Genomic DNA, 72089 nt, shown 5'->3' on the forward strand with positions numbered 1-72089 from the left:
TGGATTGAACATCGATTTCTCAAACTGCCAGTAATGCCTCCACCCCTCCCCTTCATCATTTCCCATGCCCTTGTCCCTCCTCTCATGTTATCTCCTTGCCCACCCATCACCCCCCTCTGGTGCTCTTGCACCCCTTTTTTCTCTTTCTTCCATGGCCTTTCACCAGTCAACTTCCCAGCTCTTTACTTCATCCCTCCCCCTCCAAGTTTCGCTCATCACCTGGCGTTTCTGTCTCCCTTCACCCCACCTTTCAAATCCACTCCTCAGCTTTTTTCTCCCTAGTCCTGCCAAAGTGTTTCAGTCCAAAACATCGACTGTACTTTTTTCCCTGGATGCTACCTACCCTGCTGAGTTCCTCCAGTATTTTGTGTGTGTTACTTGGATTTCCAGTATCTGCAGATTTTCTCCTGTCCAGGAAGAAGTTTTTGTCTTCAATGGACTACAGTATAATGTCTGATCAAAGTTTGGTTTGCACCACTTCCAGGAACAGCCTCCTCACCACATCGACCCTCATCTCCAATGATTTGGCAGTTTGCAGCAGATTGGATTTAAGCCTCTTTGATATGACTGGCGTGGCCCTCTCCTTGATGAAAACGACTGTCCTGTTTGCCTCTCTGTCAGATGGTCCCTTTTTACACCTGCTCCAGTGTGTCAGCAAGGTACAGCAGGACCTATACCGTCCATATGTTAACACTGTTTTGCACCCTGCCGGTACATGTGTGAGTGAACCCCATTGACCACAAAGCTTGCAGTTAGGGTCCTCCCTCAGCCCTCATGTCTGCAGTTGTGATGATGTAGGAGAGTATCATACATGGACTAACAGGAGGAAAGAAATGCGGAAGAGCTCCAGTCTCCAAAATTCTGCCCAAGTGATCTTGCTCTTGGGAAGATCCCATTTCATCCAGGTACCCTGTGACCCCAAATCCACCGCATTTGATATCCGCCTTTCATCCTCATGGTTCTGTATCTCTGCCTGGACCATGTCACGCCTCTCCCTTGCACTTGAACTCCCCTAGTGTTGGAATGGTGCTGAGCTGAGGCCTTGCCATCTCAGGCCTGGGTTGCCAATAATGCCTCTCAATTGCAGGGAGCTCTCTGCTTGGTCTATGGCTGTGTCAGTGACCCACTTTCATCCCAATCTTGTTGTGGCTCCTACTTGGTTTATTAGCTTGTCATTGGAGCCCCTCAGTTCTAACATAACTCTACAACTTTCCACCTTGAACTCTTCCACTACCGATAACAATGGCAGCTGTAGCTGGCCTGATCTTATGTAGAGCCCCACTGAAGAAAAACTTGGAGGTAACCCAAGCCACCTCCACAGGTGCTTGTCAACTTTCCTCTCGATGCCTTCTACAGTGGCCATGGGGAACTCGTACACCGTGAAAAGCCAGAGCAGTCTTTGTAGGAGGCCATGTTGATACAGCCATGTCTTAAATTTACCAGGGAGTCCTGTTTTGTCAATCTTCTGCAGCTTTACAGTGTTGGTGATGTTGGTGCTGTCAGTCATTGCTGCATTAAACCTTTTTCCAAGACACTTTACAGGGTTGTCCTCTGTGGATGGGATGGCTTCTCCCTGTACTTGAAGACAGAACTTGCTAGTAACCTTGCCCTTATCAGATCACCATACATTGGGACTTCCAGACCTTGAAGGCCAAACTAGCCCGTGTAGCTTCGTTGTCCAGGGTTTCCAATACCCATTTTGCTTGGACATGGGTTACAATGGTTACTGTGATGTCATCCATGAGCCCCTGTATTGCAGGTTGTCAGATGCCGGGCTGGGCCTCGGCTTAAGTCTGCCTCTGTTGATATGAGGAGGTTCATACCCATGATAAACAAGGTATGGTGTATACTATATACAACCTTGAGAAGCGTCTTCTTGCAGGCAGCTACAAAACAACTAATCACAATAGAAACCACTAAAAACCCCACACAACAAAGGCCATCACACACCTAATGTGCAAAAAAAAAGAACAAATTGTGCAAACAATAAAAAGCTACACACAGAACACGAGTTGCGGAGTCCTGAAAATGAGTCCACGGCCACAGTGTCAGTTCAGCGCTGAGGTGAGGATAACCTCTCAGAGTTGTGAGCTCAACACCAGTTCGTCCTTCACTCCTCAGCTTTGTCGCCTTAAGTTTTTAAATCTGACTTGGCACTTAAATTGGCTAAATATTGGTTTGTGTTGCACCCTCGGGCCAGGGCTCCACCACTTCGATCTGGCCTACTGTTTCAATCTGGCCCCATATCTGCTCCAGCAATAACCACTCCAGCATTCTCAAGTGTCCAGTTCGCCGAATTCTTCAGGATACTGCAAAAGCATCAAGTTGTAAAGACAGTTTAAAAGCACAACTCCCAAAGAGAAATCACAGACTGTGGACAGCAGTAATCATACTCTGGAGAAAGTATAATTAATAGAATAGTTAGTAGCTTTGTTTGCTGCCCACAAAATGCCTTGCCAGCACCATTTTAGCATATAAGAAATAGCCATTGATACTCGTACCAGTTAATGAAGGTTAGCAAATACTGAACATTAAAGAAAGAAAAAAGTGGAATTTTCTGTAGAAGGATATTAGACCATAAGAGCATAACTCATAGGAGCAGAATCAAGCCAGTTGACCCATTGGGTTTGCTCCACTATTCAGTAGTGGCTGATTTATTATCCCTCTCAATCTGTTCGCCTGCCTTCTCCCCATAACCTTTGATGCCCTAACTAAACAACCTATCCGTGTTAAATATACCCATATTTTCACCACCCTCTGGCAAAAAAAAGTTCTTTGTTCTAAATGTATGTCTCTCCATTCTGAGGCTGTGCCAACTGGTAGTAGACTCACCCACTATAAGAAACATTCTTTCCACATCCACTATATCTAGGCCTTTCAATTTTTGATAGGTTTCAATTAGATCGTTCTTCATTCTGCTAAACTCCAGCAAGTATAGGCCCAGAGCCATCAAACTCTGGGCCTATACATTTACCAGTTCATTCCTGGAATTCTTCTTCCAAACTCCCTCTGGACCTTCTCCAATACCAGCACATCTTTTCATAGATAAGGCCCAAAACTGCTCACAATACTCCAAGTGCAGTCTGAACAATGCCTTATAAAACCTCAGCCTTACATGCTTGATCTTATATTATAGTCCTCTCGAAATAAATGCTAACATTGCATTTGCCTTCCTTACCACTGACAGAACCTGTAAGTTTCCTTCAGGGAAATCCTGCACAAGCACACCTAAGTCCCTGTGCACATCTGAATTTCAAATATTCTCCCCATTTAGAAAATAGTCTATGTATTTGTTCCTTCTACCAAAGTGCATGATCATACAGTTCCCTACATTGTATTCCATGTGTCACTTCTTTGTCCATTCTCCTTATCTGTCTAAGTCCTCTTGCAGACTCTCTAAATCCTCAGCACTACCTGCCCCTCCAACTCTTATTGTATTGTCTACATACATAGCTTCAAAGCTATCAGATATATGATTCAAATCATTAACATATAATGTGAAAAGTGATCCCAATCCTGACTCCTGTGGAACACCATTAGTCACTGGCATCCAACCAGAATAGGCCCCCTTTATTCCCTCCCTTTGCCTCTTTCCAGTCAGCCAATCTTTTATCCATGCTAGTATCTTTCCTGTAATACCTCGATCTCTTATCTCGTTAGGCAGCCTCAAAGAATTCCAACAGATTTGCCAGGCAATATTTCCTGATAAGGAAACCATGATACTTTGGCTTACTTTATCATGTGTCTCCAAGTATCCTTTAACGTCATCCTTAATAATGAACTCCAACATCTTCCCAACCACTGGGGTCACATCTAAAATTTGCTTCCCTGCTTAAAGAGGGGAGTGATATTTACAATTTTCTAGTCTTCTGCAGCCATTTGAGAATCTAATGATTCTTGAAAGATCTTTACTAATGGCCCCGCAATCTCTTCAGCTACCTTCTTTAGAATCCTCAAGTGTAGTCCATCTAGTCCAGGCGACTTATCTACATTCAGACCAATCAGCTTCCTCAGCGCCTTCTCCATAGTAATAGCAACTACACTCACTTTTGCGATAGATGTCATTCTGATGTTGCTTCATTGACTCATTTGTCCTGGTCTTGTCCTTGTTTACCTGAGGGCTGTAAACAGCAGCACAGTAAGGACCTACGGCACCCGTACGGTGCAGCTACTGTTAGGCTCCAGCCGGTTCGCGTGGGACTTCATACTGGCCGCCGTTGCCCAACCGCTTCTGGGTGTGGATTTTTTGCGGGCTCACAGCCTGCTGGTCGACCTGCCGAGGCAGAGACTGGTCCACGCCGAGACCTTTCGGACGTTATTGGCACTATTGTATATGTACGTAATATTATTCAATGGCCCATGTTGGTTAGTGTTTTTTTTTGTCTTTTTTTCTTTTTTTTGGGGGGTCTTTTTTTTTCTTTTTGCTTCTTTGTTCATTAATGTTCTGAGTTTGGGAGGATATATATTTTTATTATTATATATCTGAATGTCTATTTAAACTATTAATTATGTACTCTCAAACACCTTGTATTCATGTTTCATTTATGTTTGTTTAAAATTAATAAAAAGATTTAAAAAGAAAAAGACATTCTCGTATTTCTTTCATTCTGCTAGTGCCTTCTACTGTGAAGTCTGATGCAAAATATTTATTAAGTTCATCCTGTAGCGGTGTGCTACACGCAGTGCTGAAATAACGACACGGAATCGGTAAACTGCAGTTAAAGAAGATTTTATTCGAACTTCGCGGCTTTGCTTTAAAGCCTCCCTGATCCCACCCTCTCCAGGCACGGATGCTGTAGGGGGCACAGTCCCGCGCAGGCTTTTCCCTTTGTTGGTGAAGCAGACCTGGCGCCCTTTTGGGACTGGCCTTTGTGCCGGCACGCTGGCTATTTGTGAGCCCGTTCGAGTGCGCTTGGAAGTGGGTCGCCACATAACCCTCCCCAGAACCAGCGATACACCCCCCAATGTCCACAGTCTGGCCGGACCCTATTTGGGAAGTCGGCCTCTGTGCCATGGTGCCGGAAACTTGACCGGTTGCGCCAAGTCCAGGTCGCGTCCCACCGCGTCCATTAGCCGCTGGAACGTCTGTCCGGCATTCTTCAGGCCGAACGGAGTGATGAGTGCCATTTTGGGGACGTCGTCCGGATGCATCGGGATTTGATGATATCCCCGGACGAGGTCTACCTTGAAGAAGATCTGTGCGCCGTGCAGGTTTACTGCAAAGTCCTGAATGTGCGGCACAGGGTAGCGGTCTGGTGTGGTAGCCTCGTTCAGCCTGCGGTAGTCGCCGCATGGTCTCCAGCCCCCTGTCGCTTTGTGCACCATGTGCAGGGGGGAGGCCCATGGGCTGTCGGACCGCCGGATGATCCCCAATTCCTCCATCCTCTTGAACTCCTCCTTCGCCAGTTGGAGCTTGTCCGGGGTAAGCCGCCGAGCACGGGCATGAAAGTCCTTATGAGCAGGGCTTTGAATTCCATGTACTTGCCGTCCGCTGGGGGAGACTGTACAAACTCCTCAACCGGGGCCGCTGTGTCCTGGTCGAGGGAGCTCACCACGTAGTAGTAACGTGTGTCCTCTGAGGCTATCTGCCGAACGCGGAATTGGGCTTCTGCTTGCTGGAACCAGAGGTGAGGTCGCAGCGTCCAGAAGCTTGGCAGTTTCAACAAAACCGGATGAACAGATGCGGTGTCGTTCATCTCCGGTCCAAAAATCGTTTGGACCATCGGAGTCACCAATTGTAGCAGTGTGCTACATGCAGCACTGAACTAACGACACGGAGTTGGTAAACTGCAGTTAAAGAAGATTTTATTCAAATTTCGCGGTTTTGCTTTAAAGCCTCCCTGATCCCGCCCTCCCCAGGCGCGGATGCTGTAGGGGGCACGTACTCACAGTCCCACGTAGGCTTTTCCCTTTGTTGGTGAAGCAGACCTGGCGCCCTTTTGGGACTGGCCTTTGTGCCGATGCGCTGGCTATTTGTGAGCTGGTTCGAGTGCGCTGGGAAGTGGGTCGCCACAATCCGCCATTTCTTTGTCCTCCATTATTACTACTCCAACGTCATTTTCCAGCTGTCCAACATCAACTCTCACCTCTCTTTTACTGTTTATATATCTGAAAAACCTTTGGTATCCTCTTTTATATTATTGTCCAACCTAGCTTCATATTTCATCTTTTCTCTCCTTATGGCTTTTTAGTTGCCTTCTGTCGGTTTTTAAAAACGTCCTCTGCTGCCCTCACAATGCAGATATACAATATCAGGCAGTGAGTTAAACACCTTCTAAAAAATCAGCTGAGACAAAATGTCCCTTCAGAGTTTTTAAGATTTTACTTATGAAAAGATATTGCCGTTTCAAGGGCAATTGAAGAGTAGCCTGAGATAAGCGTCTTTCTACCACGTGCTTCAAGTTGAAATCCAAATTAACCCATACAGGAAATTATACAAAAAGCAGCTTACAGTCCATACAGGAAGCGATGTCCATGCAAAGTGAACTGCATACAAAATGAACTGCACCTCTACAAGCTAAACACTCCCCGTTTGGCATTGAGAGGATGTCAAGCTTCATTACTGAAGCTCAATGACAAATGATCATTAAGTCTTTGACAAAAAAAGGATAGTCTCAGAGATTAGTCCTGAAAACAGTCTTGTTACACAGTCTTTAACTGTTCTCACTTCGAAAATGTCATCCTTAACGACATGCTCATGGTAATGTCTAATGAATAGAGAGGTGACATTGTGCTTATCGAGAATGACAAGTAGATGAGTTACTCTGAAGACAATTTTGCTTTTCCAAGAATTAATCCAACTTCACTACATCCAGCAGGGTGTGTGGCCTTCCTACCCCCATAGTTCTGTCTCAGATTCCTTTTCTCCCTTGACAGCTGTCCTCTTAAGGCCATAGATTGTCATAGCTAGTGAGGGCTATTTACCAAATATGTGAACTCTCATGCAGTACTCCAGAATATTGATATTCAGTTGATGGTCATGAAACTACAACAGTCTGAGATAGTCTCAATGATCCTTTCTCCACAAAGCTGTGGAACATTTGCTCAATGTCCATCACTGTGGTGGACTCAGTTCTGAAGTGCATGAGGATGCTGAGCAGACTGTAATTGAGGCCTGGACCCTACAAGGGCATATTTTTCAGTGATACACCTTTGAACTGTGCACTTGAATCAAGTACAATTCATATTTGTGGAAGTCTCTGGGGGGTGGTAAACACCCAAGTTAGGCAGCTTTCTTTCTTGAGGTATGTTGGAGGCACTATCCCAACACAATTCTCTCCATGAATTCTGCATAATGACCTTTTATTTATGACTTCTTTCTCAATGTGAAACTGAGGGACACGAGTCAGCTAAGGGCCTGCTCTCTGTTGTATGGTAGGAGTTGTCATGGTGACCGCAATGGAAGGAGAACTAACCAGCTGTTATTTGTTGAACTCTTTGTTCATGATTCGAAGGAAGACCTCATCCTCGATGGAAGCTGCAGCTTATAGTCACCGTCTGAGTGTCAGAAGACAAACTTGCCTAAATCTGGTTGAGCAGAGTTAGGTATATCAAGAGGCTTGGTTTTCTTATCTACGGTCTTCTCTTGCATACAGCCTCCACTCTCCTGGGGTCTGGGAATAAGGTGCATTGTGCCGACCAGTTTGCTGTTCAGGTAGCTTATGTGCACAGGGAGTGCAACAAGAGAATCTCAGTGGGAGAGTCAAGTGGGGAGGGGGTGGTTTTTGTCAGCTATGGCCTAGAGATGTGACTGAATGCATGCAGCTTCAGGAGTTGGGATTTCATCCCTGTGTTTTGAGAATATGGATGCATTCACTGAGGGTTGGCAAGGGTAAGCTGACCTCCCCTCTTATTGACTCTATGATACACCCCACTGGCTCTTCTTCCAGCAAATTCTGGTGTTCCAGAACATGTCATTAGAGTATATGGGGAAATGAAACTTTGAATAGTGAATGAGTCAAAGAATGCTGCTTTTGTCATTGACACATTGCTCTGATCTTCTAATATCGCGTAGGCCTTTACTTTTTGCTCAAGAATTCCTTTCAGTCAGAGTTAACCAGACATATTTCACAGCGGAATTTGCCTTGGAAACCTTTTCCACATACCTCTGTGCACAAGGAGGTAGCTACATCTGATGGATGCTCAGCTGTCTCCTCACCGTGCTCTGCAGCAAGTGTGCTGGAACCAGTATTTACCCAGGGCGCTGGCTCTGAATGACGTGCTGACACGTGCCAGTCACTGTCGCACTCAGTGCAGTGTGTGATAGCTTTACTACCTTTTGCTTGGTGCTCTGTTTGAAGCACAACATTTGAAACATCCTGAATGCTCTTTTAGTAAGCGTTGCCAACCTGCAAGTGGTTCTTCTCTGAATCCTCTGGATTACCTTAAGGGTTTTACTGAACTGGGCATTGTCTCTTGGGGTTCATGATAGAGTATTCTGCCGCAGTTTTGTTGACCATGGTAGGGGTGTACGTCTTCCATGCTTTTGCTGCTTTCTGTGCTCTTTCAATGGGAGTAAGAGCTTAAATGGTTCAGCATGGACTGGATGGGTCAAAAGTCCTGTTTCTGTGCTGTACTTTTCTATGACTATGACTTCTTTCTGAACGAGGTGTTACCAGAACTTAAGAGCATAAAACAAGGTTCACTGCATATTTCTGTGTGGCAGCAGACAAATTGCACAAAGAATAAAAATGGTGGATAATGGACATGATGTTTTGCTTTATACACAAGCCCTTCAGTCATCCACTGTTCTTACATGTTGTTCAATAGTTTCTACCTGATAGGGTTTATTCCTCTTGCAGTGTCCAAGAAACTCAGTCCTGGTAGGTAACCCTTGTTTTTTGTAATTTGCAGTTCCAACAACAGATCTGTAATCCAGACCCTTCCACGGTTCTTTGTGTGAGAGCTTTGAAAAATGACCAAGTCTGTTGAAGAGAGATTCTTTGATTGTTTCTGGAAAGCCATAGAATTTGTCCATCCTCTGCCATAGCATTGGTAACCCTGTAGCTAGATTATTCATGGGTACTCCCAATCATTTATTGCATGTTGCAGTGACCCCCCATCAAGCCACTTGCAGAGAGGATCTAGCTCTTTGCTAGGTTTGAGACATAGTCTTTCCATGGCAACGCAAAAGCTTAACTTCCAGGACAGATAACTGGTTGTCGAAAACTTTTAGTCCTGCTATGACAAGGTCTCAACGAGCCAGACACCAAGTCAGATTTAATGCACCTGCAACTCTGAACGAAGGCTTGACAAATGGATGTCCTGTGATGGATGGAAGTTCAGTTTGTCCATGTCTGCGCAAGTGGGACTGACATCAGTAGCAACTATTGACTGAGCTGTTCCAGTGATGAAATTGCAGAAGAGGGTGTTGTAATTATTTGCTACTGTAGATCTTGAATGTCAAGACCTGGACTATGTATGTGAAAGGCACGTTGGCTGCATGATGTGAATACCTTCTCCTTGTAGAGAGGAAACACTATCTTTTTTTATAGCCAAAACACATTTGGAAATATTCTTTAGTAAACTGCAATGGTTGTTGCGACGGCAAAATGTTGTAGACTGTTTGGTTGTAGACTCACCACTGTCTAAGTCAGATGTTTCTTCATATACCTTTGCCTCTGCTGAGGCAGCCTCAGCTTTATTCCCTTCTTTGAGCACACCTACTGTGGTCTCTACACGTGCTCTCTCCATGCCTACGTGAGCTTTTTCCATATCTTTGCAAGTTTTCTCCTTTTGCATCTCAACTTAGTGTTTGGCATAGACCTCTCTCAGTTTTGCCACTTCACATCTACCACAGGCTCATGCTGCTACTATGGTAATCGCGGATTTATCTGAGAGTCATGAAGACACGATCGATGCAACATATTCTGAAATGACTTCGGTGATCAATGTTGCTTCGGTCGGAAGCTGACGTTGCCACGTACAGCGTTTAGATGCGTCTCCAGTCTGCAGGCAACGCATTTGAAGATGAGTTATCTTTTCACTTTTCTGCCCGCACAGAACAGATATAGAAAACGATGCAGTGAGTTAAACACCTTCTCAAAAATCACTGAAGATGGAAGCTTCCTTCAGGGTTTTTAATATGATATTAAAAGATATTGCTGTTACAAGGGCAGATATAGAGTGAATGAAAGTAGATGTCTTTCCACTATATGCTACAAGTGGAAATTCAAATTAACCCATGCGGGAAATTATATAAAAAAAGAGCTTACGCATGGGAAGTGATGTTCATGCAAAATGAACTGTTTATCAAACTGCATCTCCAGAAGCCAGAACACTTCAGAATCCTTTACCTTCCCACGATTTCTTCTGAATTATATGCCCTCTTTTTTTGTTTTTATACTGTCTTTGACTTCCTTTATCAGCCGTTGTCGTGTCGTCCTGCCTTTAGAATGCCTTTTCATCTTTGCAATGCATCTATCCTGCACCTTGCGAATTGGCCGCAGAAACTCCAGCCATTCTTGTCCTGCCATCATCCCTGATGGCGTCCTCTTCCAATTCATATTGCCCAGCTCCATTTTTAGGCCTCTGTAATTCCTTCTACTTCACTGTAATACTGAAGCATCTGACTTTACTTTCTCCCTCTTAAACTGTAATATGAATTCGATCATATTATGATCACTGCTTCCTCAATGTTCCTTTACCTTAAGCTCCCTAATCAAATCTGGTTCATTACACAAAACAAAAACCAGAATTGACTTCCCTCTAGTGGGCTCAGCAACAAGCTTTTCTAAAATGCCATCTCGCACGCATTCTGCAAATTGCTTCCCTTGGGATCGAGTACCAACCTGATATTCCCAATCTATCTGCATATTGAAATCCCCTGTGATTATTGTAACATTGTCCTTTTTTACATGTTTTTTATATCTCCCATTGTAATTCATTTCCCACATCTCACTACTGTTCAGAGGCCTGTATATAACTTGAAGGGGTGAAGTTATGGTGCTAAATGGCAACTCCTTTGCTTGCATCTTCAGAAACAGCTCTATTGCTATCTTTGTTATCTCTTTTTTACCTTTTCAAGGTTCTTTTGAAGACCCTGACCTGGAGTGACTCTCTGACTTTGGTTCTCTGTGGGAATGGGACCCGCTCTCAGAGCCTCATGACTGGCAGCTCTTTGATATCCCAAGGACTTGGTCTGGAAGACTAGTGCCCCTTCAGGAAGCCAAATTTTCGTGGCACTGGAGACAGGCTGATTCTAGGCTGGTGCCCCTGACCGAAGCATCGCAGGAGAATACAGAAGATTGGGAGCAGCAGGTTAGCTGCCATGGGCTGTACGCCCAGAGATCTTAACCCTGGGGCCGACACTCTGGGTGCAGAGCTCGGAAAAAGTGACACAACAAACTCCTAGTATCATAAATCAGGGAGTTGTTTGTTACGTCTCTCCTCTCGCGGTGAAACGGGGACCCCTCTTTTTCCCTTATCAGGGAGTGAGCGAGCCTGTGGTGTGTCGAGTTACCGGGTGAATGAGTTGTCTTTTGGGTACTGCAAGTCTGTGTCTTTGCTGGTGCTTTGCTGCACGCTTGAGTGCCCAGTGGGGGGTGCAGTTGCTTTTTTGCTTGGGGGTGGGGTTCACGGCCTTGCTGCTGCTTGTGCGTGGGAGGGGAAAGTGGGGAGGTTGGGATTCTGATGTTTAACTGTCAATCATTCTTTGGGGCACTCCTTTGTTTTCGTGGATGTTTGTGAAGCAAAAGAATTTCAGGATGCATATTGTATACATTTTCCTGATATTAAGTGTACCACCTATTGAACCTACATATCAGGGTCTATTTATTCTTACAGTTTCTTAGCTTTACCCACATGGATTCTACATCTTCCAATCCTATGTCACCCTTTCTAAGGGTTTGGTTTCATTTTTTACTGACAGAGCCACATCTCCGCCTACCTGCATCTCCTTTCAATACAAACTGTCTTCCTGGATGTTAAGCTCCCAGTTACATATGATCTTCTTTCAGCCTCGACTTATTATGCCCACAACATCATACCTGTCAAAAAAATAAGGATCTAGTGCTTCCCCGGGGTAGATGATGAAGCTTCCTGCCAGGTACAGATATCAATTTTAACCAATGTTTCGATGACAAACTCAGCCATCTTCATCAGGGATGATGCTTGGGCATGTCTAGTCCGGTGGTATTTATACGCCCATAGTCCATCCTTCTTTATTGGTTAGTCCTCATCCATTCGGGTTTCTGCTCTCCCACCTTGTTCACCATCAAATTCTACTTCTTACTTAGAACAAGACCTTTTTCTTTATTAAAGGAAAAGAATTTTGACAAAGACAAAGGTCTCACTTTACATAAGAACTAGAGGAGAGAGAGCAGAAACCTGATTAGAAAAGGACTAACCAAACAGGAGAGATTGACTGTGGGGGTAGAGTATCACCGGACTAGACATGACCAGACATTATTCCTGATGAAGATGGCAGAATGTGTCATCAAAGCATCAGTTAAAATTGAGACCTGTACCGGCTGGAAGCCCGAGAAGAATTTATTCAATATATCCAACCTCTAACTGTGCCACAGGATCATCTGCCTTATTCAATATACTGCATACATTCAAATATAACATCGTCAGTCCTGTATTCATCACCCTTTTTGATTTTACTCAATGAGTGCAGTGAGAAGAATTTGTATACCAACTGCCCCATCCTCAGCCGTATCACTCTGGTTCCCATCCCACTGCCAAATTAGTTTAATAGTAACATCAGGAGGAAATATTTTTAGGTTGCAGTTTAGTTTTCATCAAAACAGTAAAGATTAAGTTTTTAAACTATACTGTTCAATATTATTAACAGATTCAGATTTATTTATCCTAAGCACATAGAAACACTGTATACAATGAAAGGTGTTTTTTTGTGTTAACAACCAACATACCTAGCGTACAAGTGTCACCACACATTCTGGCACCAACATAGTTGGCCAAAATGCTCAGTTGAATAACATAGAATACGACAAAACAGAACAGAGCAACAACAAAACAAGCCCCTTTCTTCCATCGTAACTTCCCTCCTATCCATACACACGGAGTGTACTCCAACTCCAGGGTTAACTTCTAGGTGTCTAGACTCAGGCCATTGGGCTTCAACTTTCAATTGACCTTTAACCTCTGACCTTTGGTATCGGCCCCCAGACTAGCCAATGATGGGCCCCTGGACTCCAGGTTCTCACGTTTCAGTTCAATGAGTTGCTAATGAAGAAGCCATTCCAAGTGATACAAAGGTTCTTTTAAATTTTTACCATGAAAGCATCTGTAAATTGTAGATTACAAAATAATGGAAACTGAGAATGCTTCAGATGTTATAGGCCAAGACACTTTGCTGCATAATTCCATGTTTCTGTGAAGTCAAGTCATGGTAAGACACAACAAAGTTAAGAACCTAAGAGGTATGTGATATTTTTCCCTGCATTTGGCGCATTAACGGATGGAAAATCATGTATGCAGTGGAGCCCAACGCCAAAAATCCAAACCTGGATCTTTTCTTATTTCCCAGAATGACTCACTCACTCACAAACAGGCGTTCACAGCTCTTGCAAGAACTGCTTCAATATTTCTCACAAAGTTAGTTCCTAAGCAATTTACGACATCCAGCACAGAGAGTCTGCCTCTGAGACATAGCCTTTAAGTGAGGTAATTAACTGTAACTCTTACATTCATTTCCAGAAGGGTAACTTCACTGAAGTATGTAGTCATTCATTGTGGACACATTCCTGGTAGTGTTCTTTCAGTAGAAGGCCATCTTTTCATGTACCATTCTCCGTAATTCTATGCTGATTCTTCAGCCCTGATCTTCAGAAACCCTCTCCAACCTCAAGATGATTTGTAACAACCTCCTGTCCATCCTCCAGTCATTGAATCATGCACTAATTCCTTGATAATACTCCCTTAATATGCAGGCTCTGTAGTGGTGTGACTAGTTAAGGGCCACCATGTGGAATCAGAGCTGCGAGGAAAGCATTACTAAAGTGAGAAATTTGGCCCTGAATGAAAAGAGTTTAGGAAGCCCACTGAAGGTTCTTTGGAACCTACACTCACACTATTTGCAATTATTTAAAAGAAATTGTTAACACAGCTTTAAGAAGATTGTGAACTCAGTTTTAATGCTGAGAAAGTAGCAGAGTTAAAATTCCGGACCCAGCATCTGGAGAGTCTGTTACTTCTGTTGTCTGGCTTAGTTACTCCAAATCCACAAAAGAAATTACTTAATGGGCTCCTTCTGCCTATAATCAGGTTCTGGAGCTGCTTTTGCCTACCGAGAAATAGAAAGATTTCTCAAATGATCTTCAATAATGTTTTTGATTGCCCTTTGCAAACCATTACCTTTAATAAAAGCCACATTTAAGTCTGGCACACCTACATCAAAATGTAATTTTTTGGGAGATAAATTATTGCTTAGTTGGGAAAAGGAATGCATAAAGTGCAATTATGGTGTCATTATTGTTTCTGATGTTGGGGAAGTCCAGAATGAGGGGTCACAGTTTAAGGATAAAGGGGAAGCCTTTGAGGACCGAGATGAGGAAAAACTTCTTCACACAGTGAGTGGTTAATCTGTGGAATTCTCTGCCACAGGAAACAGTTGAGGCCAGTTCATTGGCTATATTTAAGACAAAGTTAGATATGCCCCTTGTGGCTAAAGGGATCAGGGGGTATGGAGAGAAAACAGGTACAGAGTTCTGAGTTGGATGATCAGCCATGATCATACTGAATGGCGGTGCAGGCTCGAAGGGCCAAATGGCCTACTCCTGCACCTATTTTCTATGTTTGTATGTTTCTATTATATATACAACATGTGAAATTCCAATATGTTCAAAGAACGACTTTATGTTTAAAGCAGCAAATTATTAAATTGATCTTGGAGACAATTGTTGTCTGCATTCAAAACATTTATGAAGTCCTGGACATTTGTTTGTATTCATACGTTTGCTTCCCCAGTAAACCCACCTCATTAGTGGGTTTGGCTGGAAGTATAAAGAAAATGGCAAGCTGCCCAAACCTCAGAGAAAGAACAAGCAACCACCAAATCAAAATTTGTAAAAGTCCATCAACTATAAGAACAAAACATGACATGAGCTGGCAGCAAAGAAGAACAATACCTACAAGCAGCAAATAGCATTTCACAAGATTCTAATGAAATACTCTCTGCTAAAAATGGTCTGACCTCAAATAACACTGGTTAACCCACTAACTGCCTGTTGTAAATGGTCAGAGTACAATTTGCTGGGATTCAAAACTTCCTAAAAGGATCTGCAGTTGAGATAGTCACTGCATTCTACATACAACAGTCTGTTTCATACTTTGGAAAAAAAGCTGGGTGACCTATCAAAGACCAGCCTGAAAATCACATCAGGGGTTTAATAGCTTAACAATGGATATCTCTTTCCCATTTGTATTTATCAATCATTTTGTAATCAGGATGACAACAGTAGAAAACTGTCTCTCTTATCTTAATTTTCTATTGTAAAAACAAATTAAAAGCTTCATTTTCTATTAAACCATAAGGCTATAAGGTATAGGAGCAGAATTAGGTCTTTAACACATCAAGTCTGCTCTGCAATTTCATCATTTCCCTCTCAGTCCCAATCTCCTGCCTCCTCCTCATAACCCTCATGCCCGGACTAATCAAGCTCTGCCTTTAATATACCCAATGTCTGGACTGCCACCTGTGGCAATGAGTTCCACTTATTCACCACTCTTTGATAAAAGGAATTCCTCTCATCTCTGTACTAAATGGGCGTCCCTCTATTCTGAGCCTCTGCCCTATGGTCCTAGACTCCTCCACCATAGGAAACATCCGCTCCATATCCACTCTATTAAGGTCTTTCAACACTCAGTGGGTTTCAATAAGGTCACCCCCATTCTTCTGAATTCCAGCCAGTAGAGGTGCAGAACCATCAAACACTACCCATATGACAAGACTTTCAATCCAGGAATTATTTTCACAAACCTCCTTTGAACTCTTTGCAATGTCTATGCATCCTTTATTAGATAATACTCCTAGTGAGGCTTCACCAGTGCCTTATAAAGCCTCAACATTACATCCTTCCTTTTATATTCTAGTCCCCTTGAAATGAATGCTAATGTTTCATTTACCTTCCTCACCACTGACTCAACCTGCATACTAACCTTTAAGATATCCTGCACTAGGACTCCAAAGTTCCTTTGCACCTTGGATTTTTAAGTTTTCTCTCTATTTAAAAATTGTCTACACTTTTATTTCTTCTACCAAAGTGCATGACCATACACTTTCCAACATTACATTCCATCTGCCACTTCTTTACCCATTCTCCTAATCTGTCTAAGTCCTTCTACAGCCTCCCTGCTTCCTCAAAATTACCAGCCCCTCCACCTATCTTTGTATCATCCACAAACTTGGCCACAACGTCATCAATTCTATCATCCAAAGCATTAACAAATAATGGGAAATGAAACATGCCTCCTGCACCAGTTCCTCAGCCACACATTTATTCACCTAATGTTCCTGTACTTGCATTCATTGGCATGTGGCACAAGCAGCAATACAGAGATTAGTACCCTGGTGGTGCTGCTCTTCAGCTTTCTACTCAAGATCTGCTCAATTTCCTACCTATCTCATTGGTCCCAATATGTTCCAAGACTTCTGGATGCTCTCTGCCCCCCCAACTTCAGAATGCTGTGGACCCATTCCGTGACATCCCTGGCCCTGGCACCTGGTGCCTGGGAGTCAACATACTCTCCAGATGTCTCTATTACTTCAATAGAATCTCATTTATATCCTCTAACTCTGGAATCTCCTATCATCACTGCAGTCCTCTTCACCTCTCTTCTCTTCTGAGCCACAGTGCCAGACTCAGTCCCTGAGATCCAGTCACTGTAGCTCCCCTATGGCAGGTCATTGTCTTCAACAGTATCCAAAACAGTATATTTATTATTGAGCAGAATATCCACGGGGATATTGTACTGGCTGCCCATCTCTCTTCCTTCTCCTGACAGTCATCCAGTCACCTGCCTCCTGTAACCTAGGGGTTACTACTTCCCTGTAGTTCCTATCTATCACTACCTTGGTCTCTCACATGAGTCGAATCTTATCGAGCTGCAGCTCCAGTTCTTTAACACCTTCTCATCGAGCTGCAGCTTGGTGCACCTAGTGCAGATGTGGTTATCTATGAGTCTGTAGGTCTCCCAACATTCCCACATCTTATGCAAAGAACATAACACTTTCCCTGGAGTCATTCTCACTGTTCTAGCTATGCCCTAACAGATGAGGAATGAAGAGAAAAGAAAAAGAAGCAATTTAACAGATACTTACCTTGCCCAGGCCTGATGATCCAAAGTCAAATCCTCCCCACTCTAACACTGGCCCACTCCTACATTGCCTGCTCCACTTGATGCTGGTTTATTTTTGTTTGCCCTTGTTAATGAATCCCATTCACTGATTGTCCACCGTTCAAACTCTGAAAACTGCTGTGAAGTGCTGCCTTTTAAATCTTCAATCACAGACCTGTGTGAAGTGGCCTCTTCTTCTCACACTCCCTTTTATTGATTGGCCACAGTTCAAACTCTTCAAAAGAAAAAAAAACTGCTTGAAATAAAATGTTCAGTTATAAACTAAAGATGTTGCTACATTGAATTACTTTGGAAAGGTATGTCCCAGATTTTATAATGAAGAGAAGAAAATCATTGAAAGTAGAAATAATATCCTGACATCTCAGCTTTAATGTAATTATTTCTTAAAATGTTGGGGGCGGAGTTTCAAGATGGCGACGTAGACATCTGCCTGTGGCCGCTCTTCATTTTTTAAACTATAATCACCCTTTAATCAAATCTTTTCGTATTTAATTACATGGGTTGATACTCATGATTTACTTCTTTTTTAAAATAATACTTGATTTAATCTTTTCAAACATAAAATGTCTGTATCTAAGAAATCGTCTAAAGACCCTCCATCTCTTGAGGCAATCTCCAGTCTTCTGGATACTAAACTGGATACTAAATTTGCAAGTCTGGAAAATAAGCTTACTGCGAAAATGTCTGAGCTTGAAGAAGTCGTTAGATCGTTTGATACCAAGCTTCAATCGCAGGCAGCAGATATTGAACGGCATGAAGAAAAGTTTGCGGCTCTTGACAAGTTAATTTGTGAAAAAATACGTACTATTGAAACTTTGGAGGAGAAGTTACGGTCGACCGTTAAAATAGTGGAGCAGAGTAAGTTTAAAATCACCGATCTTGAAAAACGATCTCGCAGACAAAACTTGCGTATTATCGGATTTCCCGAAAATGTTGAGTCTGGTGACTTAACTGAATATTTCTCTAACTTATTGTGGGAAATTTTCGGTGAGGACGCTTTGCGGGCTAAACCTACTATTGATCGTGCCCACAGAGTTTCAAGATTTTCGATCTCGAGAGATAAGCCACGAGCTGTGATTGTTCGCCTCCATTATCCTCAGGAGAAAGAGCTTTTAATCCAATTAGCTCGTCAGAAAGGTATGATTTCTCACAGAAACAACAAGTTTCGAATTGTTGAAGATTATTCATTTGATGTGATGGCGAGAATCGCTTTTAAACCAGTGATGGCAGAGATTCATTCGATTGGACTTAAACAAGCTTTAAGATACCCAGTGAATCTCAGAATTACGTTGAATGACAACAGTCAGTGCTTCTTTAATACTCCGGAAGAAGCGAAGAAATTCGTCGAAGAATATCGGTCTTCTAGTACAAGTTGAACTATGTGTTATGTTGAAGAATTTTTGGAGAGAAGATGCCATTTGGTTTTGGGCTTTAACTTATGAAGCTGTGGTATAGTTTTTTACTTTGATCTGTAGACCTGGTATTTTTTTATTATCATGGTTTATAGAAGCTCTTCTAATTTTACTATAATGTTTTTTTTCTTAATTTTTTTCTTCTGAATTGGATATATATGTTAATACTCTAATAATGATTTATTGTTTAAGATGTCGTTTCTTCTTCCCATAAGACTCTGTTTTTGAAACGTCATTTTCTTGTATCTGAATATGGAATCTTTTTTTAAAGGCATATTACACTATTTTAAACTTTAATGTTTATCCTTTTTTACTAAAGTTCTTTTGCTTTATTATATTATTTTTTTCATTTTGATTGATATATTCTTTCTTTTTACAACCCTGTATTTATATCTGGGTGTTATATAGTCTTTTTTCTTTCTTTTCATGGAGTTGCCATCTTGAAAATGAGTTTATGCGCCTGCCGCTCGGCTTTTTTTCGTGGGGTTGGGGGAGGGGTAGGGATCTTTTTTCACGCTTTTGCTTTTTATTTTTTTGCTTTTAGTTTATGGGCCAACTTTAGATTATTAATATTATTGAAGTGTCATGTTCTCAGGTTGCTCCTGAAACATTTTTCCTTCTTCCTGAATTATGGGTTATGTATTTTTTTAACCTTTTATGATATATACAATTAGTATTGGCATGATGGATAAGTCTATTAATTTTATCTCTTGGAATACTAATGGTTTAAATCATCCGATTAAACGTAAAAAAAATTTAAAGTATTCCATAGACTAAATGCTAATATTATTTCGTACAGGAGACCCATATTAGGAGGGAGGATAATCAACGCTTTTTTTAGGTTCTGGAATTTCACTCGAATTGCACCGCCAAAATTAGGGGTGTGTCTATTTTTATAGACCCCTCAATTTCATTTACACATCATGAAATTATTTCTGATCCACAGGGCAGATTTTTGTTGATAACTGGCTCACTTTTTAATCGAAAAGTGGCTCTAGTTAATATTTATGCTCCAAACTTTGACTGCCCTGAATTTTTTAAATATTTATTTACTTCCCTCCCTAATCTAAATGAATATATGCTGATAATGGGTGGAGATTTCAACTGTTGTCTGAATCCTTCGATGGATAGATCTAAACCTATTCGAATTCTTCCGAATAGATCAGCCTTACTTATTAATTCCTTTATGGTTGACTCGGGAATTACTGAAATATGGCGGTTTTTGAACCCTAATGATAAAGAATTTTTGTTTTTTTTCACGTTTATCACAGTTATTCTAGAATTGATTATTTCCTTATTGATCATCGTTTATTAACAGATGTTACTGATTGTAAATATGACTCTATTGCCATTTCGGATCATGCACCTTTGAAGTTATCTATCAAGATTTCGGACTCTTTTAATAATACTAGATCTTGGAGACTTAACGCTACTTTGCTTCAAGTTCCAGAATTTATCACCTTCATAAAACAGCAAATTGACTTGTTTTTTTCAACAAACTATACCGAAGAGATTGACAGAGGAATACTTTGGGACTCTTTTAAGGCTTTTATCCATGGACAAATTATCTCATATTCCGTCGGTAAAAGAAAACAAAGATATTTAGATATTGCTTTATTAGTGGATAAAATTAAAGAAATTGATAAGATTTATTCCATGACTCCTACCAAAGAACTCTATAAGAAGAGAGTTGAGCTTCAAATGGAACATAGTTTATTAATATTTTCTTCAATTGAGAATCAATTAATTAAGACTAGGGCTCAATTTTATATTCATAGTGATCGAACTGGTAAATTGTTAGCTAACCAATTAAAAGCTATTTCGACTAAGCGACAAATTATTAAAATTCGTAAACAAGACAGTAATCTGACTACTGATCATAAAGAAATTAATAATACTTTCCAAGATTTTTATAAATCTTTATATCAATCAGAATTTGATGGCGATCTATCCATGATGGATAATTTTTTTAACAATTTGAATATTCCTAAACTGACGGATGAAGATCGGAGCTTGTTCGATGCTCCTATCTCTATGGCTGAAATAAGAGAGGCTATTTCATCAATGAGCTCAGGGAAAGCTCCTGGTCCTGATGGTTATATTATAGAATTTTTTAAAACTTTTTCTTCTTTGCTCTCCCCTTGGTTATGTGAAATTTTTAATGATGCATTTACTAAGAAGAGACTACCCCAGTCTTTTTATGAAGCAACTATCTCTCTAATTCTTAAAAAAGATAAGGATCCTACTCTATGTGCATCTTATCGCCCTATATCGCTATTAAATGTAGACTCTAAGATTCTTACAAAAATTTTAGGTATTAGATTAGAAAAGTTACTATCACAAATTATTTCAGAAGACCAAACTGGTTTTATTAGGAACCGGTATTCCTTTTTTAATGTTAGAAAATTGATTAATATAATTTACACTTCTTCTCCCACAACCTCAGTATGTGTTATTTCATTAGATGCTGAAAAAGCTTTTGATAGAGTTGAATGGACATACTTATTTAATGCCTTGAGAAATGTTAATTTTAGTCCTAATTTTATATCATGGATTAAATTAATATATTATAAACCTGTTGCTTCTGTTCTTACAAATGATTACAGATCCCCTTTTTTCAATTATCTCGTGGTACGAGACAAGGTTGTCCCTTAAGTCCTTTATTATTTAATATTGCATTAGAACCTTTAGACATTGCTATTCGTGAATCCCCTAATATTTTTGGTATTACCCGTAATGAGAAGTTATACAAGTTATCACTTTATGCTGATGACTTGTTGTTATATATTTCTGATCCTGACAGGTCTATTCCCGCTATTTTATCCTTGTTGGTTCAATTTGGTAGTTTTTCTGGTTATAAACTAAACTTGGATAAGAGTGAATTATTCCCTTTAAATGCACAAACTTTATTGAATGACAGGATACCATTTAAAGTTGTTACTGATAACTTTATTTATTTAGGTATAAAAATTACCAAGAAATATAAAGATTTATTCAGATTGAATTTTTTACCTATGCTTCATCAGATTCAACAACTTACTACAAGATGGTCTCCTTTATCCTTATCGTTAGTTGGCCGGATTAATGCTATTAAAATGATGATTTTATCAGAATTTTTATATTTATTTCAAGCCTTACCAATTTTTATTCCTAAATCTTTTTTTGATAACATTGATTCAAAAATGTCCTCATTTGTGTGGCAAAATAAAAACTCCAGGTTAAGTAAAAGGCAGTTACAAAAATCTAAAAAAGATGGTGGTTTAGCTTTACCTAACTTTAGATTTTACTATTGGGCGAATAATATTCGAAACTTAATATATTGGAAATTAGATTTGGATTCACCATTGTGCCCACAGTGGGTAAATTTAGAATGCAATGATGCACAAGGATATTCTTTATTCTCTGTTCTTGGTTCTTCTCTTCCTACTGATTTAGTTAAATTCAATAAACAGTTATCCAACCCTATTGTCAAGCACACATTACGAATTTGGATTCAATTTCATAAGTTTTTTACTCTGAAAAACTTTGTTCTTGATAGCCCTATCTTACTTAACTTCTTTTCTAAACCGTCTTTGACAGATCAAGCTTTTAGCATATGGAAAAGGAAAGGTATAATATGTTTTCAAGATCTTTTTTTTGAAGGTAGTTTGATGTCTTTCGACCAACTTTCCAACAAATTTAAGTTACCTAAATCTAATTTTTTTAGATACTTACAAATCAGAAATTTTTTACATAAAGTTCTACCATCCTTCCCCAATTCAACTTTGATAGATTTTTCAGATATGATTTTTACCTTGAATCCTTGTCAGAAGGGATTAGTGGCTTTTATTTATAATATGATTATGAAGATACAACCAGAAATATCAGGTAGAATTAAACAAGAATGGGAAAAAGAACTTCAATATAATATATCAACAGAAAAATGGGAAAAAAATCCACAAATGGTTAATTCTTCTTCTATATGTGCTAAACATGCTTTAATACAATTTATGGTTGTACATAGAGCCCATATGTCTAAAGATAAACTTGCTCGATTCTGTTCTCATATTAACCCTCAATGTGACAGATGTCATTTAGATGTGGCCTCATTGACCCACATGTTTTGGTCATGTCCCACTTTACATGACTATTGGAAGGACATATTTGCTATTATTTCCTCAATTTGGAATATTGATTTACAATCTCATTTTATTACTGCAGTTTTTGGTATACCAAATGAGGATGGTAACCGGTTTTCCCCTTCAATTAGACGAATGATCACCTTTGCAACATTAATGGCCAGAAGGTCTATATTACAAAATCGGAAAGAAGTAAATCCTCCTACCACATTTCAGTGGTTCTCTCAAACTATTTCTTATTTGAGCTTAGAAAAAATTAGAAGCACTATTTTTGACTCATCAATTAAATTTGAAGAAACTTGGGGACCGTTCATTCGACATTTTCATATGAATTAATTTGGTCCAGACCTTTTCTCTTTTTATTCTTGTTCTGGTATGGAGTTCCGGAGTTTTTGACACTATCATATACATATAAACTGTTATTATTGCCCATGTTAGTTTAGTTTAGGTTTAATTTTTTTTCCAATATATATTCTTTTTTCTTGTATTTTTTAAATTTTTTTTTCTTCTTTTGATGATTTTTCTTATTCTTTTTCATGTATAATTAATATAGGTTAGATTGATTAATGTACTATTTTTTGCTGATATTTTAATAAGATATTGTTATTTTATTACTAATTCAACTTTAAGTCTAATGTACTCATAACCTATTCAATATTATGATATGTTTTTTTTATATATGAAATTCAATAAAAAGATTGAAAAGGAAAATGTTATTGCAGTCTAGACAGTATGTGACATGCAAATCTGCCTTATAATATTGTAAACGTATTGCATTAGGAATTATTTTACTCAAGAAATTCAATTTTGGCAAATCAAGTAGACTGTATCTGCCTTTGATTATCAACCAAATGTTCAAAGATTTTTCACATAATATCTGGCATAGGTAGAAAGGATACTAACTGATACCTACTTCAGTAAAATTGTGGTTATTTATACACATGGAATGACAATATGCTTAATCATCAGATATTCCTCATGATATGATCCAAGAACATAACTCAGCGGAGCAGAATTAGACCATTCGACCCATTGAGTCTGTTCTGCTATTTGATCATGGCTGATTTATTTTCCCTCTCAATCCTATTCTCCTGGCTTCTACCAAAAACCTTCGATGCCCTTACAAATCAAGAGCCGATCAGCCCTTGCTTTGAATATACCCAATGACTTGGACTCCACAGCTATCTGTGCCAATGAAATCCACAGATTAACCACTCTCTGGCGAAAGAAGTTCCTCCTCTTCTAAAGGTATGTCTATGTATTCTGAGCCTGTGCCCTCTGGACCTAGACTAACCAACTATAGGAAACATCCTCTCTGCATCCACGCTGTCTTGGCTTTTCAATATTCAATAGCTTATAATGAAATCTCTCCTTGTTGTCCAGCGAGAACTGGCCCAGAGCTATCAAACACCCCTCATGCATTAACCCTTTCAATCTTGTAAATACACTCTGGACCTTCTCCCATGCCAGCACATCCTTTCTGAGATATTGGACCCAAAACTGCTCACAGCACTTAAATGTGATCGAACCAATAAATGCCTTGAAGTATTACATCCTTGCTGTTATATTTCAGTCCTCTTGAAATGAATGCTAGTATTACATTTGTCTTCTTCACCACTGACTCAACCTGCAAGTTAACCTTTAAGGAACCCTGCATAATGACTCCCAAGACCCTTTACACCTCTGATTTCTGAATTTGCTCTCCAATTAGAAAAATATCTATGACTTTATTCCTTCACCGAAGTGTATGACCATTCACTTCCTTACACCATAGTCCATTGCCACTTATTTGCCCATTCTCCTAATCTGTCGGAGTCCTTCTGCTGCTTCCTCAACATTACCTGCTCCTGTACCTATCTTCATATCATCCACAAAGCCATCAATTCCCTCATTCAGGTCTTTAATCATGTGAGAAGTAGCAGACCCAACACAGACCTCAATGGTGTCAGTGGCAACCAACCAGAAAAGGCATCCTTTATTCCCATTCTTTGCCTCCTGCCAGTCTGCCAATCTTCTATCCATGCTAGTATCTTTCCTGTAATACCATTGTATTTGGTGTCAAAGGTCTTCTAAATATCCAAGTAAACTACATCCACTTTCTCTTCTTTGTCTATCTTGCCTGTAACTTCCTCAACTAATTCCAATAAATGTGTCAAGCAAGATTTCACCTTTAGAAAACCATGCCAACTTTGGCCTAGTTTATCACTTGCTTCCCTGAAATCTCATCCTTAATAATAGACTCCAGCATCTTCCCAATCATTGAAGTCAGGCTAAATAGCCTGTAATCTCTACTTATCCGCTTCCTTTGTTAAAGATTTGAGTGACATTTACAATTTTCCAGTCCTCTGGGCCATTCCAGAATCTAATGATTCTTGAGAGACACTACTAATGCCTCTATAATCACTTCAGCTATCTCAGAATCCTGGGGTGTAATCTATCTGGTCCAGAGGACTTTTCCTTCATACCTTTGAACTTCATAAGCACATTCTCCTTTAAGCAATTATACTCACTGCTGCCCCCTGACATTGTCGAATCGCTGGCATGCTTCCACAGTGAAGACTGACATAAAATACTTATTAAGTTCATTCACCAATTCTTTGTTCCCCATTACTACCTCTCCAGAGTCATTTTCCAATGGTCCATTGTCTACTCTTCCTCTCCTTTGCTCTGCCACACCCTCAAAAATATGTATGTATAAGATATATAAATGTGTGTGTGTGTGTGTGTGTGTGTGTGTGTGTGTGTGTGTGTGTGTGTGTGTGATTGTCATCCTCTGATTCTCCAACACCACTCCTCTCTCTGTAAATCTCTCTAGTCTATACAGTCCTCCCTGTCTCTGTGGCCTGCTCCAGTCCTGTACACACCACCCAATCTTTATAACCTCCTCCCAGCCCTTAAAATCCTACCTGTCACTGTTACTCTCTCTAGTCCATATGCCTCTTCTTATCTCCGTAACTCGCTACAGCCCTCTCTGTCTCCATGACCTCCTCCAGCTCTGATCTCTGTAATTCCTTCCAGCCCACTGAAGCCATCGTACCCCTCTCCAGTTCCTACACCTCTCCCTGTCTCCCCAGAACTGATAACACTTGTAATATGTGTGAGCCTTGAAATCCTAGATGCTCCCTACCTTTGTAGTCCGCTCCAGCTCCTACACACCCATATACCACAGGAACAAATCTAATTCATATATAAATGTCATATATAAAACTAGTATGAGTCAATGCACAATAGGAACTCATGTTCTATATTCAGAGGTTTTCATTACGGACTTGATTCAGCTTTAAATCATAAGTTCCACGAACTCAGGTATAATATGCAGAAGTGAAATGGTAATGTAGTTTATGATAACCTGCTTCACCATACTAAGAATAGACAAACAAGGGAACATGACTCAGGCTTGAATTGAGTTTGAATATTGGTTTGTAATGGTGGGAAGCTGGCTTAAACTGAAAATAAACACGGATTTGGATATCAGTGCTTACAGGTAGTTTGTTTACTTAATATATGGTATAGACTCCTTCAGGAGATAATTGGGTCTGTAAGTATCAATTCAATAAATGAAAATTAGGCAGATTCCATACAAATTATAATCATGTTAATGGTGAATTATATAAATTATAATACACCATTTTACACACAAGTAATTTAGGACAAAAGATGCATCTCTTCCAAAGGAGGTGTAAGGCAATCCTTCCTTCCACTAGCCGGCAGGTCACTCTTGGGCAAGGTGTAGCACCTTTTTAGCTACCCCCCACCCCAACTCCTGATCAAGGTCATGTAAAGCCATGGGAGCAGGTGGTGGTTGGTCGCATAAGCAGCTGGTGCATATCACAAGTCCTGGTTATGCGACTGCTAATGCTAGGCAGACATTCTCTGAAGAGTATTGATAATGGCCAGGGTCAGCCATCTTGTAAGGACACTGCCCAGAAGAAGACAATGGCAAATCATTTCTGTAGAAAATTTATGGAGAACAATCATGGTCATTAGACCATTATCACCTATATCATACAGCATGGCACATAATGATGATGATGAATTTAGGACACAATATTTTGCCTTTCCGTATTTTAATATTTCTATTTATTTTATCAAAACACACTTGAAACTGGGACAAAAATCACATGAAATTTAAATAAAAAGATATTTTTTAAATTGAATAACTAATAATTTGAGAGAATAGTTTTACCTCTCGCTAGGCATCCTTTTACCTCTTTTGTTTAATGTCTGTTGTTAAGGTTCTTTCAGCTTTCTTAGATCACATGGTAACAAGGGAGAAGCAAAGAAGCAAAACCTCGTCATCATCAACCTTGATCATCAAATGATCTGTGCAAGAGGTAGATGATCAGGCGGCTAAGAATCTGTCTCCATGCTTTGAGTTGGTACATAATTAAACAATTTTCTTTAACCTTCAGAATCAGAATCAGGTTCTGGAATGTGTGTTAAAATTTATTGTTTTGCAGCAGCAGTAATTGCAATATATGATAAAAATGATAAATTACAAAAATATATACACACAATTCTACATTTTATAATTAAACACGAAGAGCAAAATGAGAGCAAAAACTAGTGAGATAATATACAGGGATTCATTGTCCATTCAGATGACAAAGGGGAAGAAGCTGTTCCTGAAACATTGAATGTGCATCTTCAGGCTCCTCTACCTCTTTCATGATGGCAGCAATGTGAAGAGGGCATGTCCTGGGTGATGTAGGTCCTTAATGATGGAAGTCGCCTTTTTGAGGCATCGCCTTTTGAGGTGCACTCGATGTCGGGGAGGCTAATGCCCATGATGGATCTGGCTGAGTTTACTACTTTCTGCAGCATTTTCCATTCCTGTGAATTGTCCCCTCTGTATCAGGTGGCAAGGCAACCAGTTAGAATTCTCTCCATGGCAAATCTGTAGAAATTCACGAGAGTCTTCGGTGATCTACCAAATCTCCTCAAATTCCTAATGCAGTGGTTCCCAACCTTTTCTATGCCCCACACCCATAGGAAATGTTTGATTAATGTTCGCACCCCATACAAAAGTAATATCATCTTTGAAAATGAAGTCTAATTTCTAATTTTTGAACTACAAGTGGGACCAGATACAATACTACGGGTGAACAAATTGAACTTAAAAAAAATAAGCTTTTAACTCAGTGCATAAAATGCAAATATAAATTTTGCAATTAGATCCTAATTTATTCAGAAAAAAATTGTGAACTGTAAAATCAATCCCATTTGTGAACATAACAGTCAATGACTTTTTTGCTCCTGCTTCTCATTCATGATTTTGTCAAAATGTGGAAATTTCTTGCTGACTGTGATCCCCAGGTCTGCCTGTGGATTCAGGCGATTCCTAGATTTTGTCTTGATTGACAAAAGAGAACTGAATCCAGATTCACACAAGCATGTTGTTGCAATTGGAATGAGGACACGGAGTGCTTTTCCACCAAGTCTTGGGAACATATCCAGTGCTGCACACAAAAACTCCTCCAAAGTCTTGCTTTCAAATTGCATTTCAAGAGCTCGATTTGTCTGCAAATCAATAAGATCTTCCTCCAGCTCTTCATCATCTGGCATTTTCTCCAAATTGTAGGAATATAAATTCACGATCCATTCTTCTGAAATCTTCAGGTCTCCAGCAGCAAAATATCCATCAAATGATTCTGACAGCATTTCCAAGTAAGCCACAATTTCTTCATGCACAGTAGGAGTTATGGATCAAGCATCATCAATCATCTCTTCTAGTGAAGGAAAATTTGACAGACTGCCTCTTTCCTTCTTTCAACGCCAAAGAAGTAACTTTTCTTTGAAGGCATTCAACTTTTCACAAGCCTTGAATATGTTTATCCCTTTTGTTTGAAGAGAAACACTCGGGTCATTCATACGAGTGAAAATGTCAGCTAAATAAGCTAGCATTTGGGCGAATTCCTGTAATTCCATTGCCCCAACCAGATCATATTCATGCTCCTCCAGAAAAACTTTAATTTCTTCCCGCAGTTCAAAGAAGCAGGTTAAAGCTTGTCCTCATGACAACCAACGGACTTCTGTGTGGAAAAGCAAAACTGAATGCTGACTTCCCAGATCCTCACAAAATGATTTGAAGATGCGATGGTTCAAAGCATGCCCCCTGATCCAGTTGATGATCTTCACATGCATCAATGACTTTCTTCAAATTTGGAGGCATTGTTTCTGATGCCAAAGCATCCCGATGAAGAAACCAATGGGTAACTTGCAAGTCTGGAATCTCCTTTTTCATCAATGCAGAAAAGCCAGATTTATTTCCAAGCATTGCAGGTGCCCCGTCCGTGCACACAGAACCAATAACTTTGATATCTAAATCATGTTTGGCAAAGAAATCTTTCACCAGCTGCATCACATCCTTTGCAGTTGTGTTTGTTTTCAGATCTTTACAAACCAGGAAAAATTCCTTCACAGCACCATCATTGACATACCTCAGTAATGTGATGAGTTGACTACAACTGGAGACATCAGTTGACTCATCCAGCTGAATAGAGATCTTAAGAGGACTAGCTCTGACATCTGAGATGACTTGGTCCAAAATATCTTCACTCAAATCATTGGTTCAGTTGTGAATGACATTATTTGATTGGGGCACCTGTTCAAATTTTTTTCTTGCTTCTTTGCCCAGTTGCCATTCCAGTGCACTTGGCTTGATGAGATCTTCCGCAATTGTATGGGGCTTCTTGTATTTGGCCACTTTATATGTCACTTGGTATGAAGCAAGAAGTAGTGGTTTTTCAACAGAAACAAAACCTAATTTTGGAAGAGTTCCTTGTGAATCAAAACGAGCTGTTTTGATTTTCAATGACCTAACATCATGTCCTTCAACATCAGCTCCACCGTGCTTGTTCTTGAAGTGGTCTTGAAGCTTGGATGGCTTCAGATTTGAGTTGGAAAACATAACGCTACAAAGAATGCACTGGGGTTTTTGCAAGCCATCATTTCCTGTTGTGCAAGTGAAACCAAAGCACACATAGTCATCATTCCATTTCCTTCTTTTTGACATGATGAAGGGTTAATGAAGGGTTAAGGGTAAAGAGAAAAATATGAGCTAATATGAGAAAAACTGTCTGATTAAGTCAGGGATGACCGCTTTCCTCAACCAGACATGCCTATAGCAAAGTATCGTGAGGAATACGCTTTTGAATATTATATTACGATATTATCTGTGATTACGCCAAGATAAATCGTCAGGTGGATATGCTACGGGGACGCGACGTGACTTATTAGGCTACTCTCTATTGAATTTACACACCTAATTCTGATGATTACTGGAGATATGAACTCCCATCACACGATTCAAAGTGCTAACCATGATACCTCCTCAACTAACGCAATTCAAAATTATCAATGATTCAAGAAAAAAACTTTTTAAGAGAAAAAATACCTTTGAAATTCAAAAACTTCTTTAATGCTTTGAGACAAATATGAATGAATGACTTCACCTGCTTTTTATCTAAATGCGACTTTTAAAAATTTTATAATTGAATAATTTACCTACTTTCTGCGGGTTTGGTTTTAACACGAAGTTGTTACTCGATGGTTGATTCGGAATATATAAAGATTTTGGCATTATGAGATGATTATTAACTCTGAGCTGTAACCTTCTAGCTAACACTGATGAGATTCGTCAACTCTGAGGTGTAACTTCCCAGGTAATGCTGATGAGAATCCTCAACGCTGACTCAGGCGGCAGGAGACTGGATTGAATTTACGTCTCTCTTGACTTGGGCAGTGGGAGACTGGAGTGTGCTTGGGACAAACATTACTACCACTTATCAAGGCACACTGGCTCATCACTCAAGGACACAAGCTACTCTTTGTCACACCCCCTGAAATTCCATCTCGCACCCCTTGGGAGTGCGGGCACCCCAAGTTGGGAACCTCTGTCCTAATGAAATATAGCCACTGTAAGGTCTTCTTTGTAATTGCATCTGTAATACGCTGTAAAGTTTCACTGCTAAGGCTAAAGTAATGGCTTCTATGTAATGTTTCACTGCTACTGTAATGGTTTCTCTATAGCAGCAATGTCTGGGTTATGACTAGAGATAACGGGGCTTTGGAATGTATGTTATCCAGTGGGAGAAATGTTGTTCTTTCTTGTGAGTCTGGAAGAGAGATTTTTGCAGTCTTTGTCAGAGAGCCATGGAGAGAGTTGGAGTGAACTCCATCCACGGGATGGAGTGGACTGAGGAGTGAGGGTCTGAGGGCCAGCTACACTTGGAGGTCGACGGGAACAAATGAACAAACAATGAACTCCAATGATGCGCAATGGGCTTTTTCCTTAAAATGGTCCCTTTCACTTTTTATTTGCTTCACTAACCCTTTATCCAGATTAAGATTTATAAAGTTCAATCACTTAATCACATATTGTGTACTGTTTGATATTTTGCGGTGCGGATTTGTAACTGGGCAACACATGATGCAGCATCCACACAAACGAGATTTCTCAGTTTGGCTGGGCCAGGAGTTGTTTTCCCCGAGACGAACATGTGCTGGCCAAGCCTGAGGGTTACACATCAATAGGCTGGGCCAGGATATATCCTAAGAGATGTTGACACCCAGGAACTTGAAACTGCTCACCCTTTCCACTTCTGATCCCTCGAGGAGGACTGGAGTGTGTTCCCTTAACTTCCCCCTTCTGAAGGCCACAATCAATTCCTTTGTCTTGCTGGCATTGAGTGCAAGGTTGTTGTTGTGACACAACCCAACCAGCTGATCTATTTCACTCCTGCATACCAGCTCTTCACCATCTGAAAGTCTACCTACAGTAATTGTGAAATCAGCAAATTTATACATGGCATTTGAGCTGTGCCTAGCCACACAGTTGTGGGAGCAGAGAGAGTAGAGCAATGGGTTCAGCACATGTCCTCGAGGTATGCCAGTGTTGACTGTCATTGAGGAGGATATGTTATTTCCGATCTGCAGTGACTGTGCTCTCCTGATAAGGAAGTCAAAGATTCAGTTGCAGAGGGAGGTACAGATGCCCAGGTTCTGCAACTTGTTAATTAGAACTGAGTGTATGATTGTGTTGAATGCTAAGCCATTATCAATAAACAGCCCTACGTAGCTATTACTATTGTCCAGGTAGTCCAAGGCCAACTGTAGCTGCTGTGTACCTATTGTAGCGATAAGCAAATTGTAATGTACTTCTTCACAGCAGATGTGAGTGCAGTTGGACGATAGTCATTGAAGGCAGCTCACTCTGCTCTTCTTGGGCACTAGTGTGATCATCACCCTCTTGAAGCAGGTGGGAACCTTCAACTGCAGCAGTGAGGGATTAAAAATGTCCTTTTACACTCACACTGGTTTGCTGGCACAGGTTTTCAGAGCCTAATGCATTGCAAGGGTTCACCCTCCGGAATGATGTACTGACATCAGCCTCTGAGATAGAGATCACAGGGTCTCCACGTGCCACAGTGATTCGCACAGGAGTAGTTTTTTTTTCTCCCTTTCGCAGTGTGGATAAAAGGTGTTGAACTCAACTGGGAGTGAAGTGTCACAGCCACTCATGTTGTTAGGTTTCACCTTATAGGAAGTAATGGCCTGCAAACCCTGCCAGAGCTGCCATGCATCCAATTTCATCTCTAACCTCAATCAGAATTGTTTTTTCATTCTTAAAATAACCTTCTGTAGATTACACCTGGAATTCTTGTATATTTATGGATCACCAGACTTGAATGCCATAGATCCAGCCCTCAGTAGACTACAAAGTTCAAGCTCCTTCCATGACTTTTGGCTTGTGTATGGTCCAGTATGTTCTCAAAGGCACACACTCATCCACCCAGGTCTTGACCAAGTCGGTGACAACTGTGGTGTATTCATTCAGATTTGAAGGTAAATCCCTGAACATTGTTCAGCTCTGCAAGCTCTCCACTGCCCCCTTTGACCATACCTTCTTGACCCTCACTACTGGTCTTAGTGCTATTTTAATGATGCTCCACACCAATTTTGAGAATAAGGTCAATTGTAAAAATTAATTAAGTAAACTACAGGTATAAATATGTTAAAAAAACAAATACCATCGCTAAATAAAATAAGTAAAATTCAGTTGAAAAAGGAGAGTGTAGGACAGTACACTCTTCACACAGAGTGATGAGAGTGTGGAATAAGCTATCAGCAGAAGTGGCAGATGTGGGTTTGATTTTGACATTTAAGAATATTCAGCTAAGTATATGGATTGGAGGGGTGTGAAGGGCTGTGGTCTAGGTACAGGTCAATGGAATTAGGCAGATTGATAGCTTGACATGGAATAGATGGACAGACAGACCTTTTTCTGTGTTGTAGTGCTGTATGACTATGACATACTGAGACCCATTTAGCAGATACATTCTTCATTGGTTTCCTGGGTTTCTTCGATGTTTAATATCCCTCCGAAATCTAGGTCTGTAGCAAAGAGTGGTTGATTTTGATAACTAAAGATTCAAAGTACATTTATTATCGAAGTATGTAAACAGAATACAATTGTGAGATTCGTCCTTGTGCAGGCAGCTGCAAAACAAACACCATGGAGCCCAGTCGAGAAGATATCAGGCACCTAATGAGTGAAAAAGAGAACAAATTGCACGTAGGAACAAAAAGCACATAGGAAATCAAATACCAAACCAGAAGTTCAGTAGTATTTAATTTAGTTCAGTTCATTGTTAGTCAAAAACTGCTCTACTTTCATTCCATGATGCCAGTGAGTAACTAAATCGTCATTGTAGTATTTTCAACCAGCAACTTTGATGTTCCTGCGTCTAGACACTCATAAAGAACCCTGATCTGTCAGGAATTGATTCCAAGAAATTTGCTTTCTTTCTGGCTCTTTAGTGACTTAGATTTATCAGTCAACTGTCCGATCAATAATGGCAATCTTTTCCTTTTGTTGCTTGAAAGACTCTCTGTACCTGACACACCTCCAATAATATAATCAGCACCAGCTGTAGCACAGGTTTTCATGCAAGTCTCTGCATCTGTAAGAAATGTGTGCCAAATAAACAAAACCACTTTGTGAGCATCTTTTATTTAATGATTTTTTTCTTCATCGACTGAAAGCTAAATGTGAGATCAGACTGAGCTGCTTCATTGCTACAGATAAAATAAATGTTGACAATCATTGGGGTAATAAGCTTGTATAATTATTTCAGTGTGGCTTCTGAACTGCTATATATCATCAGCTATACCTGCAAAATGTTTTTTTTTAATCTTTAGAAGTGAGAATTGTAAAGATGGTCGAACAGATAACTTGGATTCTTCTACTTCTCATCTATCCCATTTGATCATTTTCCCATCTGTAATGCTTTGCATGATTTCTCAATATAATACTTCTTTTTTTCCTTAGCTCCCACTAATACCATTACATATGGACAGATGTAAATATACATGTTGAAGTCAGGATATCCTAAAGGCATATGAAATGGATGCAGGTCCTTTGTGCCACTGATCTATGCTGCTCAGCAGGCTCCTGCTTACACCAATCCAATACAAATTCCAAGTTATTTTCCAAACATTCCAAACTAACACAGACTTGGATGCTCACTCACAGACTAGGGGCAACTTAGAGTGGCCAATTAACAAAGCACTCCACAGAAGTTTGGTATGGGGAAGAAACTGGAATACCTCACAGGTGGAGTGTGGACCCTCCACGCAGACAGCTCCCCTTCTGTGGTCTCTGTTTCCCTCTGACTCTTCAACCACGTGCTCACCCAAACCCGCTACCACAGAGCACCTTGTCCTTCTTCCTCTCCTCCCCCACCTTCTTGCTCTGAATTCTCATCATCTTTTTTCCAATCCTGATGAAGGACCTTGCCCAAAACGTCAACTGTTTATTCATTTCCTGGCCTGCTGTGTTTCCCCAGCATTTTGTGTGTGTTGATTAAATCCAGGTCACTAGCTGGGCCACTTTAACCCCTGGAGATGTGCTTGTAAGCAAATTGCAACTTTAAATTTTACAATTCTGGACATGTGATACTGCCATGTATTAATGGAGCCGAGTCTGAAGTAATGATGTCAACCATTGTGAAACTTGGAACAGTAACACTTATTCATGTCAGTGCTGGGGCCCTAATAGCCATCAGGCCTAACACACAGAAACAGTCTCACTCAAATGTTTTTTTTTATATAAAGGCATAGACATTACATGATTGTTTTTCTGGGGTTTGTTGCAGACGTTAGCAATGACTTCAACTCTTAATTAAGTTTCACATTATTTTGCAGATGAGGACTTCATTATTGCTGTCATCATGGGACATTCCCAGCTACTTCAAGTTTCTTCTCTGGCATCCAGACCTACTGCTAGAATCCAGTCCAGCTTTGGAGCAGAAAATTCGGAGTCTGGCCCAGCACTCTTTGCATCAGTACTCAATACAAACCTCCAGTTCTTCCAGGAGTGGTTCTGGTCGAAGACTATTGCTTAAATAAGTTAGTGATTTACATACATATTTAGAAATTAATGATCCTTCCTTCATTGGGCAATACAAAAAGCTTTGGACTGCAACATATATGTGTTTGTCTTGTACATTATGTGCACAAAAAGAACTCAGGTTCCATCTGGAAGAAATTGGCATCAATCTACAATGCAGCACCATACAGATTTTTATACAATGCATAATTTCAAACTAATTCCTATTTCTCTGTTTATTTTCTTATAGAGTAAGCTATTCCTGCAGATATTATTATCATTATCAAAGCACATAAACACATACTGAATCATGGTATTTCTTCAGAGAATTTGTTTTTGTTCTTTTTGCTGGATGACACATCCCTCAAGTATTTAAAAAGAACTGAGAAGTGTACTTTAAGAGTATCAAATTGCAGGGTGAAGGACTACATGTTGAAAGGTGGAATTAGACTGGATTTTTCTTGCAGGTGAGTTGGACCAAATGGACTTCTTCAGTAACATAAATGTTCTGTGATTTTTGAAAATGCAGTTCATCTTTAAACAATTGTGTTCAATCAAAGCCTTACTGAAATCAAAAGCATCTTGCAGCTTTAAAGAAACATAAGCTCTTATGTGCAAATATTATTTTCCAATCCAAACTAAGAACAAAAAGATCGGTTAAAGTGCTCAGTTTAATGCATCTTTTGTGAAGAACTACTTGAGCACACCGTCAAAGCACAAACAATACAGAAGACTTTTATCAAATAATTCTATTCCAATCTCAACATTTGTTGTAAATTAGTAACCTTTCTAGATTTCACAAGAAAAGCTTTATGGATATCAATATGGTACTTCAGCCCTACATGAATCACTGATACTTTTTTGTTATGCAAATCAAGAAAGAATGTTTTAAAACTGTGTTTAATACATCAAAGCAATAATTTATTTAAAATTAGCACTAAACAAGTGGCGGTTTACATATATAGAGAAATTATTTTTACCTACACCATCACAATTAAGAAATTACCTTTTGATCTCCATTGAAATAGAATTGGATACTAATGACCCAAAATAAATCAGTACTGCATAAAGGATATTTCTTTCATATCTTGTAGCCTCTTCACAGCTCTCTCTGTATTCTTGACTAGTGCATTGATGTTACAAAAATGTTCAGATGCAACCTTGCCATAACAGAAAAACATTTATTGTGGGACAGATGAATTATGTGGAATAGTTGATGATGTAAATAATTTAATTGGAGTATAATCAGTTTACTGGAAAAAACTCTTTTATATTTGCATGGACACAGTTATTTGCAGTTATTTGCTTTTCTGATCCTTCATATTCCCTTTCCACATTGTCTCTGCATTGAAATTGCTTGCTAAACTAAATCAGCACAGAAGCAATTTTGGCAGAATTTGCACTGGGATTCACTGGACAAAATCTGCACCAGAAATATTTTTGGTCTATCACACCTTCTGAATCCAGTTGTTTATTGTAAATGGAAGACTCCTCTGCAAGTTTCCCTATTTTAATTGTAGTATCTGCAGTACCACCTGCTACTGAACATCAGTAGATCATCGTCAATGAACACATCATGGGGTCTCAAGCTTCACGCTCCACCATACACTCTGTGCCCATTTTATTAGGTACAGGATGTACATGATCTTCTGCTGCTGCAGCCCATCCACTTAAAAGTTTAATGTGTTGTGTGCTCTAAGATGCTCTTCTGCACACCACTGTTTTTACCTACAGAACTGCAGTTCACTGGATGTTTTCTTCACACCATTCTCTGTGAGTTCCACACACTGTTGTGCATGCAAATTTCAGGAAATCGGCAGTTTTTGAGATACTCAAACCACCCTGACTGACACCAACAATTATCCTATAGTCAAAATCACACAGAGCACATTCCCTCCCAATTCTGACATTTGGTCTGAAAGACAACCGAACCTCTTGGCCATGTCTGCCTGTTTTTATGCATTATGCACAGCACACGACTGGCTTCACTAGGATTTTGAGGAGACTTAGTAAGTCACCAAAGGTAGGTCGTAGGTAGGTCGTATCACCACTTGTTATGGAGGCTCCAAGGCAAGGGATGGAGAAAAGCAAAATGTTGTAGACTCAGCCAGCTCCATCAACACAAACCACCCCAACGTGGAGGAAGTCTTCAAAGGGAGAGCTTCAAGATAGATAGACAGATACTTTATTGATCCCAAAGGAAGTTACAGTGTCACAGTAGCATTACAAGTTCACAAATACGCCAATATACAAATATTGGGAAGAAGTAAGAAAGAATAAAAAATAAGTTACCTCAAACAATCTAACTGGAGGGTTTGTCTCAAGTTACCAATTGTCTTCTTCCAGTTTCACAAGGAAACGTTCAAATCAAAGTGCACACTTATATTTATACAATTAAAACAAGACTCTATTCCAAATTGCTAAAATAACTTTAAAAATGTCTATTATCAGACAAGTATTTTTTGAAAATTAATTTAGTGGCCATGTTCCTAAAGTGCTATTTTATTGTGCTTAAGTTAAATACCTGTACAAGAGATATTTTTTAAGACCCTATAAAGCTGCTGGATGAACGCTCTTCATCATTATGGTCTCCTTTGTCATCATTATAAAAGGAAGTAAGTGTCACATCATTTGAGGTCCACTTGCCAAGCATTTGACTTTTCTTCACCATGAAAAGTGCTTCTTTTGGAAGAGTGGCTGCACATTTCAATGGAGATAAACAGAAAAAAGAAGTGTTATCTTTGTGAGCAGTAGCACTGCTCAGAATACATAAATCTCCTCCAAGATTACAATGATTGTGCATATCTTTCTCCATCCCTTGTGAATCTCAGTAAATCAGTTCTTCTAACATTGCTTTTGTATTCAGTTCCTTCAGGAATGCAGTGCATTTACTTAAAATATGACTACTTAATTCATTTTTAATTTATGGTCTATAAACAGCTGGAAGCAAACTACTTTAAAAGACCTGCACAGCATTTTTTGGGAAAATGCCAAAATTACAAATAGATTTTGTCATGTATTTATTAATTAATTATTCATTTTATTATTCTCTTCAAATATTCTATTAATCTTAAGTGGTTAAAAACAATTAGCTCAAAGAAGATAATAAACACTGTACAGGGATTTTAGACAGCTTCTGCATCATGGGAATGGATTTCTTTTTTCCCTTTGGCCTCATTTTGCTCTGGTCACAAGTTTCCCAAGATCCTGCACTTAACTCACTGCATTTAAAATTTGCACATGCAACTTCAACAGATTGTCTTAGTTAACTTTGATTCTTAATGAAAATGCACAATGTCTAATTCAAGAGAGAAGTCATGACAGATTGCATTAAAAGGATGTAACAGCAATAGAAAATAGGATGTAAATCAAACAGAAAAGGGAGGGATGCAGTGCAAAGATAAAATATGTAAGTTTTCTCAGTGTTTGCTTGACCCTTGTTTATGGAATGTTGAGTATGAACCAACAATAGTCCAACTCGGTTGGACATGGTACAGAGATAGAAGAGATTGCAATGAGAAGGATTGCAGTACAGAAATCAGAAACAGAGTGCGAACGTCCTGGGAAACCTTCTCACTGGATTTACATTGGAACACAAGGATGTGAAACAAAGAAGCTAGGCCAGTCATGCTTGGTCCAACGTTCAGTAATATTCTAGCCGATCTTTAAACTCAACCCCACATTCCCATACAATCCATACACTTCTTGACTGCCTTAACATTCTAAAATTTGACTTGAATACAATCAGTGACAGGATGTCAACAGGTCTCCCAGGTAAAAAATTCTAAAGATTCATCAGCCTCCAAGTAAGGAAATTTCCTATAATTTCTATCTTGCTTTCTCTTAAATCTAGTAACCCCACTCAGGGGAAACATCAGTTCCATTTTTTGTACTAATCAATATGATATGCTCTCATTCATCTAAGCCCAAGAGAGTCTAGATCCTGTTTGCTTAAACTCTCTTCACACAAAAGGCCAACAAGAAATGAATAAATATAATGAACTTTCCTGCACTTTTGCTAATGCAAGTAAATCCTTCCTTAGTGCGATGAACTACATATAGCTGTCTGGACATGCCCCCCTCTGCTGACTGCTCCTGTGGCTCCTCCCACTGACTGTGGCTCCTCCCACAGACCCTGGTATAAAGGCGATTGGGGACTCCGCCCCGGCTCAGTCTCCAGGATGCAGTGTGGTGGTCAATTGCTGCTTGTTCTTTCTTCCAGCCAATAAAAGCCTATATCTCGCCTCACGTCTCCAAGAGTTATTGATGGTGCATCACTTAGCTAGGGGAAACCAGATATATACACAATATTCTAGATAAGGTCTCACCAGAGCTCCACAGCTTTATTCTTGTGCTCAAAACCTCTTGCAATAAGAGCACACATACTGTTTGCCAAACCCATTCTTTGCTGCATCTGCTCATATTTGAACACCCAGCTCCTTCTGAACACCAACACTTAGTAATTCTCTCCATTAATACAACTAAAACAGAAACACTTAAGTAGGACAAGTAAAATGTCCTTTCATCACAACTCCTACTGATCACAGCTTCACATTTCCAAAAATCATTCCTATTGTCAGATTCTGCCCACTAACCAATCCTTGGTCTACATCAGTAAGCTTTCCTCAATCCTGTGTTCTAATTTTTATCAATAACCTTAATAACCTGAACAAAAACCTTCTGAATGTCCACACATACTACATCCACTTGTCTGTCTTTATCCATTCTGCGGTTTACAATGTCAAAAAACTAAATTTGCCAAAAATGACTTTCTTTTCATAAACACATAATAACTGCAAAATCCTGTAATTATCTTCCAAGTTACTTGTCCCACATTTGTTACTGATAAATTTCAGCAGTTAACCTAATCAGTAAGTCGTACTGCGTTAACTCTTTCTTCACATCCTTAGGGAAGTGGGGGGTGGTGCTGCAGGTGAGTTATGTTTCCACATGATCGTTAGTATGAAAGGAGAAAGGATATCTAACCCAATGAGATGTCAATCAGCTGGCAAGAGGTAATAGTATATATTGCAAAGCCACTCAGAGGACATGCAAGTTCACCCTTGGAACTCCAGCTGTCTGCCTCAGCATTCACTTAGTACAGTCCTAGTGTCATCTCAGATGCTGCCTTGGCACAGTCCAGGTGTCAGGCCAGAAGATCCCTCACCATGATCCTGTTGTCAGCCTTTGTGCTCCTTCAGTTTAGTCCCATTGTCGATCTGAATGATCTTTTGATCCTGCCCCATGTTTCGGCCTGGGCACTCTCCAGGCACGGTCCCATTGTTGGCATAGATGCTCCTTCAGCAGTGTTTTTTCTCCCCCGTCAGCTCTCTCAGTTTCCCAGTGTCTGGCCAGGTGCTCCTTCAGCATGGGCCCCACCGTCCGACTGAATGCTCCCTCAGCACTGCCCCAGTATTTGTGCAAGTACTTTCTCCTCCATGCTCCCAGTTCCTGCTAGGCACTCAGGACAGTCCCAGTATAAACCAGGTGCTCCCTTTTATTTTAACAAACCTATAAAAGCTTATCTTCATCATAAAAATACAAGGTACAAGCGTTCAGTATTTACAAGAAAGTGAGTACACTCAGATTAAAATATGGTTACTACCATCTATTAGACAGTCAATACCCTGGGAGGAGCCACTGCTCTCAGAAATCCCCCAATGTGCCCATTACGACCATGTGCTCCCTCTCTAAGGACAACTGGGTACGAACATATCCTTAGAAAGGGTGCAGGCAGTCGGCCCAGGCAGTGCCCTCCACTTTCCACCACCTCGACCCATGAATAGCCATCTTGGCCAGGCCCAGGAGCAAGCCCATCAGGAGATCCTCCTCGCGACCCGCTGCCTCCCAAACTGGGCGCCCGTAGATGAGGACCATGGGACTGAAACACACCAGGCACCCCCTTGCCAGGGTGGCACTGTACCAGGTGTTGGCACGCATGCTCCCTAGACAGAATATGTTTGCCAATGTGGAGCTACTCCAAAAAAAAAAGGTGTGTTAATCCTTCAAGAGTTAAATCTGCTTCTGTCGTCTTTTTACAAAAGAAAATCTGCCGGCTCTAGACACTTGAAAGGGAAAATCTGTAAGTACTTATCAGGTCAAGCAGCAGCTCCAGTGAGTCAAACCTGACCTCAAACAACAGATGCTGCATTCTTTACTGACACTGCAGAGTACGTCAGCATTATTCAGTTTTTTACATCCTTCGTTGTTTTTTTTATCTTGTTTTGTTTTGCTTTCTGCTTCAATACATTACTTCAGCTTCAAATCACTCTGGACAAAAAGTACAAACTGTCCACACAGTTCTGGAGGCTTATTTTTAGATGTATAATTGATGGAAGAATTTGGCAGGCATAACAAATAAACTACTTAATAGAGAAGAAATTTGTAGATTTCAATTTATAAGGGATTCAATGAGTTGATGGAGACCAGGAGCTTGTAGTGGAGGAATGCTAGCCCTAATAATGTATTTTTGAGTTGATCCATAGAAGCAGCCAGATCATATTCTTCTGGTGTGTTACTGCAAGGTCAGAGAGGTTCAATAGATAGTTGTGTTCCATTATACTGAAAAGAGCAAAAGGCTGGACAATGTTGAAAACAATTAGTATGTGATTTTGTGCACTTTGCCACAATAGTCGGTCTAATTATTTTCTTTAAAATTGCTCAAAACTAGTGTCACAGATAATTAGTGCACTTGGAACCACTGAGCCTAATTATCAAGCCTTGTAATGGGTTTTAAAAGGCAAATGTGCCCTCCTTTAAATAACATGCAGTTCGTGTTAGCATTAAGTCCAAATTACATCATTGAAATAACATGCATAAATTTTCATGTGATGTTAACTTTCAAAAATTTTTGATAATAGGAAGCTTATCCTTTCTTGTGGCTTTGCATACCATTTTCCAACCAACAAGAATACATACATCTTCTGGAGAACAGAATTAGATACAAACATTTGATAAACAATTAGATTAAGCTGCTTCAAAAACAAGCCACATCACTGCAGTTTGAAATAACGTCAAGTGGAGCATGTAGAAAATATGAATCAATATGTCTCTAGCAGGCCCATTCCAATACTGAGAAGCAAAAGCCTTCCCAGAAGCAGTCCTATATTCACACCCCGCCCCCACCCAGAACAAAGATATCAACAATAACAATGCTACTAACAAACAGGTTAATTAATTCCACTGTCAACCATGTTATGTAACTGCACTGCTGTAAGTGCCAGGTTACATGAACAAAATTTTTATGAAGCCACCCTCCACATTACATTTTCTTTAAAAATTGCCCTGCTTCAATTGGGAGAAGTTGCCACAATTTTTGGCGTATAGTCAGTATCTCCACTCCTTATACTGTTTACAGAGTAAGCTGACTTTGCACACCGTGACCATGACAATGTGACATTTGCACACTTACCACTCACTCACTGACAGAAAGGTCCAAAGGAGAAATCCAACATGGAAAATGTGCACAACTTCCCATTCCTCTAAGAAGCTGCCATCAACCTGGAATCATTGCTGGGCATAAAATCATTAGCTCATCATAAGAGGCATCACAGTAAATCTACTGGTTTTGGACTGAGCTAAATTATGAGTAAATAAATAATAAAGAGGATATAGCTTGGGAAGCTGACAGTCGTGTAGCAAACGTAACTTCATTTGATATATTTTTGAAAGACACAACATGGCAATGAATTGTGACTTCAGTGGTGGTATTTCCATTAAAAGCAAAAAGTCTTGAACTAGATTTATGTGTAGCTATGAAAGAGTTAGGAAAAGCCACAAAAATGATTGATTAAGCTAGTATGTGGTAAACATGGTTTTGTAAATGAGAGGATTTAACACCAAACCAAAAAAAAAGCCACCTACAAAAAGTAGTGGATGTGGCCCAGTCCGTCACGCATAAAGAATTGAGCGCATCTACACAGAGCATTGTCGCAGGAAAGCAACATACATCATCAGGGACCCTCAGCACACATGTCACACTCTCTCCTTGCTGCTGCCATCAGGAAGAAGGTAAAGGAGCCTTCGGACTCACACCACCAAGTTTAGAAACAGTTATTACTCCTCAACGATAAGCTTCATGAACCGAGGAGGATAAGTTCACTCAACTTCACTTGCCCCATCATTGAAATGTTCCCACAACCTATGGATTTACTTTCAAGAACTTTTCATTTCAAATTCTTGATACTTATTGCTTATTTATTTATTATTATTATTATTTCTTTCTTTTTGCATTTGTACAGTTTGCTGTCTTGCACACTGGTTGAACGTTCAAGCTGTTGCAGTCTTTCTATTCTATTATGATTGTTATTTTGTTATAGATTCATTGAGTATGCCCTAAAGAAAATCAATCGCTGGGTTGTATATAGCGACATATATACACTTTAATAATACATATATTTTGAACTTTGAATTTTAATAAAACTAATGGTAAAGATAAAGCTTTTCACTACACTTTGCAGCATTAACTGGGCATTTATAGCATTCAGTAGCCACACACAATACTCACTTAGCATGAGCTCTTTTCACTTGCCTTGTTATTGCGGACAGCTTCTCCATATTTTAGCACAAATCTATTAACCTGACTTAAGAAAACGAAAATAATGTTTCCATTTTCTTAAGCATGCAGTTTTCATAAAAGCCAAATAGAAAACAAAATCAAGCCATCTTTTGATGACTCTCACTTCATTACCTAAACTGAAGGACTCTGCATAAGATTAAGTATCTTCAGTGTCCAGAATCTCAGCACTTTTGCAATGTTGTTAGTTTTATTAGCAAAGGCACAACAAATGTACAATACTTTTATGCATCACTGAAAGGTAACAGGTGGTGATAGAATTGAAATGCCCCTGAAGTACTTACTTTATATTCCTGCCATCATCCAAACTGCTGCTTTTATGGATGAAATAAGTGGCCACAGTGTTCTTCGCCACTAAGCAGAATACCATTACCTCAAGCACCTCAGAATGCTGTAATATCAATAGAACACCAATACAATTTTGAAACATCAGGAACAGAGCATCTCCTCCTGCCATGCACAACCTTTGACCTTTGCTACATGGCAATGATACTAATCGCCAATTGTTCTACTCCAATACAAAAAGATAAAACCAGATGCTCTATTGGAAGTGACCCAGTTGAGATTCTCACAGTCACCACCTACCATCTATGGGCTCTGCATCGGGTTCACTTCCAGCCATGACATCAACAATTGAAAAAATGGTAAAATTTCATCCTCATCAGATTTTCTTCAGGTTGGGCAGTATCTGTGGAGGGGAATAAATCAACATTCTGGGCCAAGACTCTTCAACATGACCAAATAATCATGAGTCATGATGAAGGATCTTGTCCCTAAAAGTTCCTCTCCATAGGTGCTGCCTAACCTGCTAAGTTCCTGCGACATTTTGTCTGTGTTGCTCAAGATTTCCAGAATATCTTGTTTCCTGTCAACTCGACGCTAAGAGGTGGGGTAATGCAGTAGAACGATTGACACCATAGACTTTTGCAATTTCATCCCAAATTCCATGGTCAGGGATAATTGTAATATTACCCTCAACAATAAACAAATTTCCAGGGCAAGTCGTTGGAGAACGGCAGTTGGATGTGACATAGGAGCAAAATTAAGCCATTCAGCTCATCAAGCCTGCTCTGCCATTTCATAGTGGCTGATTCATTATCCCTTTCAACCCCATTCTCTTGTCTTCTCCACATAGACTTTGACAGGATGACTAATCAAGAACCTATCAACCTCCATTTTAAATATATCCATTGCCTTTGCCTCCAAAGCTCTCTGCAGCGAAGAATTTCACAGATTCACCATCCTCTAGCTAAAGAAATTCCTCTTCATCCATGTTCTAAATGGTCAACCCACTATTCTGAGACTATGCCCTCTGGTCTTACAGTCCACCACAATATAAAACATCCACTCCACATCCACCCTATCTAAGCCTTTCAATATTCAATAAGTTTCAATGAGATTCTTCCTCATTCTTCCAAACTCCAGCAGGTACAGGCCCAGAGCAATCAAATACTCCTCATACATTAATCCTTACATTCTCAGACATAATCTCATGAACATCCTCTCCACCTCTTCAATGCTTTCACATACCTTTTCTTAGATACAGACCAAAACCATTCACAAGACTCCAAGTGCAGTCTGATCAATGCCTTAAAGCCTTAGCTTTACATCCTATATTCTAATCTTATTGAAATGCATGTTAACATTACACATGCCCTCCTTATCATTAATTCAACCTGAAAGTTAAACTTTAGGGAATCCTGCACATGGACTTCCAAGTCCCTTTGCGCCTCCATTTAAAAAATAATCTATGCCTTTATTCCTCCTACCAAAGTGCATGAACATACACCTCCCTACACTATTTTCCATCTGCCACTTTTTCGCCCATTCTCCTAATCTGTCTATGTCCTTCTGCAGAATCCCTGCCTCCTCAACACAACCTGCCCCTCTATCTCCATATTGTCTGCAAACTTGACCACAAAGCCATCATTTTCATTGTCCAAATCATTGACCACTAATGTGACAAGAAGCAGTCCCAACGTCCCTTCAGAGTACCATTACACTGGCAGCCAACCAGAAAAGTTCCCATTTCTCCCCAGTTTTTGCTTTCTGCCTCGCAGCCAATTTCTATTCTTGACAGTATCTTTCCTGTAACACCATGGGCTCATATCTTGTTAAGCAGCCTCATGTGCGGCACCTTGTCAAATCCTTTCTGAAAATCCAATTGAACAACATCTACTGACTTTCCATTTTCTATCCTACTTATTATTTCCTCAAAGAATTCCAATAGCTTTGTCAGGCAACATTTTCCCTTAAGGAAACCATGCTAACTCTGACCTATTTTATCATATAAATCCAAGTACTCTGAAATCTCATCAATTAAAAAAACCAACATCTTCCCAATGACTGAAGTTAAGCTAAGCAGCCTACAATTTCCTTTTATCTGCCTCCCTCCCTTCTTAAAGAGTGGAATGATATTTGCAATTTTCCAATCCTCCACAACCTTTTCAGAATCTTGTGATTTTTGAAAGATTACTACTAATGCCTTCACAATCTCTTCAGCTACCTGTGGTGCAGTCCATGTGTCATATTAAATTTTGTACAACATTGGATGAATGTCTTGAGGGTAAAATGACAATTTATCTCTTTTTGACCTTGTAGCATTTGGGGTCTATTAGTGGGTAATTTTTCTGAAGTGTTTGCACAAGGTAAACAAGATAGGTCCATTAATGCCTGTTAGTCACTAAATGTCTACTGGTCACTTTGAGAGCTAGGTTCGGATTCTTTCTTAGTGTCTATATTCAAGCTTATTATTCATAAGCATAGACATTAATGTTCTTTTCTAACTCCAAAGGAACATTGTGTGCTGCGAGATAATAGGAAGTGACCATTAAAGAATCTAATTGATTTATGAGGGTATGTTAAATACTGTGTTGATGGACATGTGTTGTTTGAATGAAAGAAACCAGGCTGAGTTAAGGAAGAACAAAAATGTATGTCTGTTTCTGAATGTCTCTGCACTTGCAAAACTCGCATTAATTGGGGTGCCTTTCTCAGTTTTGTTATACTTCACCCAAGGATCAGAAATCATGAAGTCATTCAATGCCCAGGACCCAAGCATGGTTTCATAAGCAAGTCAGAATTCAGAGTTCCCCCAACAGTGACGGAGTGAGGCCTTAGGGTCGACTATGGATGTTGCGTCCTAGTTATCTAGATGCACAAGCCTGAGCAGTATAGTATGGAGAGCAAGCTGTTACCCATGCAGCAAGATCCCCCTCTTTATGTATCTGATGAACCCAAAGGAATGGCAGAGACCAATACAATTCTATACCAGCAGTGCTGCAGGAGTTGCAGTCAGTGTTGAACTCAATGTAGGACTGTTTGAGGGACTCCAGCACCAGACTTTTCCTCCAACAACAGCAACAATAAAGTAGCGACTAAGAAAGATGAACATGCAATCTTTGTGACTTGCTATGTAGCATTTTTTGTGGTTTATTTGTGCTTCCTATTTTAAGATAATAAATTAGGCTTTAGTTCCTACCAAAAGGTTTCGACCTGCAACATCAACTGTACATTTTCCACAGACACTGCCTGGCCTGTTGAGTTCCTCCAGCGTTTTGTGTGTGTTGCTCAGAGTTCCAGGATCTGCAGATCTTCCCTTGTCTTTAGTTGCTTTGTTGTGCATGTATGCTTATTACCACAACTCCTGGACACTAGCATAGTTTGGGTCTGATTAATCCAGCCCATTACAGTTCATCCAGTCCAGGTGACTTACCCAACTTCAGACCTTTCAGCTTTCCAAGCATCTTCTCCTTAGTAACAGCAATTCCACTCACTTATGCTCCCTGACACTCTCAAATTTCTCCCATGCTGCTAGCATCTTCCACAGTGAAGACTGACTCAAAATACATATGAAGTTCATTCACCCTTTCTTTGTCCTCCATGACTGCTAGCATCATTTTCCAGTGGTCCAGTACCATGCTCACATCTCTCTTACTCTTTATACATATATCAACAAACCTTTTATGTTGTCTTGTATTTTATTGGCAAGCTTACCTTCGTATTTTATCTTTTCTCTTCTTATGACTTTTTAATTGCTGTCTGTTGGTATTCCAAAACTTCCCAATCCTTTAAATTCCCACTAATTTTTGCTAGATTTTATGCCTTCTCTTTTGCTTTGATGGTGTCCTGTGACTTCCCTTCTCAGCCACAGTTGTGTCTTTAGAATATGTCTTCTTGTTTGGTGTGTATCTGTCCTGTGCTCCCAGAAGCTCCAACAATTGCTGTTCTGTAATCATCCCTGCTAGAGTCTCCTTCCAATCAACTATGCCAACTCCTTTCTAATGCTTCTGTAATTCCTTTAACTCCACTAAAATGCTGATAGATCTGACATTATCTTCTCACTTCCAAGCCGCAGTGCGAATTATATCATATTATGATCACTTGCTCTTAAGGGTTTGATGCACCATCAATAACTCTCTGAGACGTGAGGCGAGATATTGGCTTTTATTGACTGGAAGAAAGAACAAGCAGCAATTGACCACCATGCTACATCCTGGAGACTGAGGGCAGGGCTCAGGCCTCAATCACCTTTATACCGGGGTCTGTGCGAGGAGCCACGGTCAGTGGGAGGAGCCACAGGAGCAGTCAGCGGTGGGTGGGGGGGGGGGCGTGTCCAGACAGGTATATGTAGTTCAACAGGGTTCCTTTACCTTAAGCTCGACAATTAACTCTGGTTCATTAGACAACATCAAATCCAGAATTGCTTTTTTCCTAGTGGAAACAAGTACCTCTATAAGGCAACCTCGTAGAAATTCTACAAATTCTCTCTTGTTTTCCAGCACCAACCTGATTCTCCCAACAACTATCATAATATTGCCCTTTTCATTCCACAATATGCAATATTAAGACCATTCTTTTAACAAGTGGAAATCACACTGCAACCTTTTCAATGCCAGAAAGACAGGAGTTGTATCTTCTTGACACGGGTTTTGTTTTCTAAACTTGTTAGGATGGACATTGTTTTGTTCCTTCTTAATATTTTACAACATAGCAGAACAGTGTTGGCAAACGCATAATATGGTGCTGTAACTGGTATTATTGTTCTCAGCATGGCATCTCTCTTTATGCATTACAAGTACATGCAGCTGCTGGCTTTCAGCCTTCAGGAAACAACAGGGACTACGGAAAACATCCAGGGATTCAGCAAAATACTGACTAGAGATTATCAGTTGACATAAGTACAGTCTACTAATGTGTGCTCATGGGGAAAGTATGCAATGCAAACAAATTCCCATCCCTGCTTTACCTGCTCCTGTGGATTGAAAGAAAAGTAATTTTTTTTTCTCTGTACTTCAATTTATACAGCAGATTAGGTGATCTCTCCCTTTGCAGCAATGAACAGCAGATTGAGAAACATGACCATAATCAGCAGCAGGGGCCGGGAATAAACCAAAGGCTACCAAGGTGAGGTGGTGGTGAACAATGACTTTGACCTGCAAGGACAAAGCAGACAAGACACATCTGTACATGAGTCTTTGAGTTTGCAGCAGGAATGATGCCAGAGATCGAAAAGCATGGAGTTTGGGGTGTCAGCCCTGGATTAGAACAATTTTAGTGGAAGTGGCTTTTGCAAATTTAGTCGTGTCGAGAATTAATAGGCACTGTTGATTTTCAAACCAATGAGTTGAAAATCACACTGCAAGCAAACATTGCATGGTAGTTTTTATATTGGAGCAAAATTGCTTGGAAGAATGAAAGTTTTGTTAAAATATCAGGTACTGAAATTCAAATAGATGGAAGTATGTGTATAAATTTGCTCTCCAATAGAGTAAGCTAACTTTCAATGACACAGCTACTTTTTTTGTTTGGATCTGTGCAGATTAATCTCTAAATGGCCCTTCTTTTAAAATTGCTGCTGCTATTATTTCCCTAAATTAAAGATTTAAGAAACATTTGACATTTAAGAAAGAACAAAAAATGAACAAGAAGGACCCACATAAAAGAAATGAAAGCGTGTGTTGATATTGATCTTTAGATTAAATTATGTTCCAATGTAAATGGTCAAGGAACATCATTTTACTGTTACATTGCAGGAATATCAGTCAATCACCAGCAGCAACTTATGCAGAGCAACAAGCTATAAACATCAATATACCAATTGACCACATAATCTATTCTTAGTGATGTTGGCTGAGGATTAAATATTGACCAAGAAAGCAGAGAGAACACATCTGTTCTGGGATATTTTTAACCTACCAACCAGAACATCTTTGGACTGTGGGAGGAAACCAAAGCACCCGGAGGAAACCCACGTGGTCACAGGGAGAACATACAAACTCCTCACAGACTCTGGCAGGAATGCGCCATTTGTTTACTGTACATTATTTAGAAGTTAAATAATGAATGCATTTGGGAGACCTGCTCTGTTCAATTAAGGATATACACAGGTAGTTGACAAGTTGTATTCCTCTGTGCCCAGAGCCAAAACAACACATTTGTATTCCCAGTTTAGGAGGTATGAATACGAAATTTAGAAGGTACTTTGTTTCTCTACAATACACTGTGGAAATTGAGAGATTCAGTCTGAATTCATGAGCAATGTATTACTGTGTAAATCCAACAATTTTGTTGCAAAACCACCCTGCCAAGATCAATTCAGAAATAAAAAAAACTGTAATCAAAATCAGAAAATTTTATTCTTGCTACTGATCATGGTAATTTTGACAAGATTCATTCTGTCTCTCTGCCTGAACTATTTTTCATTAATATGGCTTGCAGATCAAAATGTGTGTATGACCGAACTGCATTATATATCAATACTATTAATATCTATTGTATTACTTTAACAAAACCTAGAGAGACTTATAATAATCAGTTTTATAATAAATCAAATGAATGAACATTTTTTGCAATTAAAATGGATGATCAGAGGCCACAATATCTCATCCCTACGTAATACTGTAGAATCCTTTTATTAAAAAAGAACACCCTAAATAATAATTCAACATCCAGAGGCCACTGTGAACTGCTTCTGAAGAAACACAGCCATATGTTAATTGCACATCATTCTGTTGGTTGTAACTTTGTAAATGGTAAAAGTCATTGTTCAAGTTTTGCCAAAAGCTTGCAAATCGAGCATTCATTTAACATAGAACAATATTAACTGTTTCCTGTCTCTTTTTTACCTCAAATACATTAATCCATCATGTTAAATCATTACATAGTCTGGTTACAATATTTTCTGACAACAGAGTACAATGATATGTTAAATCTAGAGAAAAACCACACTTGGCAGCGTTGAGATTAACTGGACCAAAGAGACTTTAAACCATTTTATTTGCACAAGAACTCCTGGAGATTTCAGTTCTGCCTTTGGTTTAGGCATCAACAGCTCAATGAAGTAAAAGGTCTCAGGCAGCTCAGAGTGTTAGTGAGAGTTGAGAGAGACAGACTGAGTGCACGTAAACTATTGAATGCTAGATGTTATGTGCATTTCTGAAGGAGTTCCCGTATTTATGAATTAGAGCAAATCCTATATGTTACTTCTTCTAAAAGACACTTGGGAAATAAAAGCTTTTTTCCTTCAATAATAGGCTCACTGAACACAAGTATCTTATGGACAACAGGGAATGCATTAACTTCCATCTTAGTCATAGAGAAATACAACACAAATATAGGCCCTTTGGCCTGATGAATGCTTGCCAGATACAGTGCCACCCAGCTCGTCCCACATTCCTGCAATCTGACACATATTCATTTCGGTCCCGCCCTCCATTTACCCTCTATTTACCTCAATAAGTGCTTCTTAAAGTATACTATTGTACTGGGAGCTCATTCCATGTACCCACTATGCTTTGAGGGTAAAAGTTACACCTCAGGGCCCTTTTAAATCTTTTCTTCTCATACTGAATTTATGCCCCCTACCCTAGAGAAAAGACCTGTTACTGTTGCTGTATCTAATTGAGTAATTACGTTGGACAAAACGACTGTTCAACCTAAAGAAAGAATGCTACATAACTGATCAAGTTTTAATTGAATTAAAAACTGAAAAAAAAAATCTAATATGCATTTTATGTAACGGGTACAATGAATATCTAATTAGTCAAGCTGAACATTCATACATTATTTCTCTGTTTAGAGAAATGAGAAATTGTTATGAAATTTGACAGTAACATTATTTGAAAAGGTCAAAGTCCTTGTCTGGAGAAGGAAAAAGCACTTTCTACCAAACTAGTAAATTTCAAGATAGTTTTTATTTTATTTCAAAAGCAAATATTCAAATAAAATTGTCTGTATCATGCAGTCTTTAAACAAAATTCAAGGAAATAGAGTCCTTTTTATCTATGAGAGGCAAGCAGACCAGAAAAAGAGGAGTGGTATTTTCTTGTCCTCAAAGGTTCTTCGCAGGGACTGATCAGTACATTTAGAAGTTTTATCCCAGCCCCAGCCCCAGCTTAGAAGCTTGACAAATTTTCCGGGTATCAGTGATGCACCATCAATAACTCTCGGAGATGGGAGGTGAACGACAGGCTTTTATTAGCAGCAAGAGCCCACCGCACAACATCCTGGAGACTAAGGGAGGAGCAGTGCCTCCAATCGCCTTTATACAGGGGTCTGTGGGAGGAGCCACAGGAGCAGTCAGCAGAGGGGCATGTCCAGACAGGTATATGTAGTTTACCATGTTATGAATGTACCACAGCTCTGAGGGGCCAAAGGGGGAAAAATTTGAGTGGGGTCCCTCTTGTCAGAATGCCTTTGAAAAGTTAATTATAATTATTAATTATTATTAAATTATTAAATAAAAATTAATTATAATCTGCTGATAATACCGAGAAGGACTTCGAACTAATAACAGGAAAACAACGCTCCCCTGATTCAACTGAGTTGCTTCATCAAAGACCCGGGCAAGTTTTTCCGTTTCTCCTCAATCTCTCTAAAACACGTGAAACCCAGCGATTCCCCAAAAAGACTGAAGCCTGCAGACTTCTGAGTGACTTTTATATTTCCAACGGACAATATATTATCCCCTAGACAACAGTCAAGATGATTTCTTAATGATGATTATTGCTATACCTGCACTTTAGATTGAGTTTTGCCGATGTATATGTTCTGAATGTTTGTATTAACCTTACTTTTGTGCCCCCCTTTATGAATAAAAACATTTGAAAATAGTGCCATCAGAATCCAACGGACCTCTCTATCTTTGCTGGTAAGTTATCCAGTTACGGGATACATAACAACCACAATCAGGAAATTCAGCCTTAAGCAACAGGCCGCAACTGGGGAATGGCGAAAAGGAACAAAGAAATGGGGAACCAAGGGTGATGAGTGGGCATTGATGAGTTAGCTAGACAGTCCATGAGAGGTAGTCAAAAGATCATAGGGTACACTAGGAAAAAGGGGAGAAGGCAGGGAATCAGGGTGAGTTAGATACCTTTAATTTTCAGCTTTATTATCTAGATACTTAATAGCGCCTATGCACCTGTACATAAAATATCAGAATTACTTCCAGTTTTAGTTCAATTAAATATTGCTTAGTTGGATGACATTTATATGAACTTTTGTCTCATGGTGGAATCGTAGACTTAGGAAAAGTGTTCTATGAGATACCTATAACTAAGCATTTTGTTTAGCATTTGCTAAAAGTTAAGTTTGCAAGGTATCTGAAAGTGAGAGAACATGATAAAAATTAGACAGCATGAACTTCTGAGAAATTGTTCAGCATGGACTAGATGTGCCAAAGGATCTGCATCTTTGCTATAGTACTCCATGACTTCAATGAGGTTTTCAATTCATTTTGTGAGTAGCTGTAAACAAGTACATACCATGTGACCCCAAAATTTTAAAACTTAGCTTCTGAGCTTGCTTATCTGATTCTAAGTGTCTTTAGATTAGCATTGGTTTTATCAACCATCAAGCAGAGGACTAATAAATTCATTATTCAGAACTGAATTATAACCAAGTTCCAAAAGTGCTGCTGTCCAGTGAATTGCCCATCACTTAATGGCACCACTTTCAACAATGTTAATATAAGAAAGATAATAATTGGAGGAGTATAAATGGATATTTAATGATAGTGCAATGATGTGTGAAGTGCACTATTGATGCATGTAGTGATTCTTAACGGAGTAAGAGAGCAACTGAAGCTGATGGCTTAGTTTAAGAAATTATTGAATGGAAACATTTTGCTGTAACTAGCTTCTCTATTTAATTTTTTTTCCTCGATATACCCTAATTTTATGTTTGATGATTTCAGTTTGCACGATATTGGGCTGCTGCTCTTTATTCCCAGTTGATTTATACTGGTGTACTTGAGGGCATTTCTGTCCAACTTGAACCACAATTACTGTATTGAGTGCTCTGCTTGTATTAAAATCCCAGAACAACTAGGTACAGAACCTAACTGCACAGAATGTAGACATTTAATAGATATCCAATTAGTTCCACACTCTTTTCTCCTTCTCTATAACTCTGCAACTAATTCCTTTCTAGGTATGTATCCAATTTCTTTGTCAAAAGTTATTACTAAATCTAGCTCCAACATTTCTTTAAGTCAGTTCATTTCAGATTTTATAAGGAAACCGTAAAAATAAATTCCTTATCCACTCACATCACATTATTTTGTCAATTACCTTGAATTGGTGCCTTATATTATTGATCTTTCTGCCCTCAGAAACAGTTTAGTAAGACTCTCTCTGTTCATTTCAATTATCATTTAAATTAATTTTAAATGCTCGTGAGAGAAAAGATATTTTGAAACTGAGTTTGTATCTTTACAATCTGTTTGAAACCATTTAGATTCATTAGGTTATACAACTAATCTCATTTGCCTGCATTCCCTACCCATATGCCCTAAGCCCTTCATATCCATGTTCTTGTCCAAGTGCCTTTTATACAATAACAATGTTAAACCCAGCACTACCACCTTTTCTAACAGCTCATTCAACATAACCGCCCCACTTTGCATGAAAGGTCCCCTTTAAATCTTTTCCCTCTCAATTTAACACTAACCCCCTCTAGTTTTAGACTCTTCTATCCCCTCCAAAAAAGACTATTTATCATATTTATCCCCTTCTTATGCCCAGCAGCGTCTCTACTTTCTGCAAAGGCTGAGGAAAGCCCATCTCCCAACCCCCCCCCAATCCTCATCATATTCTACAGGGGTTGTATTGAGAGCATCCTGAGCAGCTGCATCATTGCCTAGTTTGGAATTGCACCATGTCGGATCACAAGACCCTGCAGCGGATAGTGAGGTCAGCTAAGAAGATCATCGGGGTCTCTCTTCCCACCATTATGGACATTTATACTACACGTTTCATCCGCAAAGCAAACAGCATTATGAAGGACTCCACGCAATCCTCATACAAACTCTTCTCCCTCCTGCCATCTGCGAAAAGGCACCAAAGCTCTCATGTAACACCATGGTCCTGAAAAAACATTGTCTCATTTTTACTATGTACTGTACCAGCAGTTATGGTTGAAATGACAATAAAGAGTGACTTGACTTGACTTGACTTGATAAGTCTCTATTAGCTCACCCCCTCAATCTCTTTGTTTCTGGAGAAAACAATCCTAGCCTATTCTGTCTATCCTTCTAGCTGAAGTCCTCTAGTCCAGGCAACTGTGAATCTTTTCTCATTCTCTATAGCATAATAATATCCTTTCTATGCTATGGTAACTGGAACTGCAAAAATTTGGACAACAGTAACATGATATTCAAATGCCTGTACTCAGTGCCTCAGCCAAAGAAAGAAAGCAATTCATACACTTTATTCACTACTCAAACTTCATTTCCCTCTCCACAATACCTACAATTTTGGTGTCATCTGCAAAAAGTTACTAATCATGCCACCTACCTTCTCTTCCAAATCATTGTCATACATGATGAACAATAAAGGGCCTAGCCCTTATCCTCGGGCGCAGAACTGGTTTCAGCTTTCCAGTGTGAAATGCAACCACCTTCTGCTTCCTGCCTCCAAGAAAATCTTGTATCCAATTTGCCCTCTTACCTTGGATCCCAAGTGATCCAATCTTCCAGACCAACAAGCCATTGTCAAAGCAATAGGAATCTGCTGGAGGAATTCAGCAGGTCAAGCTGTATCTATTGAAGAAAAAGATTTGTTCACATTTCAGGTCAAATCCTACATGAGTTCAACCCAAAACATCGACAATTCCTTTCTTCTCACAGAATCTGGCATGTGGCACAGACAGCAATCCACTTGATGGCCTGCTTTTCAGTTTCCTACCTAACTCCCTATAGTCTCTCTTCAGAACCTTATCCCCTTTCCTCCGTATGTTCCACCACTTTTGGGTGTTCACCCTCCCCTTTTGGAAATCTGCGGACCCAATGCAAAATGTCTACAATCCTGGCACCTGGGGGACAACGTCCCATCCAGGTGTCTCTTTCACATTCAGAGACTCTCCTCTCTGCTCCTTGAACTATGGAATCCTCTTTCAGTACAGCACTCTTCTTCTTCCCCATCCCCAACCGCAGCCTCCCCTTGGTAAACCCCACTAACAGTATCCAAAGCAGTATAATTATTATTAGGGAAACATACGGGTGACTACCTCTCTGTAACTAACCTACTCATTCCCCCATATGAACTGAAGGCCACCCAGTTGCAGCTCCGGTTCCTTAACAGGGTCCCTAAGTAGCGGTCGCTCGATGAATTGCATGCAAATGTAGTTATCAGGGAGACTGGAGTTCCCAAATCTCACTACTAACTTTGGATCCATTCTCACCACACTAGCTATGTACTAACAGATAAAGAAAGAGAAAAGAGCCTTACTAGAAGCTTACTTCACCCCTTCGTGCCTAAGCCCTTTGAGTCAGAACCTAACTATTCTAACACTGGCCCACTCCTACAATGGCCACTCCATTTACACCTCGCTTCTTTTTATTAGCATTTGCTGAGTGCCTAAATGATCATTATCTTTGGAGCCTACCAAAAATTTCCCAAAAGGCCCTGAGCTCTTTAAATCTCATGCTGTCACTCCCATAAGAAATAGCTAGCGATAATTGCAGCCCGCAGAAAGTTCTGGAAGGGTCCCAAACTCTTTTTAAACGGCACACTGTCTCTCCCACAAGAGAATGATCATAATGGTTGCAGCCCACTGAATAGTCCCAAAAGTCCCCAAGTTCTTTTGAAACCTCATGCTGTCTCTCTCCCACATGTGGGCACTCGTGATGATTGCAGCCTGCCGAAAATTTTCTGCCCAAAAGCAGCATAATTCTGCTCTTGTTTACTTAAGGAATTTTTAGGCAATCAAAGGACTCCTGAGTTGTTATTGATATTGTTATTTAATCTTCTATTTGGCATCTTTCTATACAGGATCACAGATAGCCATTTATTATGTGGGAGGGAATTTAGCTCCAACCTATACTTTTAATTGATCTATGCCAGTACAGTCCATTCATGAAAAATGTGTCTTTCTAAAGTCACAGGACCTGATGGTAAAGTATTTGATATCACTAACATTGAGGCCAGCATTGGTTTAATAATGGCAACTTGCATCAGCATAAAACCTTACATTAAAATCAGTGGAATAGAATATGTTGTGACAGGTAAACAGATGCCCCTTTAGCACAAACAACCAATTTAAAGAACTTCTATCTGTCAATATACAATAAAATCTCCAGATTCAACATTTATTTCATTGTTGATGACATAATTTATCAGAATATTTGCAATAGATTAATAATCTATTCAGTTATGCACTTCATGTTTCTCAAGTAAAATGTACATAAAAGTCCCGCCTTGCATAATCACCCCAACCATGTTCAATCAGACTAACTCAGGGAAGAAATGTACTGTATCATCCAACTGCTAAACATTGTCAGTTCAAAATTGCTGGTGCTGAATGAATTCAGGGCAGAAAAAGTAATCTGGTGACTTTCCCAGTCATAGATTTTTAATTGGGTAACCGCAGTGTCAATGTCCAGCTGCTTTGCTATCAATATCAGTTTATTTGTTTCCAAAGGCAGTTGCTCTTCCTAGTAGCATAACAAGTTCAGTTTCAACTTCCTTTATTGTCTGTCAGCTTGTATACCGCTAAGCAAAACAGCATTCCTCTGGACCAAGGGCTACAACACCGTACATGCAGTACAACTGACATACAACACAGAAAGTAATATTACTATGAACCAATTAAGAATTAATAGAATATATTCCAGAAGATTGATATTTAGCTTAAGGTGCATTTTCGACACTAGTTAAAAAATAAAGTGTAAAGCACTGTTGCCACTTCAGAGGTAATGAGACCTGAGTGTGGCAGGGAGGTCAGTAGCCTCACAGCCCGGGGAAAGAAGCTGTTTCCCCTGGTATGTTTGGCACTCACTGAGGTTGCCAGAGAGGTGAACAAACTGAAACTATCAGTACAGCTGCCCAAATCCCAGAAGCGAAGCTAATAGAGTGGTTGCAGATAACAGTGCTAAGAGCATAAACTCGCTGTCTTTTGGGAGCATTTAACACTGTTGCAAATCATCACCTTTCATCCTTTTGTCAATAAAATGAAATGCACAGAATAGCCTACAACACAGTAACAGTGACTCACAATACACATCACCAAGGAGACACAATGAAATAACCTTACAAAAACACAGTGGTGTATTTTTTTTTCATTTAGAAATCAAAATTGCAATATCTACGTTTAAAATGAGAGTTGGTATAAAGACTTGTCACACTCTCAATTATATCCCCTGGGTATGTATCAATTTCATGAAATAAATGACAGCTGGATATATTTATATGCATTTTATACATAGTGCCTTGCTGAGCTGGATAATTCCTAACTGTTTGTAACTCACCTGTAAATTAAAAAGCTGCGCATTCATATGCAAATTGGGAGAGTTGAACATCAAAACTAAGGATGATACTCTCACATAAAACCTGTGAGTACACTACTCTCAGATGACACAGTTTCTAACAGACAAAGAGGGACCCGGTTTAGAAGCCAATATCTCTCCCTTAACCAAAGTCAGTAAAACAGATCATCACTCTTGATATAACACTAATTGTAGGAGCTACTGTGTGCAAAATTGGCTGCCACATTTCCAACATTACATCAGAAAAAGTATTTCAAAACATAGTCAATGAAATGTAAATTGCTTTGGGGTGCTGTGAGCCATACTGTTTAGAAATTTTCTTTATGCGTCTCCTGAAATTTCACTCCAATCCACCAAACATCTTCTCATTTGGAAATGTCCCTGAAAGCAGATCAAGTGTTGGTTATTGATCATAAACCACATCATATCTCTTGATGTTTACATCTATTCATTAAAGCGTTTGTGAAATTCCTTAGATTGTTTCATTGCATTGGGGTTTATTATAATATGTTAGGTATGATTAAATCTACAGATAATGAATAGCTTTACAGTACAGATAGTTTTATGCCTAGAAAATACACTCACAGACCCATATTTTGTATGCCATGTAAACCAATTTCAATACCAAATTAAATACGATTGTAAATGGGGCACTTTGCATGGCATACACGTAGTGAGTCACATGCACAAAACAATAGTTGAAATGTAATGTATATGCAAGCCCTACATCCATAAAGATCCACCACAAGTTACACTCACCTCCAGACCATCCTATTCATTCAAATCTGATTACTAATCACATTCCTCAACCGAACACTCTCATTAATAGTCAATTTCTGATCCTTATTCCTTGATGACCAACCTCACTACAATGACACAACTAACTCAACAAATGCAGACTTTACCCCAATGATCAATTTGACATTTCCATGACAAATTCTACACCCCAAGACTCATCTATCGACCACCAACCTTACCCACGGACCACCAACTCTATATTCCTACATGGTCTCCTTTCTACCATTCTTACCCTCACAGATCTTTAGTGATATTTCCCCTTCCCAATTCATCTGCATAGCAACTGTTCATCTACAACTCCTCTTGTGATTTCCCCAATCCTACATCTCACCCTTGTAGCAACTTTCCCCCATGAAACCCCAGCCTGATTCTGGGTTTTATCATATTTTCCTAATGGAGATCACAAGTGAAAGCTCTGATCCTTAACATACAGTTTTGTGCAGAAATCTTAGGCAGATATATATAACCAGGGTGCCCAAGACTTTTGCACAATACTGTATTTGTCAACGTGGAGCAGAGAGCGAGTTTGTAAATCTGGTGGGAGCAATGTTAGCAATGGCAAAGATGGAGTACTGTGAGAAGGGCTAGGACAGGTGCAGAGGAGTGCCAGAGATGTGGAGTCAGTGATGTGGGTGCCAACACACCAGCCCTGAGATATGAGGGAAGGTTATTTTATTCCAAGCAATTGGTTTATTATTGATCATTACAGAATGTCTCTCTGGAGCTTCCACCCTCCCTCTCCTCATCCTTTCCCTTTTCCTGACCATGCTTCCCCTCTATATACAGCTATATATATATAGATATTTGTGATTCTTAAATAAAAATTATCTATGAAGATCTTTTCTATATTGAGGAAAATTAAAATTAAAAAATCAACACTCAAGACATAAATACAGAAACTGGACATTAAACACAAACTCTTACACCTGTAGCATGAATTAATTCAAGTGTCTGCATGACAACCTGCACAGACACAGTGAGAGTTGTGACATGCTGAAGTGTATGAACAAAGGAAATAGTACAGAAACTCAGAGTCTGAAGTCATTTGTCTGTTGCCTATTTTGCAAAGAGTGCAGTCTACCTGAAAATATTAACGAAGTGAATTTGGCAGAAAGTTTGCAAAAGATATTAATTGAATATGAATACGCCAGTGCCATGAGCAGAAACGAAGACCCATTCCACAGGGAGAATAGATTCACCAAGCTGTAGACTAACTGAACTCAACTAAGGGAATTAGATTGACACAGAAAGAGTTTAAAAGTACTGTCATATTCACAAAGGGAAGGCAGCATAGGTGTATAGAAGAGCTTAACCTTTCTGAATACTTTGCTTACTTGTGCAAAGTTTTCTGATGCTTGGCCATGGCTGACTAAGAGTCTCACAGAAGATTTGAATACTTGATGTTTGATTGGCCCCCAAAATTTACACATATATAGTGTTACGACTGAGTGTGCTCCATGCTTATTATTAAATTTAGCATCTAGGCTGATTCAATATTATAAGCTTCATTTTAACCTTGACACAGGTGTAACGTCCTGTAGGGGCTGACATAACACTAAGCATGTTTTCTGTGCTCCTAGTGTGAACTCCTCTACATTGGTGGGATCAAACACAAATTAGGGGATTGCTTTGGTCAAGTACCTTCACTCTGTCCACTGTAAAACCCATAACCTCCTAGTGACTAGCCATGTTAATTCCATTAATTCCATTTCCTACTCCCGCACTGACATGCCTATCCATGGTCTCTACCACTGCCAGGTTGCTACTAGATGCAGATGAAAGGAATAATACCTAATATTCCACCTTAGTAGCCTCCAATTTGATATCCTGAACTTTGATGTTTCTAACTTATAACACCCTTCTCTTTCTACCCCTTTTTTGTTCTCCCTAATCCTATTGGACCTATCCCCTCCTCTACCCTCTTAACTTGCCCATCTTCTTCATATTTCTTCCTCTTGTTTTCCTCCTCACCCTCTTCCCTTTCTTACATGGATCACTGTCCTCCCCTATCAGATTCCATCTTCTTCACAACATATTCCATTATTATTAAACCTGATTCTGAATTCTGATTCAGCCATTTGTCATTTCCACTTATCACTTCCCAGCTTCTTACATCTTTCCACTCTCCCCCTTGCTCACTTGTTTATCCACCTCCCCACCTATGTCCCTCACTTGGATCCATCTTTCATTAATCAGCTCTTGTTGCATCCTTACCCTGCATCCTCTTATTTGGCTATCAACCTTTTCATTCCAATCCTGACAAAACATCAGCTGTACATTTCCCTCCACAGACAATGCCTGATTCACTGAGTTCCTCCAGTACTTTGTGTGTTGCTTCGTGTTAATCTAGAATCATTTCTGCCTTTAGCACTCTTACACTTCATACATTACCCCAGGGGCAGAAACTTACATCCAATCTCTTGTGGATCTGTAATTATGTCAGTGGATAATCATACGTTATTTTCACCATACTATGTATCTCTGTTATATTGACTGTCCTGTTGTATATCTTACTGTACATACTATTTATTAAAAAATTACTATAATTTGCACATTGTACATTCAGATGGAAATGTAACATAAAGATTTTTACTCCTTGCGTATGTGAAGGATGTAGGAAATAAAGTCAATTTAATGCCATTCATTTCAATTCAGTTTCAATTCAATTCAATTCAATCCATCATGCCCATTTCCGCTCTCCTGTACCTTAGCAGAATACTCAAAAATGCAATTGCAAGTTAAAACAAAACACGCCAACAGAGGGCATAAATCATAATAGCACGTCACTGAATCAATTATAATTAATCCTGTTGTAGCAAAACTTTTCATTCCTGGCCTACAGTACCATACAGAAGTGTTAGTTATATAGTCATACTGTGTGTATGTATGTATGTATGTAAATATATATATATATACTATATAGCTATGGTGCTTAAGACTTTTTAACAGTAGTATATTTGTCTATATGAAGTGATGAGCGAGTTTGTGATTCCGGTGGGAGCAAAGCATGTTGGGAATGACGAGGGTGGAGCACTGTGGGAAGGATGTAGGACAGGCGACAGAGATTGCCAGAGGTGTTGGGGGGTGGGGTGCAGACACACCCAGTCCTGAGACATTAGGCAAGGTAATTTGATTCCAAACAATTGGTTTATGATCATTACAGAACTTCTCTCTGGTACTTCCTGCTATCTCTTCCTTCACCCTTTCACAACCATGATTCCAGTCTTGCTGTCCCCTTACACTCTCAGTCCACAAAGATCCATATCAGAATCCAATTTATCATCACTCACATACGTCATGAAATTGTTTTTTTTCCAGCAGCAGCAGTACAGTCCAATGCATAAAATGACTACAGTACTGTGCAAAAGTCTTAAGCACCCAAGATGCATAGGTGTGTCTAAGACTTTTGCAGAGTATTGCACTTTTACAAAATTACTTAAGCTTCCAGCTCCTTTGACTCAGCAACTACAATAGGAACCAATGATATGGACAATGATCTCAGAGAAAAGTATTTAAGGAATCTAAAGGTCAATGTATCATTAAAACAGGAACATTGGAGAGGCATAATATGATTAGGAACAGTCAGCATGGCTTTGTCAAAGGCAGGTCATGCATTACGAAGCTGACTGAATTTTTTGACGATGTAACTAAACGCATTGATGAAGGTAGAGCTGTAGATGTAGTGTATATGGATTTTTGCAAGTGTAAATGGATTTGATAAGGTACCCCCTGCAAGGCTTATCAAGAAAGTAAAGAGGCATGGGATCCAAGGGGACATTGTTTTGTGGATCCAGAACTGGCTTGCTCACAGAAGGCAAAGAGTGGTTGTAGATGGGTCTGCATGGAGGTTGGTGACCAGTGGTGTGCCTCAGGGATCTGTTCTGGGACCCCTACTCTTTGTGATTTTTATAAATGACCTGATTGAGGAAGTGGAGGGATGGTTTTATAAATTTGCTGATGACACAAAGGTTGGGGGTGTTGTGGATAGTGTGGAGGGCTGTCAGAGGTTACAGCAGGACATTGATAGGATGCAAAACTGGGCTGAGAAGTGGCAGATGGAGTTCAACCCAGATAAGTGTGAGGTGGTTAATAAGTATGAGATAGGTCAAATATGATGGCAGGATATAGCATTAAAGGCAAGACTTGGCAGTGTGAAGGATCAGAGGGAACTTGGGGTCCAAGTCCATAGGACACAGTGCTGCTACGCAGGTTGACTCTGTGGTTAAGAAGGCATATAGTATGTTAGCCTTCATCAATCGTGGGATTGAGTTTAAGAGCTGAGAGGTAACATTGCAGCTATGTAGTTCCCTGGTCAGACCCCACTTGGAGTACTGTGCTCAGTTCCGGTCACCTCACTACAGGAAAGACGTGGGAACTGTAAGAAGGATGTGGAGGAGATTTACAAGGATGTTGCCTGGATTGGAGAGCATGGCTTATGAGAATAGGTTGAGTGAATTTGACCTTTTGTCCTTGGAGTGACGGAGGATGAGAGGTGACCTGATAGAGGTGTATTAGATGATGAGAGGCTTTTTCTCAGGGCTGAAATGGCTAGCATGAGAGGGCACAGTTTTTAGGTGCTTGGAAGAAGGTACAGAGGAGATGTCAGGAGTAAGTTATTTACTTAGAGAGTGGTGAGTGTGTGGAATGGGCTGCTGGCAGCGGTGGTGGAGGCAAAAATGATGGGGTCTTTTAAGAGACTCCTGGATGGGTAAGGATGGGCTATGGGTAAGCCGAGGTAGTTCTAATTTAAGGAGATGTTCGGAGCAGTTTTGTGGGCTGAAGGGCCTGTATTGTGCTGAAGGTTTTCGATGTTTCTATGTTTCTATTAAATAGATCCAGTGACCTGGTACTATGGTTTATATCATTTGCATAATTTTTTTTGCCAAAGATTGAATAAAGGATTTCTTCTTTCATCAACCTTCAAAGACTTTGCTTAAAAACTTAAATTCACAGATGAAAAGTCAGTCTCATTGTGGGGTTCAAACTCTTGCTAGTAAAGAAAATTAGTTCTAAAAGAGAGAGTCCTCAATTTTATTACAAAGTGTGGCTTCCCAAAAAGTACTTACATTCAACTGAGAGAGCAACCACAATTTAAAAAATCCCAACAAATCGCAGGTTCTTGGATGGTATATTGAGGATGAATATACCAAGTCCTTGAGTTTCTCTCAAGTCCTTGAGAGAAAATCTGAAGTCAGTATGTGATATTGAAATGTCACCTTCTGCATATCAGAACACCATTCTGATTTATGAATAAAGTGACATGCATTAATCAACATTGTCTCTAGATCCTGGAAATCCATATTCAACTACGAAATTAAGAGGGCAAGTAGAATGCAAAGCAAGACAACTTGCGTATTGAAGCAAAGACATCTTTCTACAACTACTTGGGACTTTGGTGAGATGACACCTGGTGTATGGTAAAGATATTAGGTCTCCATACCTGGTAAAGGATATACTTGTCATTGAGGGAGTGCAGGAACAGTTCACCAGACAGATGCCTGAGATGGCTTGGAATTGCATGGAAAGTGATTAGACCGACTAGACCTGTGCTCTGTTGAGTTCAAAGTAATTTAGAGAAGATCTAAATGAAATTTCAAAAATTCTAACAGGACCAGACAGACTGAATGTGGGGAGGATGTGTCCCTTGGCTGGGGTGTCATGGACAATGAGTCAGAGACAGGTTACAGGCAAGAGATTTACAAATGAGATGAAGAGATGTTTCTTCACTGGAGTCCGGCAATGGGCAGTGGTGAACCTATGAAATTCTCTACCACAGAGGATTTCGGGGATTGAGACACTGAATATACCCAAGGACATGGATACCACCGAAAAGGGCATCCTGAGGAATAGGGAGAGCACAGGAATATGATATTGAGTTAGACAACCAGCCTTGATCATACTGAAATATGGAAGAGACACAAAATGGCCTACACCTGCATCTATTTTCTATGTCAACACTGTGGGAGCATCTCCACTAGAAAGACTGTAAGAAGGTGGTAGCTGGTATTCATCACCAACTTCTCAAGGAGCTTTAGGGATAGGCAATAGCTAGATTTACCCAAACTCCATTAAAAATGAAGAAGAAAGAAACGCTTTTGTTCAGATAAGCCTATAGGAATTCTCATAGAATCCTGCTGTGCGTGGAGAGTGTTGCCCAGGTTTTTTCTGTGTTTTGGATTTAGACTATAGGCTCTATTTTTCTGTCTTATAGTTTTTATATTCTGTGTTTTTCTTCAGCCAATCTTCTTGGGTTTTTTTTGTGCAAGGAGGGGGATTTGGGAGTCGATGTGCCTGTTCCATTTGTGTTCATTTTTTTGTGTGAGAGACGGCAGTTTTGAGGGTGGATGTGCCTGATTTGCTCTGCTCAGTTTTTGGACAGAAGGAGGAATTTGGGGTTAATGAGCCTGTTCTTTTTTTCTTCAGTTTTTTTTTGCTGGGAGGTGGGATTTGGGGGTTGATTGATCCATGCAGTTATACCTAAGAGTTGCTTCAGGATGACGAGCCAATTTATGCTATGAGTGAATTCTTATTGAATACCAAGCCATTTCCATATTTGAATTTCAAAATCTATTTTTTTAATGTTTTTGTGTGAGGCTCTTTGACTGATTCTTTTTCCCTATTGAAGAATGAAATTCAGTTTGTTCCCCAAATAATAGAATGTCGTTGCAGCTACTGGGTCATACGTTGCCCCAGGCAAAGTGAGTCTGAGACTGTATTTAGTTGGCATCAGTACACTGTGAGCATCAGGCTGCCAGCTCACTGCTGTCTGATGAAGAGAAGCAGTTCCCACAGACTCCGTGTCAGGAATTGTAGAGGAGGCTGACCCAAAAGCAGAGCAGCAGAGAAAATTTATCAGTAAATGATACTTTGCCAATAAACTGCAAAGTAAGAAGCCACAAGGAGCCCCAAAATAAGGGAGAATAGATACTAGACGCAACTGGCATCATGGTAACTGAAGGCTAGAAGCAATGGGTGAAGCTGGCTGGTTCAGTGTTTGAACAAGGCCCGTGAGTGAGAGCTGGATTTAAATACTGTAGGCTGCAGGCGATGAGTTGGAAACGAGCGGCAGAAGGTTCCTTTTTGCTGGATGGAGTCTGGGAGAAGCCTGCTTGTGTAGGCCTGACACCTTACAGAGATGGTTCCAAGGCTAGGGCTGTGAGGAGAGGTAATCCTGGAAGCCAAGACTCACAACAATAAATTCTGGTTTGAACTTCTGTTTAGAATGTTTAATCACTTGTACATTGGGCTCAGTATGCAGAGAAGATCCTCTATCTAGTTACAATTGAATTACACAATAAGAATCCCACAATAAATGCCGGTCCATAATTGATACATTTACGTACCTCATCCCTTCTTCAAGCAGATGGCACTCTCATCCATGTACAGGCTTTCATGGCTATGGGATCACCCAGGCCATGAATATTTATGGGTTAGCCAGAGTGCCTTCCACAACACTCTAAATAGCTTTCCAAAACTCCAAATGACTTTCCAGTACTTTTAAACTCTTTGGCCAACCTCTGGTAAGTGAATAATCAACAGTGAATAATCTGAAAAGTATGATTTATGACTGATCCAAAATTTACAGTTGTCAGTGCAATTTTGACTTTTTATTAACCCATGAAAACAATGAGATAAAATGCATTTGCAAGAACAATATATGTTTACCAAAAATCATTCTCAGGCCAAAAAGTACAACTCAATAATATTTTTTCTTTGAAATTGTAGTAAAAAATACATTAAATCAATTTCAGCAATGTTCTGCTGGTTTGAGAAAGTTACGTTAAGGGCTTAATTGTATATCTTGTGATTAGACTGATTTGATTTGCTGTTTTTGGATATTTAGCAAAAAGGCTTTCATTGAAGGGAATCATAGTTTAAGCTACAAAAAGTCTCTGTTCCATTCTTCAGTTCAGTACTCAGTACGCAGATATAAAAATACTAAGGGTTGAAATGAATTGAAATGAATAATGCCTCTGTCCTTTGAATGTACTTTTGAGTATACGTGGTTGTGATATGATAACAGAATTATACCTGTTGTACCTTAAGAATGATGTACCAAAAGAATATGAAGCAATAATGGTGCTTGATAGGACTTTGTTTCAACAAGACAGTATCATTTAGCCCAATGGTTAAGCTAATTAGTTCTTCACACAAGATCACACAAGACAAAGGAGCAGAAGTAGGCCATTCTGCCCATCAAGTCTGCTCCACCACTCCACCATGAGCTAAACTATTCTCCCATCTAGTTCCAATTACTGGCTTTTTCCCCATATCCCTTGATACCCTGACTAATTAGATATCTATCAATCTCCTCCTTAAACACCCTCAATGATTGGGCCTCCACAGCTGTACGTGCCAATGAATTCCATAAATCCACGAACCTCTGGCTAAAAAAAAAAATTCTCTTTCATCCCTGTTTTAAATGGGTACCCTGGGTACCCTCTAATTCTAAGACTTTGGCCTTTTGTCCTGGACTCACCCACCAAGGGAAAGAGCCTTTCCCCATCTACTCTGTCCAACCCTAGTTAGAATTCAGTTAGAATTCAACCTACTTAGAATTCAGCAGCGGGAAATATATTGACTAAGCTATACACACACAAAATGCTGGAGGAACCTTCCATGGAAGTCAGGAGGCATCCATCGAAATGAACAAAGAGCCAGCATTTCGACATTTAAGGCTGAGACCATTCTTCAGGACAGGAAAGCAAGGGGGAAGATGCCATAATACAAAGGTAGGGAGGAGGGGAACGAGGATAGCTGGAAGGTGATTTGATGAAAATTTATGGATGGGAAGGGTAAAGGGCTGGCGAGTGGGGGGATTGGGTGGTGACAGGCAGGTGAGAAGAGGTAAGAGGCCAGAATGAGGAGTAGAAAGGTGGGAGATGATTTCTTTTACCAGAAAGAGGAAAATGTCATCAGGTTGGAGGCTATGCAGATGGAATACAAGACGTTGCCCCTCCAACCTGAGGGTGGCCTCATCGTGGCACAAGAGGATGCCATTGACCCTCATAATGGAATGAGATTGGGGGTAGGAATTAAAAGGGTAGGCCATTGGAAAGTGCCACTTTTGGCGGATGGAGAGGAGATGCTCGGCGAAGTGGTCCCCTGATTCGCCAATATAAAGGAGGTTCCATCGGGAGCACCAGAGACGATAGATGACCCTAGCAGTTTCATAGGTGAAATGTTGGCTCACCTGGAAGAACTAGTTAGGGCTCTGAATGAAGGTGAGGTGAACAGGTGTAGCACTTTGGCCACTGGCATGGGTAAATACCGGGAGGGACAAGTGGACAAGAGAATCATAGAGAGAGTGATCCCTGCAGAAAGTGGGGAGTGGGGTTTGGTAAAGGTGTGTTTAGTTGTAGGATCCATTTGGAGAAGATGTAAATTGCGAAGAATGATGTATTGGGTGCAGAGAGCCATAGGGTTAAAGCCACGTGGAACTATCACTTATGAAGAGAGCAGGAGGATGGACTGAGTGTGGATATCTAGAAATGGAGGACATATGGATGAGGGCAGCATCAATGGTGGAGGAAAGGAAATCACATTCTTTGAAGAAGGAGGACATTTCTGATGTCTTTGAAAGGAAAGCCTCATCCTGGGAACAGAGTCGAAGGAACTGAAGAGCGCTTTTACCAGAGACAGGGTGGGAGAAGGTATAGTCAAGATAGCCATGGAAATTGATAGGTTTATAAAAGATGTTGGTTGATAGTTTGTCCCCATTGATGAGGACAGTGAGATCAAGAAAGGAGAGGAAGGTGTCAGAAATGGACCAAATGAGTTTAAGGGCAGGGTGGAAGTTGAAGGCAAAGTAGATGAAATTGACAAACTCAGAATGAGTGCATGAAGCAGCACCAATGCAGTTGTTAAAGTAGCAGAAGAAGAGTTGGGGAAGGCCTGGAACATGGACTGTTCTACGTAGTCAATGAAAAGGCAGACATAGCTAGGGCCCATGTGATTGTCCATGGCTACCCCGGATTCTGGAGAAAGTAGAAATTGTCGAGGGTGGGACTAATTCTGCCAGACAGATGAAGGAGGAACTAACTGGTTCTTTTAATGGGATAGAAATGGAGAGCTTTAAGGCCTTCTTGATGGCGGATAGAGATGTACAGGGGCCGGACATCCATGGTGAAAATGAGGTGGTCAGAGCCAGGGAATGGAAAGTTAGTGAGGAGATCGAGTGTATGAGAAGTTTTGTGGAGGTCAGTGGAAAGGGACTGAACCAAGGGGGAGAAAATGGAGTCAAGGTATGAGGACATGACTTCAGTGGGGCATGAGCAGGCAGAGTCCATAGGCCTACACCGACAGTCCGGTTTATGGATCTTGGATAAGAGGTAGAAGAGAGAAGTGCAAGGTAAGGGAACTATGAGTTTGGTGGTAGTGCAGGGGAGTACTCCAGTGCTAATGAGGTTGGTGATGGTGTCGGTGACTGTATTCTGATAGTCTGGAGTGGGGTGTGAGGAAGTGTCTGAGAGGTGCTGCCTGACATCAGCAAGATAGAAGTCAGTCAACCACAATGCAACGGCACCCCCTTGGTCTGACAGTTTGATGGCAGGGTTAGCATTGGCACCACAATAGCACCAACGTTGTCTGTGGGTTTGATGGAGAGGTTGGGATTGGTATTGAATATCAATTGAACTGGTGTTCTATTGAAACCCTGCTATCTGCATAATAGCCCGTATTGGGTTAAAAAGCCCAGGAACAATGAATCAGGCCACCAGCAAGAAACTGATATTCATGCGTAATGTCTGAATAGATTATTTAAAAGTGACTGGTCACTGCTTCTTTATGATGAGAGAAAAAAAAATGAATGTGTTCTTACTTCTCTTTTTCATTCTTTCACAGGATATCGATGTCACTGACAAGACCAGTGTAAATGTTCACCCAAACTGTGAGACTTGGTGGCCATTTTAGGGTTAAACTAATCATCAACTTCTTGATGTGGATATGAAATCACATATAGGGCAGCTCGATAAGAATGAAAAAGTCTCTTTCCCGTGGACATCTGTGAACCTTGTCTCATTTCATTAACAATATGAAATTGAACTGGGAAGGGATGGTTTAGAGCGAGAAGGTCCAAACACAGTCAAATTGAACTAGTTTCAATGGGCATCTTGGTTGGCATGGATGAGTTGGGCTGAAGGGCCTGCTTTTGTGCTGTGTTACTCTATAATGCCAAGAACAATGAAATCCTGCTACACTGTCCAGTTAGAACAGTATCCAGAGATACTGTAGTCAAGCATTTCTTGATTTTCCTTCAATTCTTTACATAAATTTCAGACTATTAGAATGTACTGCATTACTTAGAGTATCTGAGTACAACATGATTTGAATACTCAGATTGTGGAGTGTATTATAACAAAGGTTACTTGATCCCACAATCTATGAGAACAGCGAATGGTCAAGGTATCTGTTTTCGGTGAAGGAGTACTGTCCAGAACCACAGAACAATTCTGTGCTCTAATGCCAAACTGAGCAGGAAGATGGGCCTCAGATTCAAGATCTCATCCACAAGATGGGAGAGTGCTGCACTCTCAGAAGAGTTGGTTCAAAGACGAGACATAAGAATAAGACTCGGTCTGTCTCTCCAGTCTATGATGGTTTTCCTGGGGCACAGTGTTAATCTTCCAGCAGAAACTGTATCAGATACAGGCTGATTTATTTTTAAAAGACAGCACAGTTTCTTTCCACTTTGAAAAGAAACTGGTTTCGAAAATAACAGATGGAATGTAAAGCATTTGCTGAAACTAGATACCAGCTGACAGAGGGGAAAAAGCACTATCGACATTAATAATAATTAAAAATTTAAATTGTGGGAAACATTTCACTGTCTTCTAAACAATACAAGGGCATTAACCTCTTAATCTAGGCCACCCACTTGGATTCATAACTCCCTAGCATCAATCACAATTGGCATAGACTTTAAATTATGAATATAATCCTCAGCTGTGATAATCTGCCTCATACCAGAATTCATTGATTTTGCAAGGTGGTTCCAGATAAAAGTTTCACCAAAAGAATAAAAGTTACTCATTTCCTCTTGGAAACCAGTTAGGCCTTGTTCACAAGTTGCCCTTTGGCAATAATTAAGAACTGAATATTGATTGGAAACTGACACTCCAGTAAACTTTGAGTTATCAGATAAACTAAGGCTTTATTTCCGAGCAGAAGTGGCACATGCATTTTAAGTACATTGCAGCAGTGTACAATGAGAAGCGAATAATCTTTATGATGCTCATTTGAATGCTTAATCTTAACCAACTGCAGTGAAAACAGTTGAATAGCAAAATATCTATGAATGATCTAGATCTGAACCCAAAACAGAAAATGCTGAAAATATTCACCAGGTTAGGCAGCTTCATGGAGACAGAAATGGTGCTTCCTGAGAGGGAAAAACAGGCCATTCACCTTATTGCTAGTTGCAGATGGTTGTGTCTGCAAATATTGTCATTATCTACTCTGAAAAGAGGTCATTAAATAGCATGAAAATAACAGAAAGGCTAACAGCATCTTTAAATACTTACGATTGGACAGCAGCCACAGATACACCAGATGAAAAGGTTAGCATGAAGATGCAGGAGTTGTTATTTAAGATGTGCCAGTCTGTTAATTTGCATGGACACGAATTCTTAGTGGTGTAATACTTAAGGAAGGGTCGGTTCTGTGCTGAATCTCTAAATGAATAAATAAATAGATAGATAAATAGACA

This window comes from Hypanus sabinus, chromosome 23 (assembly GCF_030144855.1).
Source record: "Hypanus sabinus isolate sHypSab1 chromosome 23, sHypSab1.hap1, whole genome shotgun sequence".
NCBI lineage: Eukaryota > Metazoa > Chordata > Chondrichthyes > Myliobatiformes > Dasyatidae > Hypanus > Hypanus sabinus.